Raw genomic sequence first — 71615 nt, forward strand, 5'->3', positions numbered from 1 at the left:
GCCACAGAAACCAGCAACCAATACTTCAACGATAAGAGATTCAGGACAATTGTTGGCGGTAACATAGGCAGTGGCTACCATAGTCATATTTTGGAGGATTTTGGTGATGCCATACTCGTTTTCACCATCAATATTCCATTCATAGACATTGTTGGCACTGAAGCTTTTGAAGTTTGAAGATTCTTCTAAAAGAAGATCAGGAGCAGTAGCTCTAGGATAGTAGAGCTTGGTTTCTTTTCTCCACTGATTCTTAGAATTGTGAATGACAGTATTGACCGGAATACTTTTGATAGATTGAACGTCAGACTTCATAGATTGAATATCAGAATCAGACTCAACCTTACCATCTTCAATATTATTTAAAGAAGTAGAGGTATTACGAGTAGAAGTACGAGTTTTAGGAGGAGGAGGAGCAGTAATAGTGGGATTAGAAACTGCTTCCGGAGTAGGTTCCGGAGTCTCAGGAGGTTCCGGAGTCTCAGGAATAACTTGTTTGAGAAGATGAAGTTGCTCTACCACCTTTTGGAAGAGCTCATTGTCAGATTCCTTTTTTGCTCGAAGAGTTTGAGCCGAGTGTCTGGAACGGCTACTGATTTGAAAAGGTTTGAAAAGAGGTTTTTCAAGTTGGCATCCTTTAGGGATATCAAGATTAGAAGAGGAAGGTTCAATCTTGACCTTTTCTTTTCCTTTCACTTGGGATTCTCCAAGAATTTGAAGATACTTATTGGTATAATTGGATTGTTCCATGTGGTCTTTGATGTCTTTACCAGTGACATCACCTTCTTTTTTCACAGGCATTAGGATTGGTGGGTCGTTGGCTCTGAACCATCTTCAATTTGCTGATGACACCCTCTTGTTCTGTGAAAATAATGTGGAGCATCTGGATAGGCTATGCAACACTTTATTGATTTTTCTATATGCCTCTGGACTCAAGGTAAACATGGCTAAATCAACTCTGATAGGTTGCAATATGGAGGCGTCGGAGGTCTCAAGAGTGGCCAATCTCTTTGGGTGGTCCGTGGGTAGCCTACCCTTGACTTACCTTGGAATCCCTCTCGGTGGGAACCCAAAGAGAAAAACTTGTTGGGAACCAATGCTCGACAAGTTGAGGAGGAAAAAGGGCTCATGGAATTCAAAATTTACCTCTCTTAGCGGGAGGCTTGTACTCCTGAAATCAGCGCTGTTCTCCATTCCCCTTTTTACGATGTCCATCTTCCGTGCCCCCGTTGGGATTGTGGGAGCAATTGAGAAAGAATTCAGGAGCTTCTTATGGGGTAATGGCGCGGGTGGGAGAAAGATAACCTGGATACCTTGGCTGCAAGTGTGCCAACCAAAGGAATCCGGGGGCCTTGGGCTCGGTTTCATTGGGTGGAAAAACCGTGCCATGCTACTTAAATGGGTTTGGAGGTTTGGGGCTGAAAGGGAGAGCTTATGGAGGAAGATCCTCATTCATAAGTACTCCCTGAAGGAGGACTGCCTTTTTCTGCACTCTGCCTTTGCTCAGAATGTGAAATGGTCCCCGGTTATGTCTTATATAATTAACATTGCCCTTGAAGATTGTATGTTATCAAGAGGGATTAAAGAAGGCATGAGGTGCAAGGTGGGAAATGGGAAACTCATTTCTTTTTGGTCGGATCCATGGATTGGCTGCGCTCCACTTCAATGCCTTTTCCCTAGGATTTTTGCAATCTCAAGCGATAAAACAGCTAAGATTGCAGATGTTGGTGCTTTTTTCAATGGAAAATGGTTCTGGACTCTTAGTTTCAGGAGGCCTCTCTTTGTCTGGGAGCAAGCAATTCATTCGGATTTCCAACAGTCCATCAATTCTGTATTCCCTGCTCTAAATGCCCCTGATTCACTGATATGGTGCCTGGAGAACTCAGGGAGATTTTCAGTAAAATCCTTATGCAAGTGGGCCGAAAGGAAGGTATTTAGTACATCAGTTTTACATATTACTAACCAAGTCCAGAAAGTCATTCCACCTAAGGTGAATCTTTTGCTGTGGCAAGCCTCCAACAACAAGATAGCAACCAGGGACAATCTTCTGAAACGCAATGTGGTGGTAAGTAACCTCTGTCCTCTATGCGGGGCAGCCCCTGAAACTGTCTCTCATCTCTTCCTTCATTGTCCAAAAGTCTGGCCTTTGTGGAATGCAATTTTGTCCAGAGAAGGAACCAATTGGGCCATTTCTGGATCCCTTTCCTCGTTGCTTGGGGAATGGGACTCCTTAGTTGTGGGCACCGATAAGCTACTATGGAATATAATTCCTGCTGCTATAGTTTGGTCCCTCTGGCTAGGAAGGAAGGATGCTTTATTCAAAGATAAGAGTTTTTCTACCCAAGAGGTGTGGGACATGCACCTATTGAGGGCTTCTTGGTGGGTTAAAGTGGCATGGCCTGACTGCCCATATGAGATCACACAGTTGCTAATTAACTTCTGCAATATAAAGATTAAGAGGCAACTTCCCGGGCCTCGCTTAGCTTCTTGGGTTCCCCCTCAATCAGGTGTTCTCAAATTTAACGTAGATGGCTCGTCCATGGAGAACCGGGGCCTTGCGATGTTGGCGGCATTGTCCGTGATGCTAACCAAGCAACGCTGGGTATGTTCTCCAAGAAGATTAGTGATGGCTGGGCTTTTGAAGCCGAGGTCAAGGCTATCTTGATGGCTCTCCTATTCTGTCACCAATTCCTTTTGAGCAATATCACCATTGAAAGTGATTCTACTTTGGCAGTAGGTTGGGTTAACTCCAAAACCAACAGACCTTGGGCTCTATTAAATGAGTTAAATCAAATTGATTTTCTCCTGGTTCAAGTCAACTGTCTTGGTGTTCATCATGTTTTTCGTGAAGCAAATGACCAGGCGGATAATCTTGCCAAGGAAGGGGTGTCCCGTGCTACTCCCTTGTGGATTTGTAATGTGACTAACCCTGCAGAAGGCGAGCTATTCTCTTTCTTTACGTGTTATGTTACTGAGCATGAAAGCATGAGACACTTGGAGGGTTACTGGTTTAGAGGCTGGTTCACGTTATGTCCCCTTGATTGTTTGTCTTCGTGCTGCTCTGTTTCTTCTTCTTTCCTTTTTTGTTTTAGCTTATTTGGTTTTGTCCCTTGCTTTTGTTTTGTTTCTTGCTTTCTTTGCTATTTCCTTGTACTGGGCTCTGCCCTCCTCACATCTTATTTTTAATACATGTTTGGCTGTTCCAAAAAAAAAGTGTTTTAAAAAAAATATTGTAATGATTTTCTTTTAATTTAAATAATTTCCAGAATATGATAAAAAAAATTAAAATCCATACAATATTTTACCTTTTTGGTGTACCATATTCCTAAAGAATCATCTTCCTCCAACGGAATACGCATACAACAGAAGCCCTTCTATTGGCTGGGAAGATAGGGAGAAATAGAGAGGGTTCGAAGGAGGAGGCTAAACCTTTGCGTTTGCGACAGTGGTCGAAGTTCAAATTAAGGAGGTGGTCAGCATGAAGGAGATGGATCTAAGGGGATCTGGGGCTCTTCCGAAGTGGATCACTCCATATGCTTCAAATTAAGGTATGACTCCATATGCTTCAAATTTCAATCATTTTCCTTTGATTATTTTTCTATCAGCATCACATAATTCTTTTGATTGCAGCAGCAGTGCACACGTGTGTCACCCTAAAGGTGATTCACAAGTGTCGGGGTGTCGGTGAGGTATTCCTATGGGCAAAAACGAGGCAAGCCTTCAAATGTTGTTGAACAGAGATGTGAATGAATAGTTTTTAAGCTATAATATGAGTTATTGGTTGATGACTTCTTTTAGTGATTATTTGGTATCCATTCTTTTAATTAGTTACTTGATTATGTTGTGTCTCAAGCACCTTTTAATGTTTATGACTATTTTTTTTCCATAAGGACTCTCTGCAGTTTGGAGAGCTGGAATGACTTGCAGATGTTGGCTCACCGTTTTCCACTTTTTCTGCAAATTGGAATTGTTGGTGATAATCTAACTCAGTAAAACATATACATCTTTACATTTTAGGCATGAATCTTCATCTACTTCTTATCATAGTATTTGTTCGATCATATTAAAACAACTATCTTCCTTAGTTATAATTTTTAATGTATGCTTTGCTTCCAATAAATTATAGCGATCAAGCCATCAAAATCCTTTTGTTCTTCTCCTGGTAAACTAGGCAACATGCTCTGCTTTATTGGTGATTTCTTAAATCTATGATTTGTGCTATTGTCTTCATGTCCAAGAAGAATGTGAAACGAGTTCATGTTGATCTAGATCAAGCTTACAAGAAAAGTCTTTTTGTCCACTTTGCTTAGCATTTCAGGCTCTTCTATTTCATCTGTTGTTTAATATATTTTTAATAAGGCTTAAATGCACTTTTGGACCCTCATGTTTTAACTTTTTGCGATTGTTAACCCTTATCTTTTTTTTCTACGAATTGGAACCATATTCTTTCAAAACGCTGCACAGTTTACCCTTCCGTCTAAATCCGTCAAAAACTTGACGGACACGCTAATATGGTCTTCCACGTGGATAAAAGGGTGATTTAAAAAAATGACTTAAATGCACTTTTGGACCCTCAAGTTTACATTTTTTGCGATTGTTGACCCTGATCTTATTTTTAGTTTGAATGAAGACCCTAATCTTTCAAAACTTTGCACTGTTTACCCTTCCGTCGGAAGGCCAGATAAGTGGGTTCCGTCAAGTTTTTTACGGATTTGGACGGAAGGGTAAGCGGTGCAACATTTTGAAAGATTAGGGTCTCCATGCGTAGAAAATTAAGATCAGGGTCAACAATCGTAAAAAATATAAACTTGGGGGTCCAAAAGTGGATTTACGCCTTTTAATAATCAATGTATTGATTGACGTATAGAATATAACAAACATATTCCTCGTGCAACGCGCGGGTAAAAAAACACTAGTATCACTACAAAAAAAATGTATTTTTAGTGGCATTGATATTGTTAAGTTGTGACATTTATTAAATGCCCCAAGTGTTATTAGTGGCATTCACCTTTAAGTGCCTCTATTGCAGGTGCCACAACTGTTTTGTGGCATTTTTTGCTTAAATGTCGGTTTTGTATGCCACAACTGGTATTGGCATCTTTTAAATGCCACGAAATGCACCAACCATTGAATTAGGCTCGAACTGTACTGACATCCTTTAAGTGCCACAAAATGCATAATTCAGGTTTTGACCCATCCAAGTGAATTTTTTATTTTTTATTTTTTTATTTGTGAATCAATTTAAATGAATTCTTAAAATCTCTAATATGTTGGTGATTAGGGATTAAAATAACACCAAATTAAGCAAAGAGAGAATAGGATAAAAATGAACATAATGAATATTAAAAAGCATGAGCATGATAATGCTACAAGTAATTGCAAGACCACTCTACAAAGGTGGTTCAGTCACTCAAAAAAAATTACAATTCACTGTTTTTACATATCTCAAATATGCAACATCTTTACTAAATTCTGAGTATGCCTCAAGATGTCACAAGGTTCAATCTAACTAACAAATGGGCATGAACATGAAAGGAAATATATGGTTCATTGGACATTTGAATTTGAGTACATAAGGATTTAAAGACTCAATTATTTTTAGACATTTCTTCATTGTATCTATATTGTCATCAATTGACTCTGCAATGAAAAGGGTAGACATTTGTCAAATTTCTAATCAGTAGCTGAAACTAATAAACCATAAGTCAATATAATAATCTGAAAGTATGAATTATCTAAAATGAAATCAAAATTAAGATGAAAATAGATTCACGTACAAATCAGAGTTAAAGGGTTCAACAAAATTGGAAGTACAATGCTTTATAAAACATGAAGTTCTTCCATTAATTGCACACATAAATCTAGTTACAGCAGTGTCATTTAAGTTTCAGACCAAACATTAATTTTTTACCGATGAAAAGATCACTGAATTATTAAGTTTTTTTTGAATCAAAAAAGGGGGAAAACCCACATAAAATTTCTCAAGTCCCAAACAGCAACTACAGTTAAATAAGATGCTAAAACAAATGTGCCACTAAAAACTAATTTTTTTTGTAGTGGATATATTATTTAAAATAATATATATCATTTTTAAAAAATAAAAAAACTCTTAAAAATAACTGATACTTTATAAATTATTATATAGAAAAATTAGTTCATATTCAATACACTCATTACTGTTTCTCCATCAATTCATCACCAACAACTAATTAATAATGAACTCTTCATTAAGATTTCATTAATACTAACATCAATGCTAAGTATACTTTCAAAAAAATGCGAAGTATAAGTTAATTTTAATTAAATAATTTTTTAATTTAGTATTGAATACTTATGTATTAAATTTGCATTTATTTCAAATTTGAATGAAATTTCTTCCTCCTGTAACCAAAAAAAATTAATTAATAAAATTTGCTTTAGATTTTATAATGAATGGTTATATTATGAAATTAAATGAGTTTTATTTAAATGTATTATATTAAAATAAAAAAATATAATGAATGGTTAATTTAAAAAAAAATCAATTTGCCTCATTTTTTAAATATAAATAAAGTTCAATTATTAGTCATGTAAAGATTAATTTTAAAAGTCAACAAAAAATTTATGATTCACGCGTAATATAGTAACACGTAAAAATATTATTCATTTCTAACTAAAATATATTTTTAAAATTAATCATTATAGAATAATTATAAAATAACTTTATAATAATAAAATTTATATATTGCCTAAAAATGAGCAATTGGGTAAAAATATTATATGCATATATCTATATCTATATACTATACTAATATTAATATATATATTTATACACACACATTTTTTTTTTAGAAAGCTTGACAGGGAAGCTACACATCAATCTAAATTACAGAACATAGAAAAAGAGAAACAGAAACTCCATCGAAACTCAAATTAAGGATCAAATTCAAGGAAATCCAATTGGTATCGTATAAAATCTTCCCCATTCAAATTGACCTTACTTACCCCTTAAAACTGAAACAACAACTTGTTGTTGTAGCAGCAGAACCTCTATCCCTAATTACTACTTTTATTTCTTCTTCTTATTGTTTCCATTTTAGTTAACATCAACTCATTTCCTTTTCTGTGTATTTCTTTTTTATTGTTTTTTCATCTCTTAATTAAGTGTGCCTTTGGAGATTTCCCTTAGAACTCCACATTGAAGCCGACGTGTCAAATTTGTCCAATCATTCTAATTAAATCCACGCAAAACTTGACGTATCAAATTATAACTCGTTCTTACACGTGAAATCACCTTTTGCGTTGGCTCTTAGCTAAAACGCCAGTAAGTTTTCCTTTTCTGCACAATCATGATAACACCTATAAAATACAACCTCATCTAGGTCATTTTACACTCACTCAATCTCTAATTTACATATATATTATTTTAATTAATATATGTTATTTAAATTAAATGAAGATTATTTCAATAATTTTTATAGTCTTGGACGAAATTTCATCAGAATTAACAACGTTTTCCAATGAATAAAAAAAAGAATTAACGACACTCATAATATGTTAAAAAAAAACAACACTCTGGGCTATGTGAGGAGTTTGTCGCGATCACCAGGGTAACTGGTTGTTTGGGTTCAGCCGTAATCTGGGCTCTTCGAACGTCTTATGGGCAGAACTCTGGGCTATGTTTACCATGGTTACGCTTGCCTGGGAAAGAGGTTTGCGTAGGATTGTGGTTGAGAGTGACTCCCTAGTTGCTGTCACTTTGGTAAATGAGGGGTGTGCAATTCTTCATCCATATGCGTCCCTTGTGAACCGGATTCGTGTTTGTTCGGCTAGAGATTGGGATGTCGTCTGTGTTCATGTCCGGCGTGAGGCGAACCAAGTTGTTGATTGCCTTGCAAATGCTTCTCATGGCTTGGGTTTGGGGCTGCACTGCTTTTAGTCTCCTCCTCCTAGTTGCTTGAACCTCTTGTTGTTTGATCGGATGAGAGTCACTTTCCCTCGCTCTATCTTAGTATAGTTTCCTTTCGTTTTTTGGCTTAGCCCTCCTTGTAACAAAAAAAAACAACACTCAAATTACATTGAAAATACTACTAATTATGAATTTATAATTGGGTTTTAAATGGCCTATTTTTTTTGAGTCAAATCAAGCAAATTGGTTTGCTACTGCGGATTTAAATATCAAGTAAAAAATTAGTTAGACAGGAGAGTGATGAGAGAGAGACAGGAGAGTGAATGGGTGGAAGTCAGGCGGTCTCGGAGGTTCGAGCGGTCAGAGATTGGAAGGAGGAATCAGTCCGGTGCTGTGACTGGCCACCGGTGGGAGGAGAAGAATCGAGTTGCCCACAATGGACGAATCACTTCTTTTTACTTCACTCATTTCCCTGAAAACTTTGGGGAAAAGGAGATGTGGGGAGTTTTCCAGAGGTATGGTAGGGTGTGGGAGGTTTTTATCCCAAGCAAGAGGGACAAAGGAGGCAGGAGGTTTGGTTTCGTGAGATTTTTGGATGAAAGGGATCCAGCAAGACTAGAACATGAAATGACCACCATTCTGATAGGAAACATGAGAGTTCAGGTTAATCGTCCACGATTTCCAGCAAAACGATCGGTGGAAACATCAAGCCAGGAAAGAATGCTCACTCGAAAACCAGTGGCGTTCCAGTCAGGGAATCAAGCTCCGTTCGTCAAACCGACTGTGAGGAGGCAAGAGGGAAGCAGGAAATCATATGCGCAGGTGGTAAAAGAGGCACCTGACTATCGGGAGGCTCGAAGGATGAAAAGAGAGAAGCAAGGATGGAGAGAAGTTCGAAGAGACAATGTGGGCGTGACGGATGGGAACAATATAGAGGACTGGACAGTACCTAGTGGCAGTGAAAGCGAATCTGGTAACGCCTGGTTACGCAAGAGCTTGGTGGGCACTTTGCGGGATCCAACTCTGATTGATTCATTACAAGACTCCTTTGTTCTCCGTGGCTTTTTGTCTGTCAAGGTAAGACACATGGGAGATAGTATGATGCTTCTCTCAGGGAGTGGTGATGAGAATTTGGTGGAGGTGCTGCAGGGTGACAAGGATTGGATTGATGAAATCTTTGAATCTCTGTACTGGTGGAACCACACCATTGTACCTGGCTATAGAATCACATGGGTACGCTGTTATGGCCTTGCGCTGAATCTCTGGAGCAGAACATGTTTTTCTCACATTGGTACACCAGTGGGGGAACTGATTGCTGTTGATAGAAGAACAGAGGAGTTTGAAAAGCTGGACTATGCCAGATTCCAGATTAGGACGACAGTGTTGGACCCAATTGCACTGTTCAGGAAAATACGAATCAATAATTTTGTGTATGGGGTGAGGATGATGGAGGAGTTAGGAGGTGACATGTCAGGAAGATGGTGGGGCGCGGATGCACTGTCATCGGAGGGATATGAGTCGTCGAAAATCGGGTTTGGGTGGCGGGATGATGTCAACGGCGACGAGCCAGCCTCACCGCCGTTCAGTAGACATAACCCAAATGACATTAACGTGGTAGAAGAAACGCCTACCAATTCAAATGGGAATTTAATGCAGCATTTAGGAGTGTCGAACAAGTCAAACGGTAGCGGCGAAATTCATGCAAATACGTTGCTCAGGAACGAGGTTTCAATGCCAATCATTGAGGAATCATTGGCAATTGAGAATGAGAAGAAGGAATGTGTGGGGGCCACCACAACTGACATAACTCCTGGTAAAGAAACAGGCCACGATGGAAGGTTATTTAAAAATAGGATTACAACAAGTCATTTAACTCAGAATTTGGGGGACAAATTGGGCCAGCACAATACAAGCCCACTCGAGGGGCTTAAAGGCCTTGGGGAAGCACTGGGTTTGGGTGGCTCAGACAAAAAGGCAATAAGCCTACACTCTTCACAATTACACAATCATAGACCCATAAGACAAGAGGAAGAGCATATTGTGGACCACAAACCGGGGAATCTAAATTTAACATCAAACACGGCTCCAGATATGGCACTTCGACGGTATCGCCGGGATGATGAGACCCATGCCAGAGGTGCTGCTCCTATGGTGGCTGAGGGTTCTAATTGCAATAGATTGGGGGGGCATGTGAAGCATGATGCGGTGGAACACTCCTTGAATTGGAAGGATCCCAGTGTGCAGGCAATATCATCTGAGAGCCATGTATCTACCTCCCAGAACCCGGCCCACTCTAATCTTGCTGCTGTGGTGAGGAAAAAGGTAAGACAACAACTTTACTCTCTGAGCAATCCGATTCTGGTCCCTGGCGTGGCAAATGGAAACAGAACTGACTGGGTACAGAACCTAAAGGAAGAGGCCAACAACATATGGATGCTGGGAAAGGAGCTTGGGGCGACTTTCGCTGGTCCTGATATTCAAATGATAGAGAAGTTGATTGAACTAGAGAAGAGGGATAATAATGCCTTGAAAGGGATTGTGCAACCAGCAACAAATGGGGCTTCTAACTGTGATCAATGAAGATCATCAGTTTCAATGCAAGGGGAATTGCCAGTAGGGTAAAATGGCGTTCAATAAAGGAGATGGTGTGCAAGGAGCAGGCAGATATGATTCTTATACAGGAAACTAAGTTAGAGGTGGTAGATTCAAGGTTGGCAGGGGCGTTGTGGGGCGATGCAAATTGTGAATGGAAGGTTGTTCCAACTGTGAATAGGGGTGGAGGCCTCCTTTGTGTATGGAGAATAGGAGTTTTCCAGGTCACTGAGGATTATTCAGGTCAAGGTTTTATAGGTCTGGTGGGTATGTGGGAGAATCAAAATTTACCATGTGTTATTGTAAATATTTATTCCCCATGTACAATGGAGGGCAAGAGGGGGTTGTGGCAAGCGTTGTATGAGTGGAAGGAGGGTAGCAATATCGTTGCATGGTGTGTCGCAGGAGACTTTAATGCAATTAGAAGTGCGGGGGAACGGAGAGGAAGAGCGACAAAAGTGGTTCATGGGACAAGAGAAATTGATGCCTTTAATGAATTTATTGAAAGAATGGAGTTGACTGATATTCCGATGCATGGGAGAAAGTATACGTGGTACAGGCCAAATGGGACATCTATGAGCCGACTGGATCGGTTCTTGGTAACTCAAGAATGGCTTGATATGTGGCCAAATAGCTCGCAACTGGTTCTTAACAGAGAGGTGTCTGATCATTGCCCTTTGGTGCTGAGAAACATATGTCAGGATTGGGGCGCAAAGCCATTTAAGGTGCTAAATTGCTGGCTGGAGCATCCTAAGTTCAAAGAATTTGTCACTGAAAAATGGAGTGAGCTACATGTCCAAGGTCAGGCAGCGTTTGTATTGAAAGAAAAACTAAAAGCTCTAAAAGGCCATCTCAAAGTTTGGAATAAGGAGGTGTTCGGTAATGTCCATGAGAAGAGAAAGGAGCTAATTCAGTCCTTTAATGAGCTTGATTTGAAAGCCGATGATGAGGATCTAAATGTGGAGGATGTAAGGCTTAGACAATCATTGCTGGCTGAATATTGGAAAATCTCTAAAATGCATGAGTCCATTCTCCTCCAAAAATCCAGGTCTCGTTGGATTAAGGATGGGGACTCGAATACAAAATACTTTCATTCGCTTGTGAATTGGAGGAGGCGAATCAATTGCATTGGAGGACTGCATATTGGAGGTAGCTGGGTTGAGGATCCAGTCATGATAAAACGGGAGGCTATGGAGTTTTTTCAGGAGAAATTTCAAAGACAGCAAGGTAGGAGTCCCCAACTGGATGGCGTACCATTCAGGTCAGTTTCAGATGCGGATAATGCGTACCTTTGTTCTGAATTCGATATAGCTGAGATTAAGGAGGCGGTGTGGGAGTGTGCTAGTGATAAAAGCCCTGGACCTGACGGTTATAATTTTCGTTTCATCAAATCATTCTGGGATATAGTTAAGGCAGATATTCAGAAGATGGTGGCTGAATTTCATCAGTTTGGTACTTGGCCAAAGGGTTGTAATGCGTCATTCATCACCTTAATTCCGAAGATAGAGTCTCCTAATGGATTAAATGAGTTCCGGCCCATTTCACTCATTGGCTGTATGTACAAGATTGTTGCAAAATTATTGGCGAAGCGGCTGAAGTGCGTGGAAGTGTGTGCTGCGCTGTTTTGAACTAGCTTCAGGGTTAAAGATGATACTCTTTGGAGAGGCTGATGATACTCTCCTATTTGGAGAGGCTACCTTGGAGACTATTACTACGTGGAAGTGTGTGCTGCGCTGTTTTGAACTAGCTTCAGGGTTAAAGATTAACTTTAAGAAGAGTTGTTGTGGGGGTATTGCAGTAGGGAGTGAAATCATGAGAAGCTTTGTGGCCTTTTTGAATTGTAAAGAGATGTTGTTCCCATTTTCCTACCTAGGCTTGCCTATTAGTGGGAACCCGAGACTGAAGGAGTTCTGGAATCCTGTTGTGTCTAAGGTCAGGAAGAAACTCTCTTTGTGGAATAGGAAATATTTGTCTTTCGGTGGACGTATATGTCTAATCAAAAGTGTTTTGTCTGCACTTCCTCTATTCTTTTTATCATTCTACCGAATTCCAAGAGGTGTTGCAAAGGTCCTAAAGGGAATTATGAGGAAGTTTCTGTGGGGAGGGGTGGAGGGTGGAAATAAAGTGTCTTGGGTGAGTTGGGAGAGGATGTGTTGGCCTAAGGAATTTGGGGGATTGGGATTGAAAGACCTTGAGAAGTTCAACGTTGCTATGTTGGGAAAGTGGAAATGGAGACTGTTTCATGATCGTGAAAGCACTTGGTGTAGGATAATTCGGGCAAAGTATGAGGACCGCCAGCGTGGGGGGGTTTGGGGCTGTCCATCGAATGCCTCTGCTTGGTGGAGGGATGTGTGGTCTATGTGCTATGGGGATGATGAGACGTGTTGGTTTGATGAGGGTGTGCAATGGTCTATTGGGGAAGGTGATTTATGTTTGTTTTGGAAGGATAAATGGATTGGGAATGGTCCATTGAAGTTTCAATACATCAAATTGTTTTTCCTCTCTATGCAGAAGAATTGCAGGGTTAAGGACATGGGGCTGTGGCATAATGGGAGCTGGGTGTGGAGGTTCAGGTGGAGAAGGGAGTTAAGTGCTCGGGAGGAAGGGCTGCTAGAGAGCTTGAAGCATGTCTTGAGGCCAGTTAGTTTGAAGCTGGATGCTAGGGATGCTTGGCGATGGAAACATGAGTCTGATGGTAGATATACTGTTCGTTCTGCGTATTCTGCACTGTTGGATTCAGTTGTAGGAGAAGAGCCCCTAATTTTTGATCGGGTATGGTCAGGAATTGCCCCCTCTAATGTTGCTGCGTTCGTGTGGAGGTTGGTACATGACAGAGTTCAATCAAAGGCAAATCTACGGAGAAGGAATATTTTAACAGATGTTGCAGATGCGAGGTGCTCAATTTGTAATGGCGAAGAAGAAACTACTAACCATTTGTTTTTCACTTGCACTGTAACATCACAGGTATGGAACCAATGTAGCTTTTGGCTGGGTGTGGCCACAGCATTACCAATGGAAACAGAGGCTCACTTAATGCAATATGAGATACCATCGTTGAAACCAAGTCAGAATGATGGACTGAGATCAATTTGGATGGCAGCGGTTTGGTCTCTTTGGGCTGCAAGGAACAATTTAATTTTCAGGAATGAGCAATTTCATGTAGAGCACGTTTTTGAGCAAATTCAGGTGAGGTCCTGGCGATGGCTTTCGTCAAGAGCGCGGGGGTTTCATCATTCCTTCTTTGAGTGGTGTTCCAATCCAGTGTTGTGTTTGAAATCAGTTCTGTGAAGATGTCCTAGCTGGACTTGATGATGGTTCTTTTGGTACTTGTTCTGTATTGGAATTTGCTGTCGGTGGGCATTTGCTGATGTATTCTTCATAGACTTCACGTTTTCTTTTTCCATACACCTTGGAATTTGGCAGGGGATTGGTGCTGGGTGCTTGGCCTGTGGGTATCATGTATGGTACGGGTTGGAGAGGCTGATTACACAATATGCTTGATGTAACTTAGTTGTTTTATTTTTTCATACCTATTGTATTGGGTTGAAGTACCCCTTGTACTTCATTTCAATATTTATATATTATATGGCTTATTAAAAAAAAAACTGCGGATTTAAATGGCCTATTAATTACGTGTAATTATTGTCTAAAGAATTCTCTCTAGAAGATATCATTTTATAACCTTATTGTTAAATTTAAATTTATAATGAATTCAAATGTATTAATTGTTTACTTTGAAAGAAGACATAAATTTCATTATAATATGTATCAAATGTACTTACCAAAAGAAAATGTGAACTTTTTAAAATTTGAATTACAAAAATTTATAACCTTTTCTTTTATAGATTTTTTAATTTGTAATGAAAGGTTTGTTATAAATTTAAATGGATAATCGTTAAATGGATTACCAATAAAACAATTAATTTATCCTAAAATTATTCTTTAAAGTTTATTTTTTTTGTAAAAATATTGTTTGAGCATAAAAAAATTAATATAAATTTACATAAAAATGAATTTTTCATATACTAAAAGTTAAGTAAAAAAATTATGATTTACACGTATTATTTAAGCATTTGAAAAAAGTCTACAAATAGATTTCAAAATTAAATCCATGATTTCAAAAAAATTATGATTTACACGTATTATTCTTCTAACTTGAATTTTTTTATCATAAAAAACATTAAATAATAATTAAATTCATGATAAAATAAAAATATTAACTAATAATTTTCTATTCTTGATACCATTTTATAACTGATTAGTAAATTTGATTTTTAGTTTCGAAAAAAAAAAGATTTTTGGAAATTAATAATGAATTCTTATGTATAAAATTTGAATTTATTTAAATTTTAAATTACCTTAGTTTTATAACCGTTTACTTTGTATCTTTTATGGTCAACATTTATTATATAGATTTAAATGTATTCTCAATAAAAAAATTAATTTATTCTATAAATTTCTTGTATGTTAATTACTTTTTGGTAAAAAATCATTTTTGAGAACTCAATAAAAAAAAAATTGGAAAAATAATGTTTTAACATTTACTTTTTCAATATAAATGTCCTAAAAATTAATAAATTGCCCATATGCCAAATCCGAAATTTTATATAAATTTTTAATTATTAAAATATTAAAAATAAATTGGTGCATTTTGATTTTTTAACTAAAATAATAATGAACATAATTATTGATAATATTTTAGAAAATTCAAGAATTATATATATTATATATAGTCAAGAAAAGCTCACCCAAAACAACAACAAAAGCACGCAGGAAGAGGAAAGGAACACCACCCGAAGACCAAAAGAAAAACCAAGTAGAGAAAAGCAGCTGCAAGGAAGGAGAACCCACGCTAGGGAATACCATATAACCTCAGGTGACTTATTTTATTTAATTACCGTTCCTTTATATTTTTTTCGGTTTAATTTCCCTCTTTTCATTTTAATTTGATATTGTTTTGTAAAGCAAAAGAGAATTTATTTATGAATTGCAGTGCATTTTTATAATAAAAGCATGACTAGCTCTGCTAGGGTTTCTTGTGGCCCTGGCGGCAGAGTGGACGGCTTGTCACCGGAGGAGGTCGGCGGAGTACTTTCAAGGCGAAACAGGGAGAGACGGACGTCCCTCTGGCGAGGAAAGCTGTTTCTTATCGAGATATCTGCACCGGTGTGAATGGTAGGAGTGGTGGCCAGGAGGAGGAAGTTGAGCCTCTTAACTATGCTGGTTACGATATAGAGGAAGGGAGTGATGAGGATGAGGAAGAGGAAACCTCGATGGAGGAGAAGGAGGTTGATCCGCTTTGTCCCATGATCAAGGTTACTAAAAAAGAACTGCGCGAAGCACATCGACCTTGGAAGTTGGCTGTAATTGTCAAACTGCTGGGCAAATCCTTAGGTCTGGGTTTCTTGAGAGCACGACTGGTGAGTCTGTGGCAGCCCTCAGGCCACATGGAAGTGATTGATCTTGCCCATGGCTACTTTGTTGTCAGGTTTTCCAATATGGATGATTATCAGCATGCTTTTGATGGGGGACCTTGGGCTATCCTGGGTCACTGCTTGTTGGTGCAACAATGGAAACCTGAGTTCATTCCAAAGGCTGGAGAGTTGGGCAAAGTGGTCGTATGGGTGTGCATCCCGGAATATCCAGTGGAATTTTATGTCAAACAATTCCTGTGGCGGGTCGGAGAACACATGGGGAGGATGATCAAGATAGATGATCTTTCCCTAAGACGAGACTCAGATGGATGTTTGCTTCAGGGAAATACTAGGAGAGGGAGTTTCGCTCGTATTTGTGTCGAGGTGGACCTTCGGAAGACGTTGGTGGCAAAGTTTGAGATGAATGGCATTTCGTATAAAGTTGAATACGAAGGGCTTAACATGATTTGCTTCCATTGTGGGAAGTTTGGTCATAGAAGGGATGCTTGCTCACTGTTGGCACAAGGGCCCCGAGGGGAAGTGGGGGCTTCTAAGTCACTACCGGTTAGACAGTGACCAGAGGTGGAGGATCGACCATTCGGCGATTGGATGATTGTCAAGCGGCGGAACAGGAGGGAGCAGCGGCCAACGCCAGCGACTAAGGCAGACTCCGTAATTGGTGGGAAAACTACCATGAATTCCGGGCGCGTTAATGCCAAAGTTAAGGCCGCAAAGCAAGGGAAGATTCCATCAGTTACTGTGCCTAATGATGGTGTAATCAATCCGCAAGTTGATAGGCCCGTTACGAATCCCAAGGCAGATTCTGTACGGATTATTCCTCCTCCTCCAGTCAAGGCTACTACTGACCCTGTTTTGGAAAAAGCCAACACTGGGGCCCACGTAGAATCCTCTGACTTGTCTCTTGGTGCGAATGGAGAAGGGCCACGTCAGAACCTTGGCTCTGGTATCAAGGATAATCCCTTGAATATCAAGCTTTTGAAGAGGATTGCCCGGGACAACATCAGTGAGTTACCTTCACTTGGAGGGAACCCCATACCTAAGGGCTTGAAGATTGTGGCAAAAGTCAATCTGGATGACGTTGGCCTAGGAGATACCCTGGGTAACAATGAAATGCATAGGGACACCCATGCTCTGGTGCGCCCTCATGAAGGTCCCTCCATGCAACAAAAGGATGAAAGCAGTAAGGAAAAACAGGGCAGAGATATCGCTGCATTTCGCCGCGAACGAGAACGAAGTTTGTCTCCGGGTGCTTCCTCTAGATCCAATTAGTTGGATTTTGGTTACTAACTTAAATTTGTTCTTTATGTTAGGTTTTGAATATTTTTCCATGTTTGTGTGGAACCTTAGGGGTGTTGTAAGTGCTAATGCAAAGCTGGCCCTAAAAGAGTATGTGAGGCGCCACAAGCCTGAGGTTCTTGTGCTAGTTGAGACCCACTGTCGGTTTCAGCGAGTTCAGAGGTTCTGGAAGGGGCAAGGCTTCCTCCCAGGTTGCATCATTGAAGCTACTGGAAATAGCGGGGGAATTTAGGTCCTCATTCATCAGAGCTCTAAAGCAACGATCATTCCGGTGGACTCCTTCCCTCAGATGGCTACCTTTGATATTACTATTGGAGCTTTTTCCTGGACGTGCTCAGCCGTATATGCGAGTCCATCTCCAGTTTCCCGAGATGCCCTATGGAGTCATATGGCTACCCTCCGTGCGAGACTCATTAAACCGTGGATGGTTGTGGGTGATTTTAATGAGATCTTGTACCCATCCGAGGATAGGGGGTGCCTTTCTTCAGAGGAGAGCATTGCAATTTGCTGAAGCCCTAGAGAGGTATGATTTGATTGATCTCCAAGCTAAAGGAGGATTGTTTACCTGGCATAGGAAGGAAAGAGGGGTTTTAAAGATTTCGAAGCGGCTTGATCGTGCGGCTGCTGACCATGAATGGCGCCACACCTTCCCCGAAGCTTATGTGGAGCTCCTGACCAGAATGTACTCAGATCACAATCCGCTCCTTGTGCGTTGCCATGCTCCTTCGTTTGACCATGGGACAAGATCGTTTCGGTTTCTCGCAGCTTGGACTGATCATAGGGAGTATCGTGGAGTGGTTCAGAATTCATGGAGAGGTACAGGTGGTGATATAAATGCAAAATTGGCCAGAGTTCAAGTTGACTCTACCTCCTTTAACCGCAACACTTTCGGGAATATTTTCCGGAAAAAGAGACATGTAGAAGGTCGTTTGAAAGGAGTTCAGCGTGAGTTGGACTGGCATACGCGCCCTAGTTTGGTTCAATTGGAGGCTAAACTTCAACTGGTGTACAGGGACATTCTCCGACATGAAGAGCTTCTTTGGTTTCAAAAATCCCGGGAGCAATGGGTTCGGTTTGGTGACCGGAATACGAACTTTTTCCATACTCAAACGGTTATGAGAAGAAAGAGGAATAAAATCCATAAACTTCGTCTTCGAGATAATTCTTGGTGTTCGAATGAGGAAGTCTTGCGTACGGAGGCTCAAGAGTTTTTTAAAGAGCTGTTTAGTTCAGGTGATGGGATCTTACATGATTCCTACCATGTTCACAATTTTCCTATGATTCCCGAGGAGTGTAGTAGAGATCTTGTAGCCCCTGTTTCTATGGAAGAGGTTCGTAGTGCTCTCTAGTCTATGAAATCCTATAAAGCTCCTGGACCAGATGGGTTCAAACCGGTGTTTTTCAAGCGCTACTGGGACATTGTCGGGGAGGATGTTTGGCGGGTTGTGAGTCAGGCCTTTGTCTCTGGAGCCATTGATCATTCCCTTGCTGAGACTCTCATCGTTCTTATCCCCAAGATAGATGTACCAATCCAAATGAAGGATTTCCAGCCTATTAGTTTATGCAACGTGGTGTACAAGGTAGTTACCAAGGTCTTGGTTGCTCGCCTTCGTCCTTACCTTGACCGGTTTATTGGCCCGCTTTAATCTAGTTTTGTTCCTGGAAGAGGTACGACAGATAATGCGATTATAGCCCATGAGGTGGTTCACTACCTCCATTCCACCTCTGCTAAGAGAGGTTATATGGCTTTCAAAATCGATCTTGAGAAGGCTTACGACAAGTTGTCTTAACGGTTTCTGGAAGATACTCTGAGAGATTTTGCTTTTCCTATCGTGATTGTGCAATTGATCATGAGTTGTGTGGCCTCCTCCAAGCTTGCTCTATTGTGGAATGGCTCTAGGCTCCCTTGGTTCTCTCCGGAACGGGGTCTTCGCCAAGGTGATCCCATGTCTCCTTATTTATTTGTGATGTGTATAGAAGCTGTCAGTTCGTGTTCAGAATGCGGTGAATGAGAGTCTTTGGCAGCCAATCTATTTAGCCCGAGGGGGGTCCCTCTCTCTCATATATTCTTTGCGGATGATGTTCTATTATTTTGCAAGGCAACCCGGGGTCAGGTTCAGCTTGTCTTTGAGATCTTGGAAGAGTTTGGTGATGCTTCAGGGTTACGTGTGAGCCATGCAAAGTCAAAAGCTCTTTGCTCTAAAGGAGTCACTGCTGTCCAACACAGGAGTTTTGCTACCATCTGCCCTATTTCCATCGTGCGGGACCTAGGAAAATATTTGGGTTTTCCCTTGGTTGGTGGTAGGGCACCTAGGGAGACGTATAACTACCTAGTAGACCAAGTCTCTCGCAGATTGGCGACATGGAAGAGTCGGTTGTTAAACACCGCAGGGAGAATCTGTTTAGCTAAGTCAGTTGTTGCCTCGATTCCAACTTATACAATGCAGGTAGTCTGGCTTCCGCGTCGCACTATTGCATCCTTTAATCGTCTAACTCGAAACTTTGTTTGGTCCCAAGATCCTGGCAAGCGAGGGTGGCATTTGATGAATTGGGAGACCATAGTTAAATGCAAGCAAGATGGGGGTCTTGGCATTCGTGATGCCTCGCTTGCGAATTCCTCTCTTCTTGGGAAACTAGTTTGGATCCTCTTGCAGCAGCCTGATGTTCTTTGGGTGAAGGTGGTGTCTCAGAAATATTTAGAGGATTCCTCAGTTCTGGAAGCTATTCCTCGGCCACAAGCTTCTTCCTTCTGGAAAGGTTTACTAAAATCCAGGGATGTGTTACGCGAAGGTTTTGTCTTCAAACTGGGTAACGGTAGTACATCTTTGTGCTATGGGGACTGGAGTGGTATTGGTGCGTTGGCAAAACATGTTCCATATGTAAACATTGCAGACACAGCTCTAACTCTGGCTGATGTGCGCACTTCTGGTGCATGGAATACTGATTATATATATACAGAGTTGCCACCTCTCTTTAAAGAGCGCTTGATGCAAATTGATCCAGACATTGTTGCATCTGTGGATGATCACTGGGTGTGGAATGGTAGCAGCAAAGGCATATTTACGGCGGTTGATGGATACGCTTGGTTATGTAACAGGACGGTTGCTCCTCTCCAGCTTGGCTCTGACTCATGGTCTTGGATCTGGAAAGTTACAGCCCCTGAGAAGTGTCGGGTTTTCATATGGCTCCTGGTTCATGGAGTGTTACAGGTTAATACGCACCGTTTTCATTGCAAACTGGCATCTTCTCCCAGCTGCCCTAGGTGCTCTCATCCTATGGAGGACATCCTGCACTACTTGCGGGACTGCCTCTACCCGCGTGAGGTGTGGCAGCGTTTGGGAGCTTGGACTTGGCCTAGGTTCACAGCTATGGACGCTCCCAGCTGGGTCCGTGCCCAGGTCAAAGGTCAGCATTCTTCTCTCTTTCTAGCTGCACTATGGGGGCTATGGCGATGGAGAAATAATGTGGTTTTGGGTGATAATGATTGGAACATTGAATATGTGTTGAGATGGATTCGGCAGGAGGAAAAGGATTATGATGGGATGCTTCTATCTGATGCTGATGTTGATGGTGGTTTAGTTGGTGGCCGGAACCGGTGGTAGACTCCTATGTTAGGAACATACAAACTCAATACCGATGGTGCGTATCATCCCTCTCGCATGGGGATGGGGTGAGTTATCCGTGGTAGTTCAGGGGATTGGATTGGTGGTTTTATGGAAGGAATTGGTGGAGGGAGTCCTATGAAGGCAGAGGTTATGGCCTTACTCAGAGGCATTAAGCTTGTGTGGGAGCTAAACCTCCGTGTGATTGTTTGTGAGGTTGATTGTTTGGAGATTGTTGAAACCTTGAAGGACAACCGTCATCAGTTTCATGAACTTGCTTCTGACTTTCGAGAGCTTGAGGATCTTCTCCATCGGGATTGGAACATCCAGCTGGAGCACATCCCTAGGAGTGCTAATGAAGTTGATGACTGTCTTGTTGGAATGGGGATTGTGCAGCAATGTGATTACACGCGACTGGAGGACCTTCCCCCACCGCTTCATCCCTTCTTAGCTAAGGATGTGCTAGCTTTGTAGCTTTTCTTTGTTGTCCTTTAATTTTCCGATGTACCAAAAAAAATTGCGGTGTGCACACAATCTACGAAGAGATTGCGAAAAAAGCCCCACAGACAAACCAGAAAAAATATCAAACAAACCAACCTAAAAAAAAATAAAGGCAAACCTGAAACAACAACCAGCTACACAAAGCCAATAAAAAATAGCAAGAAACCCCAAAGAATGCTGAGTTGCACGACCCTGACAAAAGTGCATCCTTAAAGGTTTCTTATTTTATTCATTTAAAATTTAAAAGTGATTTTTATTTTTAAAAAATAAAACAATTGGGTCGTGCCTAATCGTGCCTAAAAGCTTTGTGCTTTATAGCATTACTCATGCTTCTCTATTTCTCTTTACCTCCAATCCCTCGCTCTCTTGCATCAACATGTCTTGCAACTATATATTGATGTCCTAACAACTTGAGTTAATTTACTGCAGCGGTACACCCAAATATTTTAAACATTCTCATTCTTCACTTGGGATGACATCCTTTGAGATGGAGGTCGGCCTCATAAGTTATGAGATGGATGGTGGTGTTAGTTTGCTACCAGGGTACAAGTTCGACCCCACTGATGAGGTTCTTGTGGATTTCTACTTAAAGAGGAGGGTATTTGCTCAACCTCTTCATGTTCAAATCATCCCAAATTTTGATGTGTTTCAGACAGAGCCTTGGGAGCTTCCTGGAGGAGGTTGGCGTTTTCTTTTTAATTCTCTCTTTTTTCAATGTTCAATGAGCCTTTTAATAATTCATGGCCTTTGTGCTAACCTAGAGAGTATTTTTCCACGTAACATAAAAAAAATCAATTTTTTTCATGTCCCATGAAAATTTTATGTGTTGTTTTCAAGTTGGAATTGAACCGAGATAGTGATTTTAATTTAATTTTGGTTTTTCTAACTTTATAGATGGGAAGATTTTCATCGAGCGCAAGTGCTTCTTCTACAACACCATGAGTCGTGACCTTGAAAGCCTTGAAATTAGAGTTGCTGGGAGTGGCCAATGGAGGGTTGTGGAGAAAGGCAAAGACGTTCATATTCCTCGAAACAACCAAGTGATTGGGAAGAAAAATACCCCAATTTTCTAAGATATGGAAGGAGTATGTGCTAGGAGGACTAAATGGGTGATGCATGAATTCCACCTTGTGCTAATTTCTAACCCATCTAAGGTAAAGAAATGATATATGAAAGAATTACCCTTTTCAAAATAGAGCATATTCAGAGTAATATATTTTGAGTTTTCATGAGAATGGTTGATTGGCAGGGTCGGCCCTGGGCTGTGGGGGCCTGTGCAAGCAGGCCCACAGCCCAAGGCCTCCAAAAAGAAGGGGCACAAAAAAATTGAATTTTTTTACAGCGGTTTTCATTAAAGAACCGCTGTAAATAATCTATCTTTTACAGCGGTTCGAAATGCTGTATAGTCTTTTATAGCGACGAGCTCTACAGGGGTCCAAACCGCTGTAAAAGGCAAAATTTAACCGTTGTAAAAGGCATTTTTTGGCGTAGTATTCCCATTACACTTTCTCCAAAAAAAAGATTTAGGGGTCCATTTTTAATATTTACCCAGGGCCTCCAAAATGTCGGGACCGGCCCTGTTGATTGGTAGGTAGAATCCTTATCAATGTTGTTTTCTTTTGTTTTATCCATTATCATAATTGTTATATCACTAGACTTTGTAAACTCAAAATGCAGATAGCAAAATGGGTTGTTTATCGCATCTTTCAGATGAAGTATGCAAAGAAGGTGAAGAGTGCAAGAGGGTCTAATGGAGGGAGCTCCAACGGTGGCGAAAATAATGGAAGTGTTGAGGTCGTCAGAATGACAGTTTCTTAGGCCCTCTCAATTACCTCTTCTTTAAGTGAGGGCACTGAATCCTCCTGAAATGAATTGTTTCATGCTCTCCTTATTGTTGTCATTTCTCATATTGTTCAATGAATAATGTCATATCATATTAGATAATAATGAATTTTCTCATTAACATTATAATTATTTATAAGAGAACGTATCACAAGCCTCTAAAATATAATATATGAAATTAATCATGCTTCTAGAATTATAAATGATTGAAGTTTAAATACTAATATAACATGTAATTAAGAAAATCTTCATCAACAATAATGTTTACTTGTGTTGGATTCACAAAATTTTCTATGTATAAATTCCAAGAAACAAGCGAGCAAAACAATCTCACTTAGATTTGAAGAAGTGAACATCATCCTAAGTTCTTCCTCTAACCCATAAATAGCTTGGAGATCGTTGTCAGGGTTGATAAATTAAATGTATCTGAAATAGTAATAGTACTATATATATATATATATATATATATATATATATAATCAAATTGATAGAATCTACCTCTTGATTGCTATCTTTTAAGTTTTTTCTAATTTAATGAAACACAATTTTAACATGACTATTAAAATTATGTCAGCATGTCAAAATATCAATACTTATTTTCTTAATTATTAATTGAATTAAAGCTTGTCTTTTTTATATTTATTTTGAAAAATTGGGTTTTTTAAAAAGTATTTATTTTAACTTTTAATTGTTTTTTCTGTGTGCTTATTTCAAAATTTATTATCTTTTTTAACGAAAAAAAAAATTTATTAAATTTCATTTTACTTTTAGGTTTTTATTGTAAATACCATTTTCCCTTCATTCCATTTTAATTTGAACATTGCTCTTTGAGGATGTGTATATTTTACTTTTTAATTATTTACTCTCCTTCTTTAATTTGCTTATCTACCTTTCTTTTATATATTTTTTGATTTGTTGTAAACCTGATCTTTCAATTTCAATTCCTACTTTCTATATGTTTTGAAATATTGGATTTTTTAATATGTGTTTATTTTAATTTTTCGTCTTATTTTTAACAATTAATATCTTTTATTTTTTGTTTTTTGGGTTTATCATAAATATCTTCCTTCCTTCTTTCAAGTTTAATTGAAAATTTGTCTTTGAGGATATATATATATTTAATTGTATCCTCTCCTTCTTTGCTACTTACAACAATTATTACTCCATTTTTTAAAAAAATTACCTTTCCTTTATATTTTGGGTTTTGTGGCACAAATTTATTCTCTTGTTTCTATTTATTTCATATTTTTGGGTTTTAAAAGGTATATTTATTCTCACTTTTATTTGCTTTGATTATTTCAACAATTATTTCTTTGATTTTATTGAAAATAACTAAATATCCTCTTTTCATCCTTCCATTTTTGAAATAGTCTTTGAGAATGTGTGTTTGTTTTCAATTACTTGTTCTCCTTCCTTGCTTATCTCAACAATTATTACTACTACTTTATATTTTTTCGGATTTATAGCAAAAATATATTTCCTTATTCCTATTTATCCTGAAATTTTGGATTCGATGATATATTTATTTTAATATTTTTGGAAAAACTAAATATGTATGTATATATATGATAAAAGGGAACCAATCCCTTAACATAACAAATCAGAGAGAAAAATAGTAAGAAACAGAACATCAAGATACAAAAGAAAGGAAATAGCAACAGCTAAAGGAAAAGTAAGCCTCAAAGGCAAAGCTTATGCACGCAGTTTGATTAGAAGATAATTTTTATTTATTTTATTTTCTAATTTACTTATTTAAATAATAATTATCTCTTCTTTGTTTATTTTTCAGTTTGATTATAAATATCCCCTTTCCTCTATGCATTTTAATTTAAAATTTTGTCTTCAAGGATGTTTTCATTTTATTTTTTAATTATTTTCTCTCCTTTTTTGCTTATTTCAACATTATTCAATTTCATTAATATTTTTTCCTGCTTTATTGTAAAAACATCATTTACTTCTATTTAGTTTTGATTTCTTTGTTTTTCAGTCTTCTTTCTAGTTAGTTTGACACAACCGGTTTTCAAAGAAGTGTTAATTTTAATTTTCATTTCTTTCTTTCATATTTTTGTTTATTTCAACAATTATTGTCTTTTTTGTTTTATTTTAAATGTCATCTTTACCTCTTTCCATTCTAATTTGAAAATTTATTTTTGAAGATATATTTATTTTATTTTATAATAATACTTTTCTTCCTTCTTTGCTTATTTCAAATATTATTATCTTTCCTTTATTTATTTTTCCGTATTATTGGAAAATGACTTTTTCCTTTCTTCTATTTTTTTTTTGAAATATTGGGTTTTCAAAGATGTGTTTATATTAACTTTTAATTATTTTCTTTTAATATATTAGAGTCATGACTCTCCTCTTTTGTCATGCTTTTCTATTTCTCCCTTTACCCCCAATCCATCCCTTTCTTGCATCTCTAACGCTCTTTGTTAGAGCCAGTAATTACTACATGCCTTGCAACTATATAGTGATATCCTAGCAACATGGGTTTACTGCAGCGGTTCATCCAAATATTTCAAACAAGCCCTTTCTTCATTTAGGATGACATCATTTGAGATGGAGGTCAAACTCATAACTTATGAGAAGAATGGCGGTGTTACTTTACTACCTGGGTATAAGTTTGATCCCACGGATGAGATTCTTGTGGAATTCTACTTAAAAAGAAGGATCTTTGCTCAACCTCTTCCCGTTCAAATCATCCCAGATTTTGATGTGTTTCAAACGGAGCCTTGGGGGCTTCCAGGAGGAGGTTGGTATTTTTTCTAATTCTCTCCTTTTTGAATATTCCATGAGCCTATTAATCTTTTGTGACCCTTGTACTAACCTAAAGAGCATTTTGTTATGTAACATTGAAAAGTTCAAATTTTTTTCATGTTCCATGAAATGTTTATGTGTTGTTTTCAAGTGGGAATTGAACCAATATAATTTTTTGAATTTAACTTAAGTTTGCTTATCTTTGTAGATGGAAAGATTTTCAATCAGCGCAAGTGTTTTTTTTTTACAACACCATGGGACTTAATCTTGAAAACTTTGACATGAGAGTTGTTGGGAAAGGCGAGTGGAGGGTTGTGGAGAAAGGCAAAGATATTTCCATCCCTCGAAACAACCAGGTGATTAGGAAGAGGAATACCCTTGTTTTTTGGGAGGTGAAAGGAGTATGTGCTAGAAGGACCAAATGGGTGATGCATGAGTTTCGTCTTGTGCTAATTGCTAACCCATCTAAGGTAAAGTAAGAATACACACAAAAACACACACATATATATATATATATAACAATTACCCTTTTCAAAGTTGAGAAGGTTTATAGTAATACCTTTTGAATTTTCATAAGATTCGTTGGTTGGTAGGTAGAATTATTATCGAAGTTGTTTCCTTTTATTTTATTCATTATCATAAGACTTTGTAACTCAAAATGCAGATGGCAAAATGGGTTGTGTACCGTGTTTTTCAAAGAAAGGATAATGTAAGAGGGTCTAATGAGGGGAGCTCCAACAGTGGTGAGAATGATGAAAGTGATAAGGTCATTGATTTCTAAGGGAGTGGTAGTTTCTTAGGCCCTCACTCAATGAGTAGTTGTTTCATCTTGTCTGATGTCCTGCACATTTTAAGAGACATTTTAGACCATATTTCGATTGGCTTCTTTTTCCTCAGAATCAATTTTGGCACTAAGAAGTCTCTCCAGAACAAAATCAGTTGTAGAAAGACTTCCAACCAATTGATTGTGCAGCTAAATTCAATTCTTGAAAGAGACTCTTTTGTGAGTAGCTTTATGTGTAGAACCAAATTAAAGTTTTGGCAAAGATGCACTTGATTTTGTATGATATGAACTTCCAGTCACAAGAAATGGGCCTTTGTTTTATAATCTACTGATTGAACAATCATCAAAGTTTGATTCCAGTTATATGTTGTAACACAGATCAAACTGGACATATAAGAGCTTCTTTCATTATATTCAATTCAGCTTTTATTGTTGGTAGACTATGGTACTGAAACTTTTATTAGGAATCATTTATCTGTGAGAACTTGACTGAGAATATATTCATTGGACATTTACCTTTGTCATTTGCTTCTAATCACTTCTCTACCTGCGTGAATTCTGTACCTTTGAATGATTTAATAAGGAACTGATTGTACCATTTCTGATCAGTTTTCTCTGACTTTGTGTCCTTCTATATGTCTTCATCAGAGTCTTGATTAAGGTTCCAAAATTCATGTTAATTAAACATGAAAGATAAGCTTATTTTTAGTATTAAAAATGTTAACCAAAACCTTCGTTCAGATTCCCACTTTAATTTTGTGATTTTGGTGCAGAATCTAACACAGAATGACGAAGGAATTTGAAAGACATGTGAAAGAATTTGGATGGAATGTTTATGTTTTTAGAGATACGAGAGAATGTGATAGAATATGAATATGTCAATTATTCCATATTTGTTTACCTGTAATTACTCTGTAATTAGGCTTAGCATTTATGTATTAGTCAATTATGCTTTGTATAAATATTGTAACATTTCATCAATAATATTCACCAATTCATATCATCTTACATGGTATTACCCTAATTCAGATCTTATACTGCTTCCGCTATCTCTTTCACCTTGCCACCACCGTCTTGCATTCCTTTCCTCCCTGCTTGTCGGTCGCCGCCTCTTCTTCTTCTCCCTTCACAGAATTGGTCCTTCATTCTCCTCTTCTGTTCGTTGCTTCTGTTTTGGACACGCCCGCGCCCACCGGCCACATCCAGCCTCCGGCCACCCTCCAGCGTTGCCGCTTGTCCCTTTCCGGCCGTCGCTCACCCAGCCAGCCGCCGCCAACAACCTCCGGATCTCCTTCATCTCCACTCGGGTCATTAAACCCGTCACAGATCCGCATCCTGTGTAGCTCAACGTGACAGCCTAGTCATGTGTTTTTTTTTACAACAGTACTTTCTGTACCAGCATTGGGGATGGGCCCCGCCTCCATGGGCCATGCCTCCGTGCCCATACCCTACCTCTCAGTGGACTCGTCCGTCTGCTCCTCCTAAGCAGCCTGGCATTCTAGGCCAAAGCCCCCAGGCTTATGCTGCTTCAGCCTCACCCGTGCCGACTGACATTGTCACTGCCATGCACACCATGACACTTGCTCCTCCGGACAGCACCTGGTACATGGACACTGGAGCATCATCTCATGTGGCAGCATCACAAGGTAATCTCAAGTCTTATTCTAATTTGAGTCATCTTAATCAGAAATTGTATGTTGGTAGCGGACATGGGATTCCAATTCAGGGTTCTGGACACACAACCCTCTCCACCTCCCATAAACACAAGCCTTTGACCCTTTCCCGTGTTTTGCACACACCAAATATTGTTAAAAACTTGATTTCTGTGCGACAACTCACTACTGATAACAATGTTTCTGTTTGTTTTGACCCGTATGGCTTTTCGGTTCATGATTTTCATACGGGGATTCCACTCATTAGATGTAATAGTCCGGGGGATCTCTATCTAGTCACTCTGTTCTTTCTATTTGTTGGTCTAGCTCAGAGTCTCTGGCACAGTCGTCTTGGTCATCCCAGTTCTTCTGCCTTGCAGTCTCTTCGTAGTAATAAGTTCATTAGTTTTGAGCATTTAAATTCTAGCACAGTTTGTGAGTCTTGTGTGTTTGGCAAACATGTTAGGTTGCCATTTGTTTCTTCTAATAATGCTACTGTGATGCATTTTGACATTTTACACAGCGATTTATGGGCTTCGCATGTTTTATCTTCCGTCGGTCATCGGTATTATGTTTTATTTTTGGATGATTTTACGGATTTTCTGTGGACGTTCCCTTTAAGTAATAAATCTCAAGTTTTTGAAATGTTCACTTCTCTGTCGAATCAAATCCGCACGCATTTTTCTTAAACTATAAAATGTCTTAAATGTGATAATGGGCGAGAATTTGACAATAAATCTTTTCATGCTTATTGTGTTGCTAATGGTCTTATTTTCCGCTTCTCCTGCCCACATACATCATCTCAAAGTGGCAAGGCGGAGCGCAAAATACGCACCATTAACAACATGATTCGCACTGTTCTCGCCCATGCGTCTGTTCCTCCGTCTTTTTGGCATCATGCTCTTCAAATGGTTACCTATCTACTTAATATCACTCCTCGGAAATGTAAGACCCAAGATTTTAAGCTTAGGATCAGTGGAAGAGATTTCCATTTACGATTAGGGTTGATGTATTGTGAAGGGAAACCTGAACTAGAGTTTACCAAATGAAATAAATTTATGAAGGAGAAAGTTCAGGAAAAGTCAAAGGATTACATCATGATCGATAAAAGTTATAGCACGATCGTTATACGCTTAAACCTAGGTCAGAAACCCTAGTATATAGCTGATTTTCACTTTTAGGCACGACGGAAGTTAATTCCAAAAATCTTCAGAGAAATGTTAGAACTTCTCTTTTTCCATATATCACAATCGTTTCGAGGCGAAACTCTAGGATCTACGAAAGTCCGATTCCAATCATCGGAAGTTTGCCGAAACCGAAACCCTGGTATTTCAAAACCCTAGAATTTCTCGACAATGAAGACTTTATCTATTCAGAGCTTCAAATGAATATTCTACACGCGTACACCCATTTCTCTTGATGATTTCAATCTTTCTTCCGAAGGAAGTTTTCTATTCCGACATTCGATGCAAAAAGCAACTTATCGGGTAAAATAGTTTTATACCGACTATGCATTAGTTGCCAAAAATACAAGGAGACCTCTTTATAGTTTTGGAATTCTTTTGCCAAAACATATCTATTAATTCACGGAGAATGACGCCGGAAAAATCAGATTCGCGAAACTTTCATTTTCCCGCGAATTTCCAACCTTTATATATAGCAAAGAAAGGAAGAAAAACTCAAATTTTCCACCATTTTCCCCACCCAAACCCGTGGCCAAGAAGGAGAAGAAGGAGGAAGAGATTTTGTTCAATCCTTGCTTGATCTTCGATCAATCAGTTGCTGCTTCAAGGCTTCAAGGTATAGTCGCTAATCCTTACCTCTGATCGCTTTTTCCATAGCTTTTCTGTAGAGTTTTCTGAGCGGATAGTTTATGGGTTTTTGCAAAACTATCCTGAATCTTTCATTTCTGATTCTAAACCTCTTCTATATGTGCCCAAGATCACTTCTGCCGGATTAGATTTTCCGTTATGTCGCCGGAATTCCGCCGGAATCAATTTTAGCCTTAAATACCCATTTTTGGAGTTTTTGAGGTAAAGCTTCAACCTTTAGGCTAAAAACTATCGCCTTAGCTTAGTGTTAGTAGGATTAGTTGTCATAAACGTCGTTAGTAACGTCCCTGCAAAATTTTATTTTTGGGATTTCAGTTTTGAAAATCCTAAGTTAAAAATCATGACCAAAATACCCCTGCGACAGTTTTCGATCCGATAATTTTTCCGAGTTCAGAATACCCTTAGTTACGGCTTATGAAAGCATAGGAACCAAGTTTGATCGAAGAAAAATCGAGCCCCTTAATTGTGAAAAGTGGCCGAGCCTATTAGAGGGGGAGGAGGAAATTTCCTTTTCCGAAAACTTGTCCTTTCGCGCTAGTTTATCGTACCTTAGGGTATAGATTACTTCGAGTAACCTTAGTAAGTATCGATAGCTTAGTTTTCGATAGATTCTTATAGTATTCTGTGATTTTATTGTAAAGGTGCTTTTGAGGATTTCTCTGAGGAACAACACTTTGAGTGCGAGGAAGCGCTTGACGATCATACTGGAGAACCTTCAGGTGAGGGCTTCTCACTGAATCTCTAGTTAATGCTTAGGGTCGATGTTTCGACATTGTTTACTGTTTATGCACTGGAATTGTGTGTGATTGGAAAATGTTTTCTGAGGCTTCGGCTGACAATGTAGATGATTCATCTACTGAATGTTTTTGAGATTGTCTTACATGCTATGTGCTATGTGGGTAATCTAGGATGTGTGGTGCATGCTTTATATGCTAAGTGCTAAGTGTTTATGATGCGATTTATTGATATATGACATGTTGTTGATTGTGATGATTTAAATATGCTCTGTACTGGAATCTGAGATTCTGAATGGTGAGAATAGCGGGCAGGTCATGCCGATTTTATTTTGAGAGTTTTGAGAAAGTTTGATAGGACGAACGAGGTTCGGGCCTTAATTTTGTTTAGTGGATCGAGACCTCCTCTGGAAGCGACTTGGGATTGGGAGATCCTGCAAATGTATAAGACTTGCGATAAGACAAAATGGAATCTATTTTATAAAGAAAATTCATAAGACCTTAAATAACCTCAAAATCTTTAAGTAATGATAACAATCTCGAAGGAAGGCATTGGAAGTCAAATCATAGTTTTGGAAAAACGAGGAGTGTCGTCGGATCCAAGTGTTGAGGAGTTTGGTAAGTTCTGAGTATGTTGGTACTTTTTCGCTCGTTGAGCAATTTGTTAGCCATCCAAGGGATGAGCCGAGAAGCTTCACTGAGGCGTGAGACCTTGTGAATGCGGGATACTCCACTGAGGCGTGAGACCTTGTGGAAAGCATGGAACTCCACTGAGGCGTGAGACCTTGTGAGAGCATGAAACTTCACTGAAGCGTGAGACTTCGTGAGAGTATTGATGACCCGAAGAGTCATCGTGAGTGGTTGCACTCGTTTTATGATTATTGTATTTTGTCGCAGAATCGACTTTACCTTAGGGTAAGCTTTTAGAGACATTAATTTAGTTAGAACACGTGGCGACGTGTCGAGTGAGGTCGGAGACGTTGTTTGGCTAATCACTGCATTGCATGCACTCATTAAGTGGTTTAAACACGGCGAGATACCGGACCACGGCGGATTCCAAAATTGGTTATAAGACCAGGATTTCCGCGTAAGAGCGCTGCTAGGTGACTCTTAGTAGCAGACCGAAATGGCAGGCCTTCGGGTTTTATGCTGATCTGACTACATGATGATGTGGGAGTAAGAGGCATCACGGGCCGAAATGGCACCACCGTGGCTGGTGAAGGGCTGATCCGATGATGTCCATCCGTTCCGGATTGCATATTGGTTGACTGGGTTAACCTGCATTGCATATCATGCAACATACATACTAATTTAGTTGTTGAGTGTGATTGTTATTTGTCAATCCTATTTGGAACATGCTATTTGTTATTGTTGTCATTTACATTCGATATGGAACATGCAACCCTAGGAATGACATCTCTAGTTATAAGCCTAAGTGGCTATTTATTACTTGTACCTATTGGGTTTATTATCTACATAGTTCTTTAGAGTTGACCCTCGCGTCTTCTGTGTGTGTTTTGGCGGACAACGCCTTTTGTCCGATGAATATTGCGGATTGGTTCACCATGGTCCACCCTTCGGGGGGGATTAGGTATGAGATGATCGATCAGGACGACCCCGGGTCGTGGGTGGTTGACCCCGCGAGCCATCGAGCGACGTATTCGGGGAGCATCATGGAGGACCACGTGGACAGTGGAGGACTCTTGAGGTCAGGAGTGTTGAGGCGATGCTCTATCAGCTTCAACTTGCCTTCGGGCGTTACACTTTTCTTCCGTCACTGGAGGTTTACTCGTGACGAGGTTACTACTACAGCGGGGGTTGTTTATATATTGTATATTAGTTCTGATTTTTGTTATTGTTGGGTTTTATTTAATTCCGTCTTGTCTTAGTTATTATTATAAAAAAAAATATTCACGTTTTTCCGCATTAAGTTTATTTTGGTTACTAAAGTGACGCCACCGAAATCGGGGTGTTACAGGAAAGCTATGTCTCATCTCTCTCCCACTCAACTTCTGTATCGTCGTGACCCATCTTACACACATCTTCGCGTTTTTGGTTGTCTTTGTTACCCTTTAGTTCCCTCCACTACCATTAACAAATTACAACCCCGCTCCACCCCGTGTGTCTTTCTTGGGTACCCACTTCATCACAGAGGTTATAAGTGTTTTGATTTGTCGCACAGAAAAATCATTATTTCCCGACATGTCATCTTCATGAGACTCAGTTTCCCTTTGCCACCATGACTAACCCCCCTCCCTCCACATATGATTGTTTCTCCGATACTATACATCCCTCTATCCTTCACCAGTTGACTAGTCCTGACCCTAGCCCTACTCCTGTGGTGCCTCCAGCCCTGCCCACACCTCAACTCCCCATGACCTCTTCCTCCTCTTCTAACTCCCTACCATCTTCTCATTCACCTCCTTCGCCGACTCAGCTTGTACCTCATATTCGTACCATGACCACTCGCAGCATGCATGGTATCTACAAACCCAGAAAGCTCTTCAACCTTTCTGCCACCATTGATGATCCCACCATCTCACCTATTCCCAAAAACCCAAAGCTAGCTCTTTCAGACCCCAATTAGAGATCTGCAATGCAGTCTGAATTTGATGTTTTAATTAGAAATAAAACTTGGGATTTGGTTCCTCGTCCTAGTGATCATAATATCATTCGCTGCATGTGGATTTTTCGTCATAAGACGAAAGCTAATGGTTGTTTTGAGCGTTATAAAACTCGTCTTGTAGGTGATGGCAGGTCACAGATTGCAGGTGTTGATTGTGATGAGACCTTCAGTCCTGTGGTGAAACCAGTGACCATGCAGGTGGACTTTTTCTCAATCAGAGTACCTATGCAGGTGACATTATTGCTCGAGCCGGTATGACATCGTGCAATCCTTCTGTCACTCCAATTGACACCAAGCAGAAACTTAGTACTTCTGCTGGTACTCCGTGTGATGATCCTACTTTATATCGGAGTCTTGTTGGGGCTTTGCAGCATCTCACATTCATCCGTCCTGACATCTCTTATGTTGTTCAGCAGGTGTGTCTTCACATGCATGCCCCCTGCACAGAGCATATGCTTGCACTGAAGCGCATCTTGCGTTATGTTCATGGCACTTTACAGTTTGGTTTGCATCTTTATTCTTCTCCTACCGAGAAGCTTATTTCCTACACTGATGTCGATTGGGGTGGATGTCCTGACACTCGTCGGTCTACTTCTAGCTACTGTTTGCTTCTCGGCGACAACCTCATTTCTTGGTCGTCCAAGAGACAACCCACGCTTTCCCAGTCCAGTGCTGAGGCTGAGTACCGAGGCGTTGCTAATGTGGTTTCTTAATCATGTTGGCTACGCAACCTGCTTTTGGAGCTTCACTTTCCTCCTTCTCGTGCTACTTTAGTCTATTGTGATAATGTTAGTGTCATCCACTTATCGAACAATCATGTCCAGCATCAGCGCACTAAACACATTGAGATGGACATTCACTTTGTTCGAGAGAAGGTCGCCCGTGGTCAGTCTCACATCCTTCATGTTCCTTCACGTCACCAGATTGCAGACATCTTCACTAAAGGCCTCCCTCGAGTTCTCTTTGATGATTTTCGGTCCAGTCTCAGCGTTCGTGAACCTCCCTCATCGACTGCGGGGATGTGATAGAATAGAAATATGTCAATTATTCCATATTTGTTTACCTGTAATTACTCTGTAATTAGGCTTAGCATTTATGTATTAGTCAATTATGCTTTGTATAAATATTGTAACATTTCATCAATAATATTCACCAATTCATATCATCTTACAGAATGATTCCATTATCAATTCATTCAAACAGTGAAAATGTTGTTGCAAATTGCGGATTTTTTAAAAGAAAAAAATGTCATTTCTTGTGACCAAGCTAATTGTCCAAGACCACAGAAATGCATCTAACTGTCGGATGTCCAAAGAATGTCAACAATATTCCGGGTTAAATGTCAACATTATTCATTCTCCATTATATAACAATGAGTGAATAGGAAAATTGAGCCTCAATGCTCAATAAAGAAACGACATAAGAGTAATAAATTGCCAGAGTTGCATATTAATTATGAGTATCTGATTTCATAAATATTTGAATGAATTACCATTTGGAAAATAATTGCGAATGAGATATTATTAAATTTAATTAAATATTTTTTATAATCTAGAAAAGAAGATTAATCGGCATGTACGAATTTCATTATTGAGATAATAATGCTTTTAAATAATTACAAACCTAATTAATTTGTGTTTAATTTATAACAACTCAATACCATTTTTTTTTTTGATAAGCCATAAGAATATATTGAATATGAAGTACAAGGGGTACTTCAACCCAATACAAGGGGAATGGAAAGAAAAGAAAAAGCTAAAAGACAAAAAATACATGAAAGAAGTCCAAAAAATCCTCCTACTAGTGAAAGAACCCACCACCCACCACCTCCTTGAGGACAGATTAAAAAAATCATGCCTCATTAAAACCTTATCAGGGAAAACCCCCTTGGGAAAACCTGGTAAGGGAAAAGAGTACATGATGTCAGTAATCAAGAGATAGTCCACAAGGAGGACTTTACAAAAGTAGACATAGATAATACATATATCACAAAGTAGCAGCAACCATTTGTTTGTTTGTTTTCTTTTGCATTTCGTAGCTTGTATCAAAAAAAAACAACTCAATACCATTTAGTGTGCTCATTGTGGAGTGATAGATTAGTTTTACATCCACCGGTAGTGGCAATACTTTGGATAGGACCAAGAACTTAATAACAACGTTTAATAAGTATGAAAATGGAAAAATAACACACTTAAAACCATTTTTCTTCACAATGAATAATATAAATACACACTTAATGGTACATGATATCATTATGTTTGCATTACTGTAATTTGTCAGTTTCCTAATAAGTAAAGCTCACATTTATAGAATAGAATGAAGTACTCATTATTAATATTCATTATGGGCAGCATGTAACAACACAGGCACAGTTGGATGAGAGTAAAAACTGAAATTGCCAACCAAAACTGCCATGGCACAAGGATGAAAACAAAACACCAAAAGATAAGAAATTAAACGTGAGTCATTAATTAGCTATTCAAGAAATCCATGCATGTTAATTGTCCAGCCTAAGATTCACTGGCAAAGTAGAAAGCAAAAGACATAAAAAAAGAGCTTAGATTAGTGCATTTCTCACATCTTCGATCATATTTTTCAGTTTCACTTAGTCATTTTCTTGCTAGAGGAAAAATTGAAGAATTCAGATTTTCTTCCACATCTGCAACCTCTGCATCTAATAAATCACTGTAAATTCTTTTACTTATGTATTTATTTGTTGTTTAACCATTGATTATAATGATTAATAGTTATACTTGTGCAGAAGCGAGGTTGTAAACAACTGTGCTGCAACATATCCATATACGAAGTTGAAGGTACTTTTGGCATGGCTGGTGATCCATGGCCATTTCGAATTAAACTCACTACTGATCGCATGTTGTGGGATAGTCTCAAGATCGGCTTTTGTACCCAAACGGTATAGTTTATTTTGGAAATTACAGCTTTGGGGTACTTTTTTTTATTTACCAAACTAGTATAAATCGTCACTGTCAGTGGCGATTCTATTTTTTTTTTTTTTTACTTTTTTAAAGAATCGCCAATGCTATTGGCGTTTTTATTTTATTTTTTTCGTTTATTAAATAAATCGCCAACATGGTTGACGTTTTCTTTTCTTTTCTTTTTTAAATATTTTTTTTCTTAAAATCGTCAACAAAGTTGGCGTTTTCTTTTCTTTTTTTTTTTTCTTAAAATCGCCAACACAGTTAAGTAGTGAACTTGTGGTAGGCATGTCTTTTGAGTCTAAACTAGAAACAATCAATGCAATTAAGCAACGACCCCAACGTGTGCGGAAAAAAATCCATTGCTGCTCGACTCCACAATAAAAAATAATTTTCTCTTGAACTAAATTATGTAATGCATATGTTTATTTTTAAATATCAGTTCAAATATTTATGATCAAAGTGTTGCAAAATTGAGTAATGACACAAAATTGTGTGTGAGTATCAATTGATTAAATATCATTCTAATTACTATTTTAAAAAAAATTAAAAAAAAAGTAGAAAAAGCCAATTGTGTTGGCGATTTTAAGTAAAAAAAATAAAATAAAAAATAAGAAAACGCCAACTGTGTTGGCTATTTTAAGGAAAAAAAAATTAAAAAAGAAAAAAAGAAAACGCCAACATGGTTGGCGATTTATTTAAAAAACGAAAAAAAAAAAAAAGCAAAAACGCCAATAGCATTGGCGATTCTTTAAAAAAGTTAAAAAAAAAAATAGAATCGTCACTGTCAGTGGCGATTTATACTAGTTTGGTAAATAAAAAAAAAGTGCCCCAAAGCTGTAATTTCCAAAATAAACTATATCATTTGGGTACAAAAGCCCTCAAGATCTCGCCTTCAAAGGAGTTTGAAGAACACATTCTAGCACAAATGAATGAAAGTAGCCGCAAAATCGTGGAGTCTTGGATTCCGGTGAACATTTTGATTCATGATGTTGATACTTGTGAAACTTATGATACAAAGTTGTGTAAGAAAGAAGCCTTTTGGTTTGCTCCAATGCCAATTGTGGGTGAAAAGCCAAAGAAGGGTGAAGAATGCTCTCAACCTTGTTACGATTTGGAGAAGGCAAGGGAAGAATTTACTTATTCAATTGAGCCTTTTAGACATATTATAAGGAAAAGGGGTCTCAAATATGATCAAGAAATTGGACTTCACTTTTGTGGTGGCAAAGAGATGGTCGGATTGGAGTTTTCGGTTCTACACTCCTCAACTTTTGATAGTTTTTCCTTAGGGTCTAGATTGTGATTTTATTAAGGTAAACGATTATATGTCCAAATCAAGTATTTGTCAGGGTTTCAATGAGTTGTAACTATGTGTGTTTTCATGAGTGATTTTGGATTTGGGAGTTGAAGATGGGAAAAACAAGAAATGTCATTTTTTGCATGATTTTAAGGAAAAGGAGGGAAAAAATTGGAAGAAAAAATTGGTGAAAATAATGGAAAAAACATATATAAAAAAGGTTTAAATACATTTTTATTTTCATGCGCGCGTAACACCCATGTTTTCAATTTGATTTTTATCCAAAACAACAAGTTATTCTATATCCATATAACTTCTTTTGGTTACGTTTAAAAAAATAAAAGACTACAAAATAGAACGACAAGGCTAACACATCCCGTGCGACACAGTAACGTGGAAAGAAGATGCCTCACAAAATGTTAAACGGGCTAGAGCATCAACTACAAAATTATGCTCTTTATATAAGAAACAATTTAGCTCTCCATCTCCAACTAAATATATATTGCTCAAATACACATATAGATAAACATTAAAATTAATTATTTACATATAGATATAACAGATTGAAACACAGGAGATTTTATTATGAGTCATTGGACATTTTCCTTTGTCATTTATCCGTGAGAACTTGGCTGAGTATATATATTCATCGGACATTTTCCTTTGTCATTTGCTTCTAATCATTTCTCTACCTGCGTGAGTTCTGTACCTTTGAATGATTTAATAAGGAACTGATTGTGTCATTTCTGATCACTTTTCTCTGACTTTGTGTCCATCTATATCTCTTCATCAAGGTCTTGATTAAAGTTCCAAAATTTATGTTAATTTAACATGAAAGATAAACTTATCTTTTAGGAATAATTAAAAATGTTATGTAATTGCTGAATCATTGAGGGTTGGGTTGGGGTCTATGCTGTGCTGTATATTGATCACTTTGAGACTTGGGTACTATTTTTCCTTTTCTAGGATTTTTCTCATTGGATTTTGCTTAAAATGGTTTTAATGAGGTCTTTTCTCAAAGTTTTTTTTTTTTTGGGAAGCAAAATTGTTCATTTAAGGAGATACAAGTGCAAAAGCAATCAAAACAAAACTAACCAAGACCACCTGTACATAAACAGGGGAGCAAGAAACAACTCTTCCTAAACAAAAGAAAAGAAGAAAAGCAAAACTGTTCTTAAACTAGCCAAATCAAAGTCTTTTTAGGTTGCAATTTTGAGATCCCTGTACTTGTACTAAATTGATACTTTAATAAAATTTTGTTTCAGCTTTAAAAAAAATGTTATCCAAGACCTTCCTTGATTGCCACTTTGATTCTATGATTTTGGTGCAGAATCACAAGTAACATCAGAAGGAATTTGAAAGAGATATGAAATAATTTGGATGGAATGTTTATATTTTTAGAGATACGAAAGAATGGGACTAGATGGAATAGAAGGGAGAGACAGTTGGCTTACATAGGAAGCATAGGTAGAGGTATAAATTTGGAGGACCTAATTCAATTCCTGTCTTTAATGAAAGGTTTTGTTATAAATTTAAAAGGATAATCATTAAATGTATTTAATTGGATTACCATTAAAGTTTTAAATTTATCCTACAATTATTCTTTAAAGTTTTTTTTTGTAAAAATAAGATTTGAACATAATTTTATTTTAATATAAATTTACAAAAAGATGATTTTTTTTTTTTGATAAAGCATAAAAATGAATTGTTCATATAGTAAAAGTTAAGTCAACAAAAAAATTATGATTTACACATATTATTTAAGCATTTGAAAAAGTCTACAAATAGATTTCAAAATTAATCCAATTTATATATTTATTCTTCTAATTTTGAAATTTATTTTTATCATAACAAACATTAAATAATAATTAAATCCATCAAAAAATAAACAAATATTAACTAATAATTTTCTATGCATGAGATCATGTTCTCTTTTCCGGGAGGTGATGAAGAGGCCATTCGAGGGTTGGCATTAGAACTTAAAGAGAATTTCTCTTCTATTTGTTCGGATTTTTGCGCTTCCTTTCTTGATTGTGTGTTTTTTGCGCTTCCTTTTTTTTTTGCTTCTTCCATTCCCTTGGGGTTGTTCCTTCCTCTGATTATTAATGAATAAATTCCTTTTGCTCTCAAAAAAAAAAATTAACCTTATTAGTACATTGGATTTTTGGAAATTTAAAATGAATTCTTATGTATATATACAAATTGAATTTATTTAAATTTTAAATTACCTTAATTTATAACATTTTATTTTGCATCTTTTATGGTGAATATTTATTCTATAGATTTAAATGGAATATCGTTAAATTTTTAAATTTATTCTATATTTTTCTTGTATGTTATTTTTTGGTAAAATGTTGTTTTTGAGAACTCAATAATAAAACATTTTTGGTAAAAATAATGTTTTAGGATTAACTTTTTCAATAAATTAATGTAATAAAAATTCATAAATAGCTCATATGCCAAATCCTAATTTTATATATAAATTTTTAATTATTAAAACTATTAAAAATCAATTAGTGCATTCTAATTTTTTAACTAAAGTAATAATTAGCACAATTATTGAACTTTTTTTCCTAGAAAAGTCAAGAATTTTATATAGTCAAAGCTCACATAAAGCAAAAGCAAAAGCATGCCATATAATCTCAGGTGATTTATTTTATTTAATTACCTTTCCTATATATTCTTTTCGATTTAGTTGGAATAATGTCAAATCCTTATTTCAATTTAATTGGAAAATTATTTTTGTGTTAATTTTAAATATCATATTGAACTCTTTACATTTTAATTTGGAATTATTTTTAAAGAAAAAGATAATTTATTCATAAATTTAGGTGAACACACAATCTACTAAGAGATAGCAAAAAAAGAAAGCCCCACAGACAAACCAGCTACACAAAGCCAATAAAAAACAGGAAGAAAACCCAAAGACATTTAATATTTTTCTTTGAGCATATGTTTATTTTATTTTTAAATTATTTTCTCTCCTTTTTTGCTTATTTAAAACATTATTACCTTCCTTAAGGTCATTAATTTCAATAAGAGTGGTAGTTTCTCAAGTCCTCCCCGAATGACTCCTTCCTTAAGCGAGGGCATTGAACCCTCTTGAAATTTTTTAGATGCTTTCCTTATTGTTGTCATTTTTTATAATTCACCAATAAGTGAATTCTTAGTTTGATAAATGTCATACCATCTTAGAAAATAATGAGTTTTGCAACTATTGTTATAGTTATGTAAGGAGAAAGTATAACTTAGTTTGGTTTGGGTGCTTTTTATGACTTATGATCGTTGTTTTCATGTGGTTTGCTTTGAGATGGATTACCTTCAGTTGATCGAGGCTTGGAAGCGTTACTATCGAGGCACCTCCTACCTTTATTTTTCTTTTGTTCAGCGTACTGGTAATATTGTTAATGATAGTTTGGCTAAACTACTATTTTCTTTGGGTTGGCTTGGATTGAGGAGATCTTGTTAGGGGTCCTCCATTTGGTTCATCTTGATGTAATGGTCTCGGTGCCCGATTTTTCTTCTTAAAGAATGCATTTCATTTCAAAAAAGAAAAGAAGAGAAAGTAGCACAACTCTATAAATTAGAGAGAGAACAGGAGAGACTAAGGGTGTTCAGAGGTTGGTCTGGTTTAAGGTGAAATGAAATATGAATTGATCAAATTTAACTGGGTCTTATCTTAAGATTAGCTTATGTGGAAGGTGTGAAATTTCATTTTTAAGGTTTATATTCGAGCTAAGACACCATAAAAAGTCAAGATTTTAAATTACAATTTTTTTTTCTCTTTCATTCATCCAATATAATATAAATATATAAGGTATTTTGAGACTCAATCAATATTAGGTGAAAATAAATAATATATATATATATATATATATATGATGGAATAAGGCATGGATACACAACCCTTAAAAAAGGGGAAAAAAAAAACCATCCAAAAAAGATAGCAAAACCAAGGACAACCCAAAAAACTGATTGCCCATCAAAACACCCACAATAAGAGATAAGACGCAAGCCCCCCGAAACCTATAGCTATCACCAAAAGAACCGAACAACAGGCACAACTTATAAGGCCCCAAACAGAATGAAAACCCAAAAACCTCACTACGACTATCCTCTCGCAAGAATCTAGGCCGCAATTTGATTTAAGGCAACATCATATGTACAATCATGAACTAAGCTCAAACTCATAAGTGCACTCCACGCCCTAGTCATAACACACATGGGCTCGGAGAACTCCGGCGGCAAAAGCATCAACTCGCTCCCAGGAGGATCAATATCTTCAGTCGCCACCTCTTTTGTAGCAGTCCCAGTGCGAAACGCTGCCAGATCCTTCTTTCTACCACTCTTCTCAACTTTCTTGTGTCTTCCCCTTCCCCTTGAGGTTTTCACAACAAAAGGAACCGGCGAAACACTGTCGGATCCATCACCACTTTGAGAGTAAGGGACAACCTCAATGCAAGGGACACCACCACCCTCTACAGACCCAAAATCCTGACAAACTCTCAAAGCACGGGGAGACCCTAGACTAGCAACAACAGACACAGAAGAACCAAGTCCTCCCCAATCAGAGAAAGCTTATGGAAAAAGAAGACCATCCTTGTCCCCCATTTCAAGACCCTTGTCTCCACCAATCTTGAGAGCCAATATATCAATCTCCGGAAAAAGAAATGAATGAGGATTCCTTTGCTCCCTATCACACGACCCATAATTAACAAAGACAACCTGGTCAGAGCCATAATCAGTCTTTCGTTTCAAAGAAGACTCCCCCATCAAAACCTCACACCACGACTTAAGCCCATCCTTCACCCCTTCTGCGGAGTTTGCGACACCTTCTCCTTCAATCCCACAGCCTCAAATGCCGGCGAAACCTTCAAATCCCTTCTGGCCATGTATGAAGCACTCTATGTACGAGGAAACTTAGCAACCGACACCGAAATAAACGAACCATTCAACCTAACACCATCAAGCTTACTCAAAGCCTCCATGGTGCCTCTCCTAGACGTCATCCGAACAAAACTGAAACACCAACGTCGTCCCTCCTTCCTCTTCCTTTGAAGGAAAACACTAGTAATTCTTCCAAACAAAGCAAAGAAGTATTTGATTTGTTGGTATGTTGGCCCATTTGAGATGCCATCGATGAAGAGCGACACAAAGCTTCCAATCCCCCACCGGCTCTTATGGTCCCCTGTCGAATCGTTGAATTTCTCATCACCATCACCATCGCCGACTCCACCATCTTCTTCCTCAGTCAAAGCATGGTGCCCATAAGAGGATCCACCACTTCTAGCCCAGGGCCAACCACTGCTGTCGAGTCGTGCACAAGGTGACCAAGAGCTTGAGGCTTAACCTCAAATTGTCGCTTCATGATTGAATAGAAGCCAAATAGAGAAGAAAACAAAGTATCACAACAACAGGGCCAAACAAGATGAGCAAGTTCGTGGCGTGAAACGAGTCGCCGCCGCCCTGAACAAACATCATCGCCTAATCCATAAGCCTGCAAGGAGAACGAAGCGCGACATTAGCTTGAAGCCATGTGAGCCAAACACGTCAGAGAACAAAGGAAAGAGGCAAGGGAAGTGCGAATCGAGAAAGGGGCAATGGCATTAGAGCAGGAAAAGGCATCGTGCCTCCACCGCTCTGGCCGGCCGCCGCCGTAGAATGAGCTCGCTGAATCATACCCTAACAGATACTGACCAGATATAAAAAATTGAAGATGCTCTAAGATTTCTCAACAATCTTGATTTATGGTTTTTTTAAACTTAGATTTATGGTTTTATTTATTCACACTTCACATTCTATTTTATTTTATTTTCACTCATTAATCTTACTATCTATCTTAGGGGTGTACATGACCCGACCCTACCCGCCAACCAGGGGCGGACCTAGCTATAAGTGAGGGGGTTCAGATGAACCCCTTGAAAAAAATAAAATTGCACTAAATTTTCTATATAATTTTTTTTTGAACCCTTTGAAAAAATTTAATTATACTAGTAGACAAAGTTTTGCACCTATTTGCACCAAAGACCCACATATTTGCACAACTATGACTTGTATAATTTCTGATGTATAAACATATTAAAGTTGCTTTTAATTATATTTTTACCGATGTGTTCATTTGAAAATTTTGAACCCCTGACCCCGGGTCCTGGATTCACCACTGCCGTTAACCCATCCCGGCCCGATTATTAAAAGATATTGGGTTTGGGTTGATCATTGAGTTATCAAATTATTTTATAAAATTTTAATTTGTTATAATAGTCAAAATGTAATAGATGGTACTCAAATTTATCTTACCATATAGATTAGATGAAAATGTTTAACATCTATCTTATGAATTAAATAAACGTTGGTCAAAAGATGGACACTTTCATGCTCTAACAAGAGAAAATCATGCATGTGCATTATGCACATGTGAGACAAGTGAAGAGAGATCAAACAAAATGTGACACATGCATATAAATCAAACAAAATGTAAACCTCTTAAGTGCAATAAAATATGCAAGAATTGGATCATTTCAAGTTATTTCTTCTAAAATATAGTTCTCACTTACAACTCTTTTAATATGTTATTATTTTTAAATTTACAATTAGTATCAAATAGCCATAAATTTATTATCCCTAGAGCCAACCCGGTCCTGTCCTACATAGACCCGTCCTAAATTGGACCCGCACATTGTCAGGTTGCTTCAGGTCTAAACACGGGTTAGAGTCTAAGAATTAACCCAATCAAAAATACACTATATATGTGTTAATGTTTTATAATCTCCGCACGACACATTTTAATCATCAAATTATCATGCCTTTATATATATATTTTTTTTTAACTTTCAAAAAGTTATGAAAAAAGTAATGACATCATATTGATTTTTTATTTACCACTCATAGGAATTAGATTTCGACCTATAAGTTCAAACAATCACTTTTTAACTATGTGTTGCACGAAAAACTTTCTCTTGTGCTTATGACATGTTCAATACCATACTTTAGCAATATTTTCAGATACTAAAGGACATACTTAATGAGAGATATATAATGCTACATAATTTGTTCCTCTAATTTGATTTCCCTCAATTTATAACTCATCTCGTCCTAGTACTAAGTAACTACTATAATAACATATAACTAACTTAGCAGTCCATGATTTATTTCCCCTTCTGTTACATCCTTACATGAGTTTGAAAATTTAAGTAAACACACTTCTCTTATGTGATAAATGGAAACAATATAGAAACAACCGCAGTCCGCAGCTAATGAGAAACTCTGCCAAATTCACCTAGCAACCATCAAATCTCTACGTGTCCATGGTAGCTCTGTGGACCCTCTGCACCAGATCAGCTCCATTTTCCAGAAATTAATATTTAATAAAAATAAGACAAATTAAGAAAAAATCAAGAAATAAACAACCTAAATCCTAATCAAATCTAAAATTTAAAAAAGTACTAATTAATGATAGATAAAAACTATCAAAATCTAGCAAATCACAATAAAACTTATAAAATCATAAATTAAATAAAAATCTGAAAATTCAATAAAGACACCATAAAAATTAATTAATAACCTCAAAATAAATCAAAAATAAAATAAAAGATCCAAGATATAATCAAGAAATAAACAACCTAAATTATAATCAAATCTAAAATTTAAGAAGGTACTAACTAAAGATAGATAAAAACTACCAAAATCTAGCAAATCACAATAAAAACTCATAAAATCTTGAATTAAATAAAAATCCGAAAATTCAATAAAAATACGATAAAAACTAATTAATACTCTCAAAATAAAATAAAATACCCAATCAAGAAATAAACAACTTAAATCCTAATCAAATATAAAATTTAAAAAGGTCAACATGTGTTTGGATAACTTGTTGCATTTTTCTTCATATTTTTTGTCAACATGTGATTTTTTATAAATGTCTTAAATTTAAATCCAGTTACCTATTCAAAATATTAATTCAAACGGCTTTTTGTGTTTTCCAATATACAATTTTTTTTAAAATATACACTAACTATTTAGAATTATTCAATTTGTATATATTTTATTAAAAACAACATTCAATACGATGCTATAACTAATAAAATAGGGTCAGGAATAATAAAGTAAAGTATGCAACTTTAGATGACACTATGTCAGAGAATTATATCATTGTTGATTAAACAACAAAACTACATGCATATGTATACAGTAACAAACACTGAAGTTGTTAAATTCTAGAGTGCAGTCCACAATATAGAGAAGGTAAATCCAAGAAAAGAAAGGTGAGCAATAACAATGATCACAATTCAAATAACATATCAAACACATAAAACACAAAACGGTTTCTATTTCTATGTTAGCTTACCTCTTCAATCAATTTATTCCTCATTCACGGTCTTTGAAACAGACAGCTTGAAGGTCATCCTTGAGAAGGATTTGTGCGAAAATAGCAATTACAAAAATTCTCACATCGAACCTGATTTAAGTAAAAGTCAATCATTCAATCAAGAAGACATTCTCCATGGATTAAAGGTAGCATAAAGCAGTAGAAATAGAACAAAATATTGTCTATGAAAAGCAAACAAAGTAAGTTGTACGAATAGAAAAGATGGGAAAGAAGAAAGTCCTAAAAATGCAGAGAAGTCAAAGATATATAAGGACTCTGTTGAATATCTGTTAAGATTTAGTTTATTATTAATCTAACAAAGAGATAAAAAGAAATTAAATTTATCTAAACCTATCTCTATTTAACTATTTAAGTAGATACTAATCTAAAATAGATAAACAAAGAAACAAATCTAAACTATATCTCAATTAGATAAGACTAATAATAAACTAATCTAACAAATAACAATAAAAACAAAACAAAATCTTTAAAAAATATTTTTTAAATTTTATATATGATTTTTTCTCACGGATTTTTTTCTTTTATTTATTATAAAAATGTACATATATGTTTTTTGTTAATATTTTTAATATCAAATGAGAATTAATCTGTGAGTGACACCTCATCAAATTGGCCTGAGAATTAATCTGAGAGCGACACATCATTAAATTGACCTGAGAATTAATCTAGGAGCGACATCTCATCGAATTGGCATGATGAGAGTTCTTCTTTTCTAATATATATTGATTGATATTGATTTGTAAACAATAAACTTTAAGAGGGATAAATATAGAAGTTAAATATATAATTTTTTGGGTGACCAGGCTGGAAAACTAAATTGAAATGTAATAAAGTAAAACAAGAAAGGGAGATTTAAATTGTGTTCTTATAAAACTTGATTTTTCAAATGATTATTAGTTTTAAAACGTTTTTGCAATCGTTTGATGTAGCGGATAAAAGTGCGGAGTAGTAAACAATAGAGCTAATGGTCAAATAAGTTCCTGGGTTTGTAAGTGAGTTTGATTTTAGTCTCTCTGAGGAAAAATAACATTTAGTGACTCGCTTACAAATTCAGGGACTAATTTGACGATTAACCCTAAACAATAAAAACACATGCAATATATCATAATTTACCCTTAAATGGTAGGGTTATGTCTAGTCCTTAGCTTAACCAAAATTTCACTAAACAATTATCAAAGACTCCTCATACACCAAGTATTATACAAGACTTCTCCTAACCAAGTATTATTAAGGACTTCTCCTTCACCAAGTATTCTTAAGGACTTCTCTTTCACCAAGTATTCTTAAGGACTTTTCCTTCACCAAGTATTATGCAGGACTTCTCCTGCAATTTTTTTCAAGATCGTTTGCTTCTACAAGGTTCTCTTATCACAAGAGGGATAGTAGAAAAAAAATTAAGCACAGAAACTACAAAACATTGAAGATGATTTGACTCTGTGAGATACTTTGAGTTCTAGATCTTGAGATAATGTGATATAAAGGTTTGACTCTTGAGGGTTTTTCTTTGACGATGTTAGGACTTTCTTGATTTCATGAAAGTTGAAGATTTCTAATTCAGATGAAGGTTGATGCGTTGATTGTAAATCTAATTCTTGCTTGTTCAAGTCCTCCTTTTATACTTCAAGTGCTTCTAGAGTTTGTTGATAGTCATTGGAGCGTGTAGAGTGCATCAAGTTCTAACCGTTAGATCAAACAGTTCTTTCGTCAGGTGCATTAAATGCATTGCACCCTTTTGACCGAGACTTGTTGCTACAAAGTGTATCTTGCCAGCTAGTAGGTAGTTCCAATCCTTTTGAGAGAGAAATATGAAACTTGATTTTGACAATGTTGTACTTGTTTCCTCAGTCAATGTGCTTTGTAGCATGCCACGTGATTTTTTGCACTTGACATTTTGTTTAAGAATGTCAGAGATATTTTAATTTGAAGATGACGCTCATTCTCTGAACATTGCTTCCATTGGTCAGCTATGAGATAGATGATGAAAGTCTTCAATAAATGTAGTGTTCTCTTGTGCAGACAGTCTAGCAGATTTGATTATTCTTTGCTTGTGCAGCTGCCTTGTAGCTTTGACAGGCAGTGGAAAATGTGAGTCATAAGTGTTATTTCCTGAAATATAATTCACATGCAATTTTTAACATTTACATTTATATGATAAACAAAGTCATTGCATTTAGTTCGACTCTTATATTTATGTTAAGTTCAAACACTAGATACATCGTTTATGATATTTTGGACTCCGTGGACGTGGAGGTGAGCACACAATACCACTCCCAACCCCACACACCTAACTAAATCCCAGCAGATTCATGTGGCTACTATACAACCAGCCACATCAAAACCCTCCTTTTCAGTCACAGAATCATGCAAAATCTCACTCATTCCAACCTCACGCGCCCTCCACCACGCAACCAACAAATCCACACCACGTATCACCCTCCAACCAATCAAGCACCACCGTCCTCGCCACGCACCCCAAAATCTCACTTTACTTTCCTAATTCCAATTCCATCCACCACCTTGGATCCCCACTTTCCCGGTTCAAAAAAAGAAAAAAGAAAATAAAAAAAGAAAATCTGCTGCGATAATTATTATAGCAAGATCACCACCACAACAACCACTATCACCACTATCACACGCTCTGTTCTGCCGCAAACGAAAACGACGCCGTTTTGAGCAGAATTCTCCGGCGACCGGAAAATGGTGGAGCCGGTGGAGCTTGGTAGCGAGGAGCAACGCTCACTGCTGTCAGATGCCAACAGCGGTGATCTGTCGTGGCGGTTGAACTTCGAAGCGTTTCAGTTGTCTTCCGAGCACGCCGAGAAGAAAGTGAAACCCCGTCGCGGCCTTCACGATTGCTATGGTGTTCTAGGTAGATAACTCACGAATCACAATAATCACATTTTCATAATTTCATTTAATTTTTTAAATAATTTTTAGCTCAAAAAAAATAATCTATTCTGATTTTTTTAACAAATCTGTAATTTGACATTGATAGTTCATAGTTCATGTGATGTTGGATTTTTTTACACGTAAACCGATTCCTTATTTTTTGCACTATTGTTGTTGTTGTTTTTTTGGAATCTGCTTTTGTTTTTGTAGTTGAGAATCTTCTTAGTAGGTTTATTTTTATTTTTATTTTAAATCTTACTTCGAATGTGATTCTGTACTGTTTTGCTTTGGATCAGTGGTTGAGGTTGTTTGTGAGCTATGTGCTGCTAGGAATTTTCTGTTTTGTTGTGTTGAGTTCTGTTTTCTTCTTCTTTATGTAAACCCCTTTGTTGTGTTTCCCTTTGTGATAAGTTCAAGTAGTGTTTCTGTTTTCTGAAGGATGATAGTAATGGGTTTGGTTCACTGTGAGTATGCCATGTTTCTTTTCTTCTTTTTCTGCCTGGTTTAGTGATATATATTGGAATTTGAAGTAGGGTAGGTGTGATTTTTTCTTTGTCTTCGTTTCCTTGTGAAGATTTGGCTGTTTTGGTTGCTTCAATATTAATTCACAATAATCTAGTAATATGTATGTTGCTGCTGATGTGGGTTTATGAGGTATACTAATATGGATACCGTTTTTGGGGTTTTGCTTTTGCATGATTTTGGGTTTTGTTTGTTTGGTTCCCCCGGCCTTGCCGAAATCTCTGCTTTCAAATTTGGCTCATCAGTCTGCCTGTTTTTTCCAGTTTTTGGAGCATTTTGTGAATTTTTATGGTCCATGTAATGAAGTTTGTTTGTTCTAGAACTGTGAACAGCTGGTTTAATTGGTATGCAAAAACCATGGAAGCTCAAAGCATAACCGTGAATAAATTTTGTTTTCTTCATCCACAATTGTCTGTCTAAATTTATTTTTCAAGTAGGTTAGCTATGTTTCTTACATGTATTGTTTGAGTGATGGTGTCTTTGCTACTAAATTGGAAAGGGGATTTTATGGATGATGTCTTAATTTTCCTTTAGTTTTATTTTTCTGCTCTTTATTTCTTCAGGTGAAGAAGATAATATTGCTGAATACTATCAGCAGCAGGTTGAAGTGCTTGAGGGCTTTAATGAAATGGATGCCTTAGCCGAGCGTGGATTTATTCCTGGAATGTCAAAGGTTTCTATTTCATTTTCTCCTTTATACTCTGTATATTTAAGACTGATACATAGTCGAATCCCTTGGCTTAATATCCACCATTTTGTGCAGGAGGAGCGAGACAAGTTAGCTCGAAGTGAGACGTTTGCCATCAGAATTTCAAACATAGCAAATATGGTTCTTTTTGTTGCCAAAGTTTACGCATCATTAAGAAGTGGTTCCCTAGCCATCATTGCATCCACTTTAGACTCTCTTCTTGACCTCCTCTCTGGATTCATCCTCTGGTTCACTGCGTTTTCTATGCAAACACCAAACCCATATCAGTACCCTATAGGAAAGAAACGGATGCAACCATTGGTAAGTCGTTCTGATTAATATTCAGAATAGAAGTTTGTAAATCGTCTTGTGATCTTGCCAGTAACATGAAGAAATGATGCTTCTTCGTTGCCTAATGTCGCTCACTCTCAGGATCTACTTTCTAATCAAATTAAACTTGAAGAATAAAACTTAGTCTACAGTTTGGTTGTGTGCACATATGTTCCATAGATAGAGTGAAAGTTCATTATTAGAAGAGATGATACTTCTTTGTTTCCCAATCAAAAGAACTCTTAGGATTTAAACTGTAATATCAAGAAAGAAAAAACTACTTAGCTTGCAGTTGGGTTGTGTTATGCTCCATAGATAAAGTACAAAGTGAAACTTCATTTTAAATTAGTTAATGTTCTGATGAATAATTACAAAAGCATCTTGATATGAAATTTAAAACTGCATGCAGGGAATTCTTGTTTTTGCCTCTGTCATGGCGACACTGGGACTGCAAATAATTTTGGAGTCTATCCGGACATTATTATCCTCTGTAAGTTTATTTTGCTACATTTCTAGAGGTGAAGTGGACATCAAACAAATAGAAGATAAAACTATGATGCTTCATTTAGTTTGGTGGATCTCATTAAAATCTAGTTAGCTCTAATGGATCTCGCAATGTCATTTCTAGGACACTGCCTTCAGCTTGACCAGGGAACAAGAGCACTGGGTTGTGGGTATTATGCTTTCAGTGACTTTGGTGAAGTTCCTGCTGATGATTTATTGCCGCTCTTTTACAAATGAGATAGTCAAAGCCTATGCTCAGGATCACTTCTTTGATGTGATCACTAATGTTATTGGCCTCATTGCTGCACTTTTGGCTAACTATTTTGATGATTGGATGGATCCTGTTGGTGCTATCATTGTAAGTGAATACTTTCCCCAAGGTTTTCAGTTGCTATTTATAGCCTTAGGAAAGGATTTATTTGCCTGCTATCAAATTGTCCATGAATTAACAGACATGTCTAATTCATTTCGAGGGATAGAAGCCGAAGGTAATGAACCAAAGTATACACATTGTATTTCAAGTAATCTCCTCCATCAAGCGCTTAATAAGTTAAAAAATTTGAGATCTCAGATTCCTTAAGATGTAATTCTCATTTCATGACATCAATGTTAGGTGATTATAAATATCTATTTAGCTCATCATAATTTCTGCAAACTTCTTCATGAAATTTGTGCATCTTATGATGGTTTGATACATCTCTTTTTATGCCAGATTCTTGACTAAGATATAGGGACCAAGCACTATATTTGGCTGAAAACAATTTCTTATTAATATTTGTTTTTCATATGTAGCAAATGTTTAGGAGAGTTTTATGCAAATTATTTATGACCAATCTAAAAGCTGTTTTGAGCTTATTTTCATAACCTCCTCAAATTAGTTTTTGAATAAATGCTTATACCTATCTATAACCTATTTTGAGTTTATTTCAATAAGCTTATCAAATTAGCTTATGAATAAGCGCTTATCAGCCTTACATGATAATCGTGTATTGTCGCGTTTAATTAAGTTGTTTACCCGATCACACCCTTTTGTCATCCTCTTATGGCTGGTCTCATGTACTTGTTTTACTTACATGTAATTCTTCTACCGCAGCTGGCTTTGTATACCATTCGCACATGGTCATTGACAGTGTTGGAGAATGTGAATTCCTTGGTTGGAAAATCAGCTGCACCAGAGTATCTTCAGAAACTTACATACCTCTGCTGGAACCACCACAAGGCTGTGAGGCACATTGACACCGTTAGGGCTTACTCATTTGGCTCTCACTACTTTGTTGAGGTTGATATCGTCCTGCCATCAGATATGCCCTTGCAAGAGGCTCATGATATTGGGGAATCTCTACAAGAGAAGCTTGAGCTTTTGCCTGAGATCGAGCGTGCTTTTGTTCATCTTGATTATGAGTTCAGTCACAAACCTGAGCATGCCCAAGCACACAATTAGCAGCAATATGGAAAAGCAATGCTATCTTATTTCATATGCCCTTTCATCTCCCATAGTTGTAAATGTGAACATTTTAGGTAGACTATTAGATTCTGAACTTGGGTGCATAAGACACTGAGAAATTGCTAATATTTTCAATGAGAACTGTGTAGAATTGAATTTGGGATGTTCTGTTATGCACCCTGACACCCTGAGCTCTCAGTCTCAAGTTGTTGGTAGATGGTTTTCACTTGAGAATTAAAGCAAAAACAACTTACTCTTATCTGATTTGTATAAAGTTAAAATTCCTGCACGACATACACAATCAATTACAAACATACGTTTTAAAGAACATGATCATATGTGCGATTTATTGGGCCAAAGAAGAGTTAAACATGATCCATATACTAAGGGAAAAAGAACCATGTGCATCGCGTGCAAAGTTCCAAAACGAGGGTCCCCTAATTTGCACAAAATTGGCTGTTTAGGAAGTAAATAGAGGTAATTAACAAAAATGTTAACGGAAGGATTATATTGCACATTTTAAAAAGCTTAAGGAGCTAAATACACATTTTTAAAGGTTGATGACTAATATGATTAATTAGCATGTGATGTAAACTTTAGAAGGACAATTTACACACTTGATGCTAAATTGCTAATCTAGTGAACATTATTACATATACAACTAAAATATGAAATAGGACAGATGTTTCATGTACGACTGTCTCATGTATTTTCTGTCAAAACATATACTCTCATGTCTTAGATGCTCATAGTTTGTATATCTCCGAAAAGAAGTCCAGATTCAAGTCAACAAAATCAATAATGGTTTTTCAAACCTTTATTATTGTTTGAAAAAAAAGAAAAAAACAAATAAAAAAACTTTATTATTGGTAATGGTAACTTCTACGGCAGCTATAGGTGCTATACCATACATTTAATCGAATATTTTATCTTTATCTCTTATTTATCTCATAGTACTTCTTTTATGTTTTCTTTTTTTGAACTAACTTTTATCTTTTGATTTTCTTATTTATGCAATAAACATAAATGTATCACATAATTTTAGCTGTAACATTTTTCAACTCTTTCATTTCATTTGTCTTGCATAAACACATGGTCTATCTACCAATCTTCTTCTATCCAACTTTATATTACAAATTAGGTGAGGGATTTGTAAGTCTAAAAACATGATGTAGTGAAATATTTTTTTATAAATATATAAGCAAAGAAATAAAATTATTCATTAACTTTTTGGTTGTGGCATGATGAATTTTGAATCAAAGAATAAAAAAATGAGAATTACTTTTCCTCACGATTCTTCTCTCCCATTTTAATTTAATCACCACCATTCATTTATAATTATATATATATTGTTTGTTTGGTATCCAATTTTTATTTATTTATTACATTCAGTGCTTTTCTTCTTCTTCTTCTTCCTCATTCGCTTTAAGATTTTCAAAACGACGTTGCCACCACTAATACTGCGCGCACGCTCACAGCTCTGAACCAAACAATGCGCCGGCGGTGCGCATGGAGATAACGTACGCATCGCCAAGCTTCGCCAACCTCGCCACCATGCCGACCACCGGTTCTCGCACCGTCAGGGTAATCCCCCTTCAGCACCCCACCGCCACCGCGTCGCCATCGTCGTCGCCGAATGCCGTGATCTCCGAGTGGACCTCGAAGCTCCGGCGAATGACGTGGCTCCACTGGATCGAGTTCTTCCTCCCTTGCTCCCGCTGGATTCGCACCTACAAATGGCGTGACTACCTCCAGACCGATGTCATGGCCGGCGTTACCGTCGGCGTCATGCTTGTTCCTCAGGTAACCTAATCTAATCTAATCGAATCCTTCCATCGACGTGCGCTGTGCTCTGTTTGGTTGCTGAGAAAACCGAGAGAAAACGATTTTTGTTTTCTTTTCGTTTTGTAGCTTTTTGAATTGCTTTGGTTTTGAGCTTATCTTGTTGTTTGTTCATTGTTGCAGTCGATGTCATATGCAAAATTAGCTGGGCTTCAACCGATATATGGACTCTGTAAGATTGCTGAATTTTTCTGCTCTTGATGATTTTTCTGGATTATGCATTTAGTTCATTGTAGCTCCTTGTTCAAATCTCTTCAGAGTATAAAATCTGTTTCCTCTTTGGTTCCTGATATATGTTGAATTAGCTTTTGATTTTTCTGATAAAAGCAAGTTTTTGCCATTTAATCCTATAGTTTTTAAAGAAGTTTATTGTGTTTAATTTCTTCTGTGATTAGTGATTAGTTTTATTTTTCATTAATTAAGTGGGAAAAAGGTGTGCTAGATACTGAGTTCTAAACAGGTTTTGGGGGGGGGGGGGGATAAAGAAAAAGATAAGATCATAAGAATGATACCATGCATCAAGGAGGCTGTGACTGTGTGCTGTGACAAACCAATAGTAAGCCTTAGTTGGTTTTTGACAATTTTTTTGATTTCGATCCCGCCGAATAGTTTTTTGTCAAACAACATGCCCAAACTGAAGATATGCCTCTTCTCTGTTTATGCTGTGTTGATTTTGGTGAAATTCTAGCCTTTTGCTGTCAACAGTTGCCTGACAGTTTCAAATCATTTTTCCTGCATTTCTTGTTGTTTCTCTGTGTAATTAAGACATAATCTTTCTACATTCTGTAGTTTTAAGTAATGTCTGGTTAATAATGTTATTCTCTTTGCAAGGAAGACTCTGCTTTTGTGCCCATATTTGTGTATGCCGTATTTGGGTCTTCTCGCCAGCTTGCAGTTGGCCCCGTGGCATTGGTTTCTCTCTTGGTCTCCAATGTGCTAAGTAGCGTAGCTGATTCATCCAGTGAATTATACACAGAGTTGGCATTATTATTGTCTCTTATGGTTGGGATACTGGAGTGCACAATGGGACTCTTGAGGTATTTTTGCCATTCCTTATCATCATCATTATAGCTATAGCATTTTAACTTAGCTATGAAACCATGGATGGAGTTTTCCGTCCTTGTGCTTTTTCTTTTAGGCATTTGATACGCTAACTAAATATATACATGTACTTTCTCCTCAGTGTGCATTTTAACTAACTATAGCATTTTAACTTGGCTATGAAACCATGCATGGAGTTTTCCGTCCTCGTGCTTTCTCTTTTAAGCATTTGATACGCTAATACGTGTACTTTCTCCTCAATGTGCATGTATCTAAACATGTACAAGTGATTAAATAATCTCTTGATGCGCCAATAAATGTGGTTGTAGCAGTGTCATGATAATTTTCATGGCTTAAACTGCAAGACGACTACTTTATACTGAGAGGAGGGATTGGACTTCTGTAGCCTCACCACTCAGCATCACGACTGACTCTTTTTACGACCCAGGTTATAAGGATAACCTATGCGTACCTGTCTGGTTTTTTCAGGCTCGGATGGCTGCTTCGTTTCATTAGCCATTCGGTAATTTCTGGTTTTACAACTGCGTCAGCTATTGTGATTGGTTTATCTCAAGCAAAATACTTCTTGGGGTATGATATAGTGGGAAGTAGCAAGATCATACCACTGATTAAAAGTATAATAGATGGAGCAGATAAGGTATGCACATTTACATTTGAATTATTCCATGGAATTTCTTTTGCTAGGTGTTATGATTATGTAGCAAATTTTCTGGCTAAACTTAAGTTGCAGTTCATTTCAGCCACTATAATAGAAAATTACTCCTTTTGCAATCTCTTTAATATTAACCTTTTATATATATAATTATAGATGCTTTTGATAGCTAAATGGTGTGGAAACCAAAGAAATTAGGATATAATTTAATGATTTGTAGGGTGAATTATATATGATTATATGGAAATGGATAGATTGTATCTTAAGATTATATTTTTCATTAAATCATGGGAAGAACAATTTTCCATACTAAACATGGGGCTTTAGGGGCTACTTAGTGACTGCTTAGGTGTGACCAGTGGTGCCTGCCAAATTGGAATTTTTGGGCCAATTTACACAAGGACACGGGGTTTTAATTCTTTCAATGTAAATTAGGTCTGGGAAGGTCAGAGAATCAAATAAAAGAGAATTTTGTGAAGAAGAAAAATAACACATTTAGCGTTCCTTCATCAGAAAACGGGTTTACATGCAATGTAACGCGATTTTGTCTCATAGGATTGTAAACTCGTAGGATTTTACAATTTAAAACTAGAATTTAACAACCATCATATAATAATTAAAGTTCCCTGTAATAAGTACCAATAAATATATTGATTTGAATCCAGATTCCCATTTTGAACTTCAGCCTGCAGCAGACTTTTGTTATCAACATTTCTAAATCACCGCATTTGTTGATTTATCTAATTCTTTCCGGTATTTGCTAAGTTGTTATGGTGTATTCACTCATCAAGCCCCTTTCTTTAACAGAGGTTTTCCGTTTTGTAGTTCTCATGGCCCCCTTTTCTGATGGGATCAGTTATGCTTGCAATACTACTTGTCATGAAACACCTGGTATGGACCTATCTCTGATGTTTGGTATAATGCTTATCTTACGTATCAACATCCTACTCAATGAATTGATGTTACATCCAGGGAAAATCGAGGAAGTACTTGCGATTCTTGAGAGCTATGGGTCCTCTTACAGCAGTTGTTCTGGGAACACTTTTTGCAAAAATATTTCATCCATCATCAATTTCTTTGGTGAGAATCAAATAAATAGTTGAGCCTTTGGCTTTTATGGAATTTTCAACTTAATAGTAATACAAATATGGGTGAAAGTACAATGATATTGATTGAGGAATGGTTACTTTGCTTGCTGATACACTAACTAGATTTAGAAATTGCATGTTCTTTTTTTATTGTCATATTTGAATGTTCTTTCATAAATGGGAACTTTGTCTGATTCAGGTAAGTCATAAACATGCTGATGAATCTGAATAGAAGTTAAGGTAACAAACTGACAAATATTCGTGGTTTCTAATTAGGTCGGAGATATACCTCAGGGTCTACCAAGCTTTAACGTTCCTAAAGCTTTTGAGTATGCAGAGTCCTTAATTCCAACTGCTTTTCTTATAACAGGCGTGGCAATACTGGTAAGGTCTCTTTTTTCTTCTAATTGGTTTTGCTGAGTTCAATCAAAATAGTAGCTTGGAAACCTTGTTTTCAATTACCAAATTTTCAAACTGCAGGAATCTGTAGGAATTGCAAAGGCATTAGCAGCAAAGAATGGTTATGAGTTGGATTCAAACCAAGAGGTATATATTTTTCCAAAATATATTTACAACTTCTTGTTGGTTGCTGTTGAGTATAAGTATCTCTAATCAAGTTATACACCCTGAAAACCTGAGTAGTATTGTTCCAACCTATTATTGGACATGTGTGGGACCCCTCCCCCTTCCAAAAAAAAAACATGATTGTGCAAGAATCAAGTTTGGAGCTGGTTCAATATTTTTAAGAAGTGGCTATAGGTTTTGGTTGTAGTTACCAGAAAAAAGAAAGTCAGGTTTCTGTTCTGTTCAGTAGTGTTAGAATATAATATAAAACCATTAAAGTGGCCCTTACCCAACAGCTTAAGCTTTTGGGATAAGTGGTTGTTTGACATGGTATCAGAGCCTCTGTGACCGAGAGGTTTAGAGTTCGATCCTTGCTCCCCTCACTTTCTAATTAAAAGTGGAATTTAATTAAGCACATGGTAGGCGGACCTGTGCATTTATCCACACTTCAAGCCCAAAGGGCTCTTGCGTGAGGGGGCGTGTTAGAATATAATATAAAACCATTAAAGTGGCCCTTACCCAACAGCTTAAGCTTTTGGGATAAGTGGTTGTTTGACAAGTAGAAATACTTTGTAACTATCCTTCCTGATATTTTTGCACAGTTGTTTGGTCTTGGCGTTTCCAATGTTCTTGGTTCATTCTTTTCAGCATACCCCACAACAGGTCAGACTTCTCTTTGACTCTGAAATCTCCATTAATGTGTCAATATTTTGTCGTTGGCTACTTGGACTTTGGTATCAATGCATCAATTGATTACATTATGATTTTATTTGAGATGAAAAAATATCTTAAAAGAATTTTGTTCTTCTTTTGTTAATGAGTAATGCAGGATCCTTTTCAAGATCAGCTGTTAATCATGAAAGTGGTGCAAAATCTGGAGTGTCTGGGATAGTTTCAGGAATTATAATAACCTGTGCACTCTTGTTTCTAACGCCATTATTTGAGTACATACCTCAGGTTTTTTTTCAAGTCTTTAGAGGCCATAGGTCATGTTAGGAAACTTTTTTCTTGGTGTTATCTGTGTTGGAATAAAGTAGTTCAAATTGAAGTTCCACTTCCACCTGTTACATTTTGCAGATAACATCTGCTGGAATTCATCGATAACAGCTAGAGTGATATTTGAATAAATGCTCAAATTGATCCTTGATAGACTTATGGGATATCAAATTGGTCCACCAAAGATTTTGGACATCAATTTGATCCTTCATAATGTGAAATAATCATCAGTTTAAGGACCAAATTTATATCCAAATATACATTGGAGGACTAAATTGATGTCTATTTTAAACACTGAATAATCAAATTGATGTAAAATTCTTCAGAGGACCAACTTAATGTCCCGTGTATCTTTGGAGGACTAACTTGATTATTTAATGATATTCAATTGGATGTGGCATTAAGACTTGAGAAATTATGTCTTCCACATTTCCTTTTTTATTTTTAAAATTTTTAATTGTGCTTACTTTATTTCTACTCTTAACTCAAATTTATGAGATGCCTTTTCTTTTCTTTAATGCTGATTATGAATTTCATGGTTGCAATAATCCAGTGTGCTCTTGCTGCCATTGTGATCTCTGCTGTGATAGGTCTGGTAAGAATTTCCTTTTATGCTGAAAGGTTCATTATTGGTGGTTAGAAGTACTATTTATTTTTTTCAATACAGGGGAAAAAAGGTGAATAAGTAACATTATCATTTTTTCAATAAGCCATTTCCTTGTTTAGACTGTTGGGTATTCTTTGACATGGATAATACAAGTTAATTTAGTTTGGCTTCATTGTGAAACCTAATCCACTACACAGATGCATTTAGTTTTTAGTGCTAATCCATACTATTCTAATTGGGTACAACCATGTGTTTTCTTAATAATTATTCAGTTTGCGTAGAATATCTCAAGGTCTAACCCAACTTATTGCATTATTTATTAATTCAAGCAATTATGTATTGTAGAAAATTTTAGTTTGGCTACTACATCTTGTTTTTATAAACTAAGAAAAGTTATGCTGGTAATCAATTTTTCACATCCTAGCATTTACTTTTTTTTGTTGCTTGATTTTTTCAGGTAGATTATGATGAGGCCATTTTTTTGTGGCGTGTAGATAAGAAAGATTTTCTTCTTTGGACCATTACTAGCACTACAACGTTATTCCTTGGTATTGAGATTGGTGTACTTGTTGGGGTGAGTAGAAGGTGAACTGTATTGTGTTCATAAGTAATGGATGCATGATACTTGCAGAAATTTCCATTTCCCCTTTATCCCCTTAGCTAGGCTGAAGTCTTATCTGTTAATGAATATTCATTGTGGAATCATGTTTGCTGCCTCCAACTTTAGTCCTTCACTGTCTTAGTACTAGAGAAGAAGAGATGGTTATGAAATCATTTCTCAGGATATTGGTCTCATTCAATATTTAATAATGTAAAATGAAGTACCTGTATTTGACATGCAGAAGTTGCTGCGTTTTCTATAGGCTAATTACTTTTCTGATACAAGGGTTTTGGAATTGTAGGTTGGGGTGTCACTTGCTTTTGTCATTCATGAGTCAGCAAATCCACACATTGGTAAGTCGGTTTTTCTATGGTTAGAAATTATGTATGATGCTAATTCCACCTTTTATATCAATGTATGGAGTTAAATCACATAACATATGCTATCTTCCCCATGTGAATATCACATAATCATATCATTCATGTAAGTGTTGATTTAAAAGTAAACTTATGCAATTGCATTTAATACTCGGAAAGAGAGCTCCACCGCCTATAGTGATACAATCTTGGCTTGAGCTTCATTTGAGGACTGTGGTTTAGACCGGAAAAAAAGTAAAGTCAACCTATTTTACATTCTTATTGATGACTACCTTGAACCTAAACTAGTAAGGAAGAATACATATACAAATTACGGAAAGACCACTGTTCCTATGAACAGCAAACTATAACATTAAGGAACTGGCATTAGGTGTACCCTAAAGAAATAAAAGTAAGAAACCTTCATGATTCAAGGCAAGTGAATATGGAGTATTGAGGTCTAGAAGACTCACTCTACCTACAGGAAACAATGGTAGAATCTTCAGTATCAATATAAGAATACTGCAATCAAAACTTATAACAGATAAAGGAATGGTGACAGTCCAAAACAAAAAAGAGTAACTTGAAAATGTGATAGGATCATTTGCCATAGGCTGAATTTGGTAACGTGATAAATGACATCACCTGTCATGAGTAGTGTATTTCAAAATACAAATTTTGTTGATTGAAATTATGGTAGTATCTGTGTACACACTCAAACAGACAGATAGATAGATAATAGATAAAATACATTGGTGTGCTGATATTGTTGTTTGATGTGCGCTGCAGCTGTTTTGGGTCGTTTGCCTGGGACAACTGTTTATAGAAATATTAAACAATATCCCGAAGCATATACATACAATGGAATCGTAGTTGTTCGTATTGACGCTCCTATTTATTTTGCAAACACAAGTTACATAAAGGACAGGTAACAAAAAAATGAGTTGTGATTAACATTTTTCTAATCAAGATTGAATTTAATTTATTTGTTGTTCTTTATCAGGTTGCGGGAATATGAACTTGATGTTGATAGTTCTACAGGACGTGGACCTGAGGTTGAAAGAATTTATTTTGTGATCATAGAGATGGCGCGTAAGTTCTGCTTACCATGTGTCTAAAGAAGCATATAATGTTGTTCTCGTGTTTGAGCATAATTATGAGCTATAACATATTTCTGAGCATGCTGGGTTTTATTCCTGGAATCTTTCTTTATTATTTTTCTTTTATTCTCATTCTTCAATTTTATGGTTATTTATATTTTCCTAGATGAACAAGATCTGGAAATTTATGTCTTTTCTAAAATGATTTCAAGCCATGTTTAGAAGCAATTGAACTCCACATAGCAATCACTGACAATTCAGCCTCTTATTTGTACTGAAAATATGGTTATGATGAATGCAGCTGTGACCTACATAGATTCTAGCGCAGTTCAGGCTTTGAAAGACTTGTATCAGGAGTACAAATTACGGGATATTCAGGTAGAATAAAAATTTTGGACTTTCAAGTTTCTACTGCTGTTTTAATTCTTGAAATTATCATCTGCAAATGTTCCCACCAATCAACTGGTTTTTCATTACATCTTGCAGATTGCAATATCCAATCCAAACCCAGAAGTTCTGGTTACCTTGTCTAGATCCGGTGTGGTGGAGTTGATAGGCAAAGAATGGTACTTTGTGAGAGTACATGATGCTGTTCAAGTTTGCTTACAGCATGTTCAAAGCTTGAAATCTGGATCTAGCAGTCCACAATCACGTCTCTCTTTCTCTTCAGCTACGGACTTGGAGTCTGGTACTGGCAGGCTTTCACTCTCCAGGGACAGAGATTCCCCATTGGAGCCATTGTTGTCAAAAGATCGTTGAAGAGCGCTGTGTATTGTACAGTAATTGAAAGTGTATTTTAGCCATTCTTTCTGATATTTTTGTAATGAAAAGATGAAATTCAGTGTAATCAAGCTTGTGTTCAAAAATATTGTCTGTAATATTTGATTGGCCTGTATTTGTAAGATGTACTGAATGGAATTTTAAGGAAGAAACCTTCTTCAAGTAGATATTTAGATTGATAATGATTTGCCCTGTACAGATAGCCTTTAGATATTTTATATGTTAATTATCCCTACATGACAAATTTGAGTTGTTATTGTTTAAAGTGTGATAGTACTTTTATATGGTATGCTGAGGTAGTTATGTATTTTATTGACTCGTTTATCCTGAAGTTATATATTAAATTGCATTCTTTTCCCACCTTTTCAATTTATTATAAAATAAAAATGTTACATTCCATAGCATCTTTACTTAATACTCATTTTCAATTTAATTACAGGCATAATTGCGTGTTTGGATGTGCATTGATATTTGACACAATCCAAAGCACGTTATTATAGCTTATGATTCGGTTTTCTAGCTAAATGTGGTTTGTAGACTCTTGATTTTAGGAGTAACTCTTATCATGGAAATGACTCATGGACATACAAATTCCTGCTCTACATTTTTGACACAGCATAAACTAGAGGTTCTAACTGCCCTAAACTTTAGCTGTGGTTAACAACTGCTTACAAATGGTGTGTCGAAAATGTGTACTATACTATCTATGTATGTAGTTTTTTTTTTTTTGGTCTTTGACTGATGTTTTCATTCATTCGGACCGTAATTGTCTCTTCCAACAAATGTTTTTCACAAGAATCGAACTCTTGTTCTCACTCTAATAGACTTAATTTGCTTACCGCCCGACTAAACATCTATTGGTTATCTAGCTTCTGGAGTTGAACTTCCGTAACTGAAAGAATTGACAGCAGTGATTGATGAGCTAATGCAGACAATCCAAGATCCGTTTCATTTAACTTTTTCCTCAAAATGCAGATGAATGTACACTTACCTTAAAAACGTGTCCTTCATCCATGCTATATTCTTAGCTTTCCATTAACATCATGGTAAAGTCGAAAAAGATATTGTGAAATACTCCATTGCTTCATTTAGATTCTTCCAAATTTCTTAACTTCAACTACTCCTCATTCTCTCTCTCTCTCTATCTGACACTGTCCACAACACAACACCATGTTTCTCTGCATCCCCAGATGTCTCTCTTCACCATTGTTCCTGTTTTTCTGTGCCTTCTTAGTTTCTGAAGCTGCTGCTGGGTCAACTCTCAAACTCAAACCCACTCCAAACCCCAGTGATTCCCTCACATACCTTTGGCCACTCCCTTCAGAATTCACTTCAGGCGATGAGTCTCTCTCCGTTGACCCTGCACTCACTCTCTCTGTCGCTGGCAATGGTGGCGGTTCCACTATTGTCAGAGCTGCATTTGATAGATACAGAGGGATCATATTCAAGCACACTGGTTCTGGGTTTGGGTTTGTCAGAAAGTTGAGAGAAAGGCTTGTTTCTCCTTATGATGTTTCCAGATTGAATATCACTGTCCATTCAGACAACGAAGAGGTGGCGGTGTCCTTCCAAGTTTCTAAATTTATGCTTCCTTTTCTTGTTTTGTTTCTGGGTTTTGAAGGGTAACTTTTGGTTTTTTGTTTGGTTCTGAGAGTGGGAATTTTTGTTTGCAGCTTCAACTTGGAGTGGATGAAAGCTACACCCTGCTGGTTTCTAAAGCCAAGGAGGATTCTGTTACTGGGGAAGTCACAATTGAGGTAGGTGCCTCACTGATTGCAACTTGTGGATTCAGCTTTTGATACAAATATTCAATGATGCTTCTGCATTTCATTTTTCTGCTTTGTTTTGTATTTTGGAATTAGAGTTGTTTGTTAGAATTTAGAACCTCTTGAGTCCCCATCACCAATGGAATGTGTAAATTACAAGTTACTAGAACCTGTGGAAACTTTTCATGTGGAAAAGTTGAATGACTCTCCCTTTTGTAGAAAGTAGAAGCTAAAGTGCATTACATCACTCTGCTTTTCTAACTGCAAAAGGCTGTTGAAGGTGGTTTTTGTTTTTATTTCTTCTTTTTCTCTGGAGCTTTCCTACTTTCCCTTACTAGGAAAATGTGATCCAACACTTGCCTAATATTTCTAAGATTACAGTTTAACATACATCTTATATATCAGTTATATTAGCATCAATAATTACTCAAGCACTTGATCCAAAAATAAAATAAGTCAATATTTTTTAATAAAGAATGAGATGGAGTTGTGCTTTGCTTATTGCTTATTGCTTATTGCTTACTGCTTACTGCTTACTGCTTACTGCTTACTGCTTACTGCTTACTGCTTACTGCTTACTGCTTACTGCTTACTTCTTATTGCTTACTGCTTACTGCTTACTGCTTACTGCTTATTGCTTATTGCTTATTGCTTATTTCTTATTGCTTATTGCTTATTGCTTATTGCTTATTGCTTATTGCTTATTGCTTATTGCTTATTGCTTATTGCTTATTGCTTATTGCTTTTCGCTTATTGCTTATAGACTCTAACAAATTAAGTAAATTCAGTGAAATGTGTGGTTTATTCTTTCACCTTTTTTAGCTAAAAAATTTGATGTGCTTTGATGTAGGCAAATACTGTTTATGGTGCATTGCGTGGATTAGAGGTATGTATACAAATTTTCTCTCAGTCAGCTCAAAATTCTTTATCTTGCTTTTACTTTTAATTTTCTTTGGGGGCTTGAGGTGGAGGAACGGTGATTGGCGGAGATGGCAAGGAGGTAAAGATTGATGGATAGAGAGCAGTTTAGTGCTTAAAATTGTGATGTGTGGTATATTTATTTCATATCTGAGTACTGGAGTTGTAGATACCAGATATTTCTGGACAAACCGTGACATGTATTCTCGAAGATAATTTTTTACATGTATCTGCATTCTCCACTTTCATATTTTAGGTTTGTTTTTCTCCATAAGATTGGTAAATCTATAATCTTCTCTATCATTGTATAGGAGCTAAGATGTCAGCAATTTACTAAAGTTTATCTCCTTCTTATACCTTTGCACTGTAGCTTGATAATTTGGAAGTATGAATCCTAACATGTATTGTATATATGTTGTACTGTCATATATTGTAAGTTACTTAAAGTCATAGTTTATATTTTTTCCTTTTCTACCTTGAAAATTGAATTAATGTTGTCTTTGCATGATGCACCAGACATTCAGCCAGTTGTGTTCCTTTGATTATACAACCAAAACAGTACAAATATACAAGGCACCTTGGTCCATCCAAGATAAACCTAGATTTGCTTTCCGTGGGCTTATGTTGGGTGAGACACAAGATTTACAATTGTGAAAGTTAATATTCTTTGAGTGACTTTATACTATGATCAGAGGATATTGATACATATGATTTTTTATTTGTCTATTTTTGCAGATACTTCTAGGCACTATTTACCAGTTACTGTAATTAAGCAGATTATTGAATCTATGTCCTATGCTAAATTTGTAAGATGAATGTTCTAATTTTCTTTTGTTTGTTTTCACTAAATGCTGTTTGTGACTCTTCGAAACCAAAGAAGTATCACCTAGCTAGTATATCTTGCTTCCTTGCTTCATGTAATGCTGAATATATAATAATACAATCCACAGAATGTTCTACATTGGCACATCATAGATGAGGAGTCATTTCCTCTTGAGATACCTACATACCCAAATTTATGGAAAGGTTCATATACGAAGTGGGAACGTTACACAGTAGAGGATGCATATGAAATTGTCAAGTAAGACTCGCATTATCCAAATTATCTTGGCTTCAAACTGTCTGGATGTAAATGTTTCACTAACGTTTTTTTATGACCAACACTGGAAATTGTTGTCTGTAAAATTGTATTAGAAACTGACAAGAGGATAGGGTAAAGGAAAGATTATCTGAGAAATATATTGTTATTAATATAATCCCGAAATAGTGTTATAATGTCCTGGTTGATTGATCCATGAATGATCTTTTCTTTATATTTACTTTCTAGTTACTATTGTTGAGCTATATTGATGACTTCTATGTTTACTTTTCATGTTCCTGGTGAGTTGATATATAGCTTTGCCAAAATGAGAGGTGAGTTATCTTCAAATTCCTTTTGAAGTTTCTGCTACATAATATCCTCAGCATTTTGCAGTTTATCATGATTTGAGATTTTTAACTATTCTTTTCCTTTTGTCTATTGAATCTTTTTGTTATTAATTATTATGCAAAACAGGTTTGCTATAAAAATGCCACTGAATCTGCATGTTTTTCTGAGGCTATTCCTTATGGTTGTTAAAATATCAGTGGTCTCATATATTTAATGAGTATTTGCCTTATTTATTGCAGGCATAAATGTGATGGCGGAAGTGGATGTCCCTGGGCATGCAGAATCATGGTAAAGCACATGCCTTGGCCAATTTTTCCTCTGAAGTATATAGCGTAATAGTGTGTTAATGATTGGCTATATTATTGTGACACATGGGGACTCGGAAATTTATTTTTTCTTTTACAATTTATTATAAATATTTCTGTTAAGAAAGGCTTTATTTACCATAAAAGAAGTTTGTACTTTCTAGCTTCCATCTTGTAATAACATACTTTCTTTAAAGGAAATTAGATGTTGAATTTAGGTATTTGCTAAACCCTCCAATATTGCTGCAGATTGACATTGGATTCATAAATTATTATGGAAAAGAGTTGATTATTTTTCCCTTCCATATTTGCTTGGTCTGATTATTACCATGAGTTCAGGCACTGTTAAAAGCTCGCATTCAAGTAGTAGTCAATTGGTTTTATTGATTTCAAATCCGTTGCACCAGCAAAGCAACTCAATATTTCTACTTACAAGTAGCATTCACCACAAATATTTTAAGGTTGTTCTTTATCTGTGTAGGGGTGCTGGATATCCTGATCTTTGGCCGTCACCTTCCTGTAGGGAGCCGCTAGATGTTTCAAAGACATTTACTTTTGATGTCCTTTCTGGTATTCTGACAGGTTAAATTCTTATAAAACCTTAAGCCCTACAGGTGTTCAGTTCTTTATAGATTAGTGCACTAAATTTAATAAGTACTCTAATGAATATCATTGATGATTTCTTGAGTTCATGATAAATGTCTCGGGAAGGTTCTATGTTGTTTACCAATATTTTACACTGAAATGAGTTTAGTTAATCTTCCATCTCAAATTCATCAACTGTGATTAGTATTTATGTAACACATGCTCCTCTCTCTCGCTCTCTCTCTCTCATCATAATTTATCTACTTTTCTAAATTTTTCAGATCTGAGAAAGATTTTCCCGTTTGAGCTATTTCACTTGGGTGGTGATGAAGTTCATACAGGTCAGTATGACTGGTCTCCTTCTTGCAACTTGCTAAAGAACCACTTGACCTAAAAGCTTAAGCTGTTAAATGAGGACCTAAAAATGATTTTTATCATTAGTACAACTTAAAATTGACCTATAAAGTGATAATGCTATGAGAACTATGGATAAACTTTTAATGTTGTGGGGTAAAACTGCCACTAACTGTCTTTTCCTCGTCTGAAATCTGAATGTTGATGGTCTTGCAATTTCCCTTCTTCAATGATCACTGGTATTGTAGGGTGATGCTTATGTTCGAATTTGTGATTTGAGTTGGTCTTTACTCTGCTAAAGTTATCGTATGGATAAACTATAATGAAATCTAAGTTTAGATATTATGAGGGAGGGTTGCTGGAGCAGATACTTCTCTTGGAATGTATAGTTTTTGTTTTAAATCTCAAGGGCCTGCTTGGTTTGATAAAATATTTTCTGTGACAACAAATCCTTGAAAAGAGAAAATTAAGTGAAAACAAGGTAACATTTTTGTAATTATTAATGAAATCAGATTTTTTTTTTCCGAAATGAAGCAGGCAAGCAGCCCCTAAAAATTTGTGGAACAAGTTTCCTCGTAATTATTTAATTTTCATATACATATTTTTTCCAATAATTAGAAGCCTACAAGGGCATTAGGATTCACATCGCGATGGGGTCTCTAGCAATCCGCACTTATTTTCTAAGAACTCAAGGGGCCACTTTTTCCTTAATGTGGGAATTTCGTCTCTTCAGAAGTGGTTTCATAATGGTGGCTATGTGTGTGACTTCATAACATATACTATTATGATAAAAAGTAGACTTTAAATGACTATTGTACTTTTTTAGATAGTTGTATCAATGCTAATTAATGAGAAGTACTTTTATTTTGACAGATTGCTGGAGCAATACTTCTCATATCAAGGAATGGTACTGATGTCAACCTGTTATACTCATTCATAAAATTTTGTGATGACTATTTGTTTCTAAAGCCATTAACTTCAGATACTCAAGTAAATTTTCATGCATAAAGGACTTGGCAAATGGCATGCCTTGCAGAAACTGTTTCATTGCGAAGCTCATATTTTTCTTTACCATGCGAACTTCTAGAAGACAATAACCACAGTTTAGACTGAATAACTGACTCTGATTTTGTTGTTGATCTTGACTCGGTTACCAGCAAGTAAAGCTGAAAAAAGTAATTGGGCAGCGTTTTCTGTCACCTAATTTAGTAACTTCAGTTGGCATCCTTTACAATCAAGTGAAATTTGGGGATTGTTTGCTTAGTAGAATTCATAGGAAACTAGATGCTCAACATTTTGTTCTTTTAGTTTTTGGCACTCCATTTTTGTTATTGAGCATTGAGATAGTGATCAATTTCAAGAAAAGTTAACCATCACGAATCTGATTGATTGTCAATGTAAAGGCACGTTGTTCAGAAACATTTATTTTGCATTTTGACTATAACACAAATGCAGGCTTCAGACACACAACATGACCGCTAAAGATGCCTATCAATACTTTGTACTGAAGGCCCAAGAGATAGCCCTTTCAAAAAATTGGAGTCCAGTGAACTGGTATGATATCAATAAGTAATTCTTCTATTTACTACATCGTGTTCTTAAAATGTATTTACAAATTTCAGAGATATATTTTTTTTTGTAACTTCTCAGGGAAGAAACCTTCAATACATTTCCAACAAAGCTCAATCCAAAAACTGTAGTGCATAACTGGTGAGTTTTCATTTGTACAAGTAGTTTTATGGCGGCATGAAGCTCAAAGTCAAAATTCTGAGTTTCAAAATAAAGTATTTAAGGTAAATATTGTAGGTTGGGCCCTGGGGTTTGTCCAAAGGTTGTTGCAAAAGGCTTCAGGTGCATTTTCAGTAACCAGGGAGTCTGGTATCTTGACCATCTAGATGTACCTTGGGATAAGGTGTATACTGCGGAGCCACTAGAAGGAATACATAACGCTTCAGAACAAAAGCTTGTACTTGGAGGAGAAGTTTGTATGTGGGCTGAGACAGCCGATACATCCGATGTTCAGCAAACGATATGGCCTCGAGCTGCTGCAGCTGCAGGTGAGCATGTCATGCTGATGCTGTGTTGTTCACCATTTTTGTATTTATAGTTTGGAAAATGATTTGTAGACATTCGCATAGTGCGGACATTCAACTGACACCCAGAGTAAGAAAGGAAGAGAAGAGAGAGAAGTAATGAGTGTGACATATGATAGATGTGATAAGAAGAGAGAGATTGAGAGAAAAATGGGGTGTATGTGCGCTATCTGCATTCTGCATTGTTTGAGTGTTTAAGTATCATTACTGTTATAGTTTTACTGCTACATCATAGTCTCTAACTTGAGATATGCTACTCATGTCTTCCTACCTGAAAATGGTAATTCTAAGGAAAGTAGATCAGGCTATTGAGATACCTTTACCTTGTTTTAAAATATTTGAAGGCATATAAACAATGAACAATCTCTGAGGACCCAATTGTTCTTGCAAATTTTTGTGTCACTTCCTGATATAATAACTGATTTCTTTGCAGAAAGTATGTAGTAGAAATTACAGTATTCCTCATAATGAAGTTCAATTAATTCTCTTTTCTATATATAAATAAACGTCATATATCTCTCTCTCTCACAGATAAAAGGTAAAACATGCAAGCCATATATATGGCTCATAATGGTTTTTAATCTGTATTTATTTCTTGATAACCTTTCCTTTCAGGATTTAGAGTGATATATGTGTACATTTAGAAATCTATCTTCTCTTTCCTTATATACAGTAAGTACTTGTAATTATTGTTGGGAAGATGGGATAAGAGGTATGAGATTGGGAATTGCAAAATGATGTATTTGATTATGCAAACTTAACTACTCCTTGCTTCTTACAGAACGCTTGTGGAGTCAGAGAGATTCCACTTCTATGCGAAACGCTACCTTAACTGCATTGCCCCGGTTGCAAAACTTCAGATGTCTGTTAAATAGCCGAGGGGTTGCAGCAGCTCCTGTGACAAATTTTTATGCTAGAAGAGCTCCTACTGGTCCAGGCTCATGCTATGAGCAGTAATGCTTACCATGCGTCACTTCTGCATGTGTAGCTTGTTGTGAAAGTAACTGATATTTTACTATTATGCCTGGCCGATGAGATAGAATGATTACTTGATCTATGGTCTCTGTATATTTTATTTCTCCATGGAGCTGGCAACAGTCATGTTGTAATGTTATTGTTGAATTTAAATCATATCCAGTTTACTTGTATTTTTTATGTGTTTATAAAAGCAGATTATATAGAGTTGTGAATGTTTGAGCTTGTTCAATACAGAAAGCTTTTGAGTCTTAGCAACCTCATAAAGTTAGAAGAATCTTTATTTTTTAGCAGCTGAAGACTGCAATTTTATTTTGTCATCTATTGTTCATTTCAAATGAGTCTTAAGTGAAACTGCAAGAGCGAAAATTCTTGGTCCTGTAGTAGCTCATGACCTCACTTTAAAAGTAGTGATTCATATCATCTTTATTTTATATTGTAAAGAAGATCAACCATAGTCTCCAAGGTTCAAGTTTGTATTTGGATATCAATTGACTGCAACGTGAATGAACTTTAATCTCTACTCATTTTTATCTTGAAGTACATGACTACGTGTTAATATCTATTTGCATTGATGTCAACGAATATCCAAAATAGCTGAAATAGTTAACTTTGCAACAGCAATTGTGCAAGATTGAAAAAAGTCAACTACATGACAAACCAAGGCAATAATCATACAAACGCCCATGTTAATCCAAGTATCATAGGACTAGAACATAATAAATGAATACATGCATATTTCAATAAGTTTGGTGAAAGATCTTTCATACCACATTGCTAGAATTTTCTCTGGACAACATAGTTATAAGGACCTTATTGTTGCAAACATTCATATTAATTAACCACCATCCACCACCCGTGAGTGTAGCAGAGAGGAACAGTGTTCCACCAAATTGCCTGAGCTTGAAGGCAGCAAGAAAATAAGTGCACTTCTGACTAGTTACCTGCATCATTGAAAGCACGTGTTATTCCCATTTAGTTATACCCTTTATATAAATGTTTTTC

At 36.6% G+C, this 71615-nt stretch overlaps 5 protein-coding genes across 8 annotated transcripts; all 5 read left to right on the forward strand.

The window, feature by feature from the left end:
* Positions 1–20921: 20921 nt before the first annotated feature.
* On the forward strand, positions 20922–21284 carry LOC130717346 (uncharacterized). Its single transcript, XM_057567552.1, has one exon. It carries the CDS (start codon positions 20922–20924, stop codon positions 21282–21284), a length of 363 nt encoding a protein of 120 aa, XP_057423535.1.
* A 12511-nt stretch (positions 21285–33795) lies between these two features.
* On the forward strand, positions 33796–34254 carry LOC130717363 (uncharacterized mitochondrial protein AtMg00810-like). The gene has a single exon (XM_057567575.1). The coding sequence runs from the start codon at positions 33796–33798 to the stop codon at positions 34252–34254; it is 459 nt and encodes a 152-aa protein (XP_057423558.1).
* A 14477-nt stretch (positions 34255–48731) lies between these two features.
* LOC130728804 (metal tolerance protein 11) lies at positions 48732–52700 on the forward strand. 2 transcript variants are annotated; one of them, XM_057580372.1, is made up of 6 exons: positions 48732–49029; positions 50135–50244; positions 50335–50580; positions 50999–51079; positions 51218–51451; positions 52187–52700. In XM_057580372.1, exons 1-6 carry the CDS (start codon positions 48858–48860, stop codon positions 52532–52534), a joined length of 1191 nt encoding a protein of 396 aa, XP_057436355.1. In that variant the 5' UTR covers positions 48732–48857; the 3' UTR covers positions 52535–52700. The 2 variants fall into 2 exon arrangements, with proteins under 2 accessions (XP_057436355.1, XP_057436356.1); XM_057580373.1 differs by lacking the exon at positions 48732–49029 and adding an exon at positions 49380–49513.
* A 1227-nt stretch (positions 52701–53927) lies between these two features.
* Positions 53928–62429, forward strand: LOC130728805 (sulfate transporter 4.1, chloroplastic-like). Of its 3 annotated transcripts, none has more exons than XM_057580374.1 (17): positions 53929–54340; positions 54503–54551; positions 55215–55416; positions 55910–56078; positions 56919–56984; positions 57066–57173; positions 57458–57565; positions 57662–57727; positions 58348–58408; positions 58575–58702; positions 59295–59336; positions 59806–59922; positions 60251–60302; positions 61095–61233; positions 61309–61397; positions 61707–61783; positions 61892–62429. In XM_057580374.1, the coding sequence occupies exons 1-17, from the start codon at positions 54047–54049 to the stop codon at positions 62162–62164; spliced, it is 2040 nt and encodes a 679-aa protein (XP_057436357.1). In that variant the 5' UTR covers positions 53929–54046; the 3' UTR covers positions 62165–62429. The 3 variants fall into 3 exon arrangements, with proteins under 3 accessions (XP_057436358.1, XP_057436357.1, XP_057436359.1); XM_057580376.1 differs by having other exon boundaries at positions 54252–54340; positions 55211–55416; XM_057580375.1 differs by lacking the exons at positions 58348–58408; positions 58575–58702 and having other exon boundaries at positions 53928–54340.
* Positions 62430–63217: 788 nt separating this feature from the next.
* On the forward strand, positions 63218–70877 carry LOC130728806 (beta-hexosaminidase 1). The gene is made up of 15 exons (XM_057580377.1): positions 63218–63739; positions 63859–63942; positions 64802–64837; positions 65386–65497; positions 65605–65675; positions 65820–65950; positions 66266–66282; positions 66538–66586; positions 67085–67185; positions 67470–67529; positions 68416–68449; positions 68998–69096; positions 69193–69252; positions 69349–69599; positions 70417–70877. Exons 1-15 carry the CDS (start codon positions 63356–63358, stop codon positions 70590–70592), a joined length of 1665 nt encoding a protein of 554 aa, XP_057436360.1. The 5' UTR covers positions 63218–63355; the 3' UTR covers positions 70593–70877.
* The last annotated feature ends 738 nt before the right edge of the window (positions 70878–71615 follow it).

Source organism: Lotus japonicus, chromosome 1, assembly GCF_012489685.1.
Source record: "Lotus japonicus ecotype B-129 chromosome 1, LjGifu_v1.2".
NCBI lineage: Eukaryota > Viridiplantae > Streptophyta > Magnoliopsida > Fabales > Fabaceae > Lotus > Lotus japonicus.

Coding starts and splice junctions, on each gene's coding strand:
- LOC130728806 (XM_057580377.1), top strand. CDS start 63,356: ATGTTTCTCTGCATCCCCAGATGTCTCTCTTCACCATTGTTCCTGTTT. Junction 67,530..68,415: donor TGGTGATGAAGTTCATACAG/GTCAGTATGACT, acceptor TTATTTTGACAG/ATTGCTGGAGCAATACTTCT. Junction 69,253..69,348: donor AAAACTGTAGTGCATAACTG/GTGAGTTTTCAT, acceptor TAAATATTGTAG/GTTGGGCCCTGGGGTTTGTC.
- LOC130728805 (XM_057580374.1), top strand. CDS start 54,047: ATGGAGATAACGTACGCATCGCCAAGCTTCGCCAACCTCGCCACCATG. Junction 57,566..57,661: donor TAACAGGCGTGGCAATACTG/GTAAGGTCTCTT, acceptor TTCAAACTGCAG/GAATCTGTAGGAATTGCAAA. Junction 60,303..61,094: donor GTCAGCAAATCCACACATTG/GTAAGTCGGTTT, acceptor TGTGCGCTGCAG/CTGTTTTGGGTCGTTTGCCT.
- LOC130717346 (XM_057567552.1), top strand. CDS start 20,922: ATGGAAGGAATTGGTGGAGGGAGTCCTATGAAGGCAGAGGTTATGGCC.
- LOC130728804 (XM_057580372.1), top strand. CDS start 48,858: ATGGTGGAGCCGGTGGAGCTTGGTAGCGAGGAGCAACGCTCACTGCTG. Junction 50,245..50,334: donor TTATTCCTGGAATGTCAAAG/GTTTCTATTTCA, acceptor CATTTTGTGCAG/GAGGAGCGAGACAAGTTAGC. Junction 51,080..51,217: donor TCCGGACATTATTATCCTCT/GTAAGTTTATTT, acceptor TGTCATTTCTAG/GACACTGCCTTCAGCTTGAC.
- LOC130717363 (XM_057567575.1), top strand. CDS start 33,796: ATGACATCGTGCAATCCTTCTGTCACTCCAATTGACACCAAGCAGAAA.